This window comes from Budorcas taxicolor, chromosome 5 (genome assembly GCF_023091745.1).
Source record: "Budorcas taxicolor isolate Tak-1 chromosome 5, Takin1.1, whole genome shotgun sequence".
Classification (NCBI taxonomy): domain Eukaryota; kingdom Metazoa; phylum Chordata; class Mammalia; order Artiodactyla; family Bovidae; genus Budorcas; species Budorcas taxicolor.
This window is the reverse complement of record NC_068914.1, coordinates 117,169,084-117,241,172: the sequence shown is the minus strand read 5'-3', so window position 1 is coordinate 117,241,172 and position 72,089 is coordinate 117,169,084. Positions and strand designations below refer to the sequence as shown.

General features: G+C 46.1%; 1 protein-coding gene across 1 annotated transcript; it reads right to left on the bottom strand.

Annotated features, from left to right (window-relative positions):
- Positions 1-31,936: 31,936 nt before the first annotated feature.
- On the bottom strand, positions 31,937-45,618 carry ISX (intestine specific homeobox). The gene is given in 5 exon segments (XM_052640597.1): positions 31,937-32,038; positions 32,040-32,228; positions 33,536-33,652; positions 35,854-36,005; positions 45,426-45,618. Coding segments are annotated over 5 exon segments (753 nt in total).
- Positions 45,619-72,089: the final 26,471 nt, after the last annotated feature.

Genomic DNA, 72,089 nt, shown 5'->3' with positions numbered 1-72,089 from the left:
GGGGATTCTATTGCTTCGAAGCCAGAGACCCAATGTGGTGGGTCGTTTCCTGGTGCTGAAGGAACCCTCTTCTGGGACCCTTGTGTTGAGGGTATAAAGCAGTTGGGGTGGGGGGGCCCAGATGTCCAGAGGGACTCCTTTCCTCAGGATTCAGGGCAGGGGGCTTAAGCCCCAGGTCTTTTTTTTCCCCCCTAAAACCAGCTGTGTAGCTCAGGAAATGAGGATTTCATAACCACAATAATATATAATAATAAAAATAGCAACCGTAAGGCAGACACTTAGCATTATTAGCCGGCTAGTTTATCAGCAGAGCACTCAGCAGGCATTAACTAATTAAAACTCCTCCAAGGTAAGCAGTTATTGATTTGTGAGGAAAGATAAAAAGAACTCCACGAGGAGGTACTTATGTCCAACTACGCTGAACAATGAGTCAGTCTTGGGCCCCAGTGGTCTTCTGATGGCTCCATTCCCAGGGCGTGGGGGCATTGCCTTGCAGGGCGGGAGGTGGTCTGAGACCCTTTGATGGAATTGGATCCTGTGCACCAGCAGTTATCTTCAACTGCAGAGAGAAAGAAGACAGGCAACCTTGCCCTCCAGAGGAGGAGAAGAGAGGAGGTGGCCTGGGCTAAACAGATAATCATGGTATATGGTCCCAGGGATGCAGTGAACAGATGGTGGGAACTTGCTGCTGATGCTGCTATCCTTAGGGAGGGTTTGGGGCTGCTGTTAAGGGCTTTGCAATGACCCACTCAGTGCGTCTGGCCAGCTTGCCTTCCTTGAGGCCTGGAGGGCTTTGACCTGAGCAAGCCCTGGGATGCTCAGACCTGGAACCAACGAGACGCATCCCTCCTCCTGGCTGTAGTAGCGCCACTTTATAAAGCCAGTGGGTTCTTTCCACCAGTGCTGCATCTCAGGCACAGGTTTTTATCCTGCAGCCATAAAGCAGGATCAGGGAAGAATTTACAATCAAGGCTATAAAGTAATAATAGCAAAGGGGCTATTTCACTGGGTTCAAGTGGAGGTGAGCGAGGGGTTCAGAAGTTCAAGACCTCCAGGCATTTTCTGGCTGCTGATAATCATCCCTGGGAGCTGAAACCAGCTGGTGTCCCAGACACAGAAGCTTCTTGAAGACTGAATAAGGGGGGCCATTGTTCATGGTTCTTGGCTTAGACTGATGGAAAGCTGTTGGCTCAGGTGGTGCCCCAAGACAGGCAGTGGGGGTGGGGTGCCATCTTCCCTGTCTCTCACCTGTGTGCCACCTGGGGAGATGTCTTCTCCGGCTTCCGCTCTACTCTGAGAGTGTAAATAGAGGGGCAGAGCATGGCCAGAGACATCAACCAGGCCCTGCCATGTGGGGTCTGATCACCCTGGGCTCCTGTCCCAACTCCCGCTTACTGGCTGTGTGACTTTGGGCAAGTCCCCTCTCCTCTCTGAACCTGGTTACTTATTTGTCCATGAGGAGGACAACACTTCCCTTAACTGAGGTCGCAGCCTGGCACACAGGCTCTTTGGTCTTCCCTTTTCCATCCTTCTCTTCTCTCTTGAGGGGCCCTCCACTTCCTAGAACGTGGAGAATTGGACCTGAAGGGGCCTGGGAATCATCCATAGGTAGAGGTGAGAGGTAGAGGGCAGGAGCCCATTTAGCCCAGCTAAATTCTGGTTCCAGCCTGGATCCCTCTTAGCTCTGTGACCTCAGGCAAGTTTCCTAACCTCTCTGAGTCCCAGTTTCTACCTTCAGAGGAGACAGATTTCCGTACTGATGTTCTGAGGCTGTTCACCTGGACACCCCACTGGCTGCTGAATCTCTCCTAGAAGAGCCTTCGCTACATACATTTAAAGGGGACTCAGGGAGGTAGCAGGACTTCCCAGTGTCTGAAGAAGGAAGGTGCTTCTTGCTGGTCCTAACTGGGGTACTCAAGTTTTAAAATACAGAGTCACGTGTCAATGGCAAGACGGATTTGCTGAAGTGATCAACAGGTATTTGAATCTTCTTTATCACCACAAGAATCCAGCAGCATTTTGGGGAGCCGTTAGGGCAGCAAAGTGATGGGTTAGCAAGTGATGGCCTGTGAGAAAAATCCGACCCACTACCTGTTTTTGTAAATAAAGTTTTATTGGAACACAGCCATGCCCATTCATTTACATATTGTCTCTGGCTACTTATGAGCTACAAGGGCAGAGTTAACTAGGTGCTACAGAGGCCATAAAGCCTAAAGTGTTTGCTACCTAGCCCTTGATAAAACACATTTGCGACCCCTGGCCTGGTGGCTGGGAGTCTGAGGCTGGGATCTGGGCTTGAATCCGATGTCCACCCTTCATTTCACAAGAGAGGAAGCTGAGAGTCAGTGATTTGTCCACTGCCATGTGATGGTGGGCTGGCCTCTGAGGGTCAGAGTGCAACACGGTCAGCTCAGCCCCGTTCCCATCCAGGGATCACAGTGGCGACAGTGGAAACTTATGGCAGAAGCTCAGCTGTCCCATCAAGTGTGACGTGCTTTGCAGTTGGTGAAGCAGATTCTAGTCCCCTGTTTTCTCTCCTAGGCAAGATCATTTGGGTTTTTCTAAGATGTTACAAGGAACCTGAACAAACCTCTTGGCCAACCCAATATTTGTGTCAATAAAGGCTGAGTGAAGGAATGTACAAGGGAATTCATGTACGTTTTAGAGCGATCATTGAAATTCCCATGACCAGCATTGGCAGATTTTGAACTCAGAGTCCTGTCTGCTCCTTCCTGGCTTCACCGTCAAGTTCAGAACCTTTAGCATCCTTCTGCATTTGAGACACAGGCCAGGACAGCTGAGCACATGGGAAAACGCTCAGGATCGCAGGCTGTAATTTCATCCGTCACCCCAAGCTCTCTGCCTGATATTTCCTCTGTTTATGTTGTAGGCTGTCAGACCCACATTGGCTTTATCCACTGGTCAGGCACCAAGACACAGAGTTTTACAGAACACCTCTTTTACAGACACCTCTTTGAGTGAATATTTGAGAGAGTGTTTTCCTGTCATAAAAAGACAGCTGTGTTGGAAAAACCTACTGTATAGCACGTGGAACTCTGCTCAGTGCTATGTGGCTGCCTGGATGGGAGGGGGGTTTGCGGGAGAGGGATACGTGTATATACATGGCTGAGCCCCTTCACTGTTCACCTGAAACTATCACAGCATTGTTCATTTGGCTATAGCCCAATACAAAATGTTTTTGGTGTTAAAAAATAGATAATTTTTTTAAAAGGAAGCTATGTTGGTTGCGTGCCAGCGCTGGCCGTGGAAATTGGAGCCTCAGCGGATGGCTTCTCTCCCTTCTCCCTGCCACTCCCACCAAGTTCGGGAGGCTCCTCGGGCTGGAGGGGGCAGCCCTTGAAAATCTCCTGGATGCTCCACGGCCAGCAAAGGGGTCCAAGACACACCTGGAATGAGCATCCATTTCTCTGGACTCCCTCTGTGGAGCGGGGCTGCACTGTGGTCCGGGAAAGAGGGCGAAAGCCATGGAGCCTGATGGACTTGGGTTTGGATTTGAAATTGGTCGTGAGCTGTGTGGTTCTGAGTCTGTCCCTAAGACCTCTGTGTACCTCTTTATCTGGGAATAAAAGACAATCGGATTCCCTGTTGATTCAATGGATAGATCCTAGAGTTTTCTTCCAGATGTTAGCAGCTGCCACGTGGATTAAACACAATAATCCCCCAAAGGATCTGGACCCAGCAGGCCCTCATGGGATGGCTATCTGTATTCTTCTTGCTCTTGTCTTCAGTCCTGGCTTCTTCACCTCTCCCTTCTCTGGGGTCATGAAAAGATCTATTCACACAGAATCTGTGATGAGGCTGTGGAAGACTGACGAGGAGAGACAGGGGACTAGAGACCTTGTCCTGGGAAGGACCAGAGGTTGATGAGCTGGGGAAGATGGGACTCATGCAGACACTGTCACTTTAGCCAGTATGCAGGAGGGGGCCCGGAAAAGGGCAGAGATGGGGCCAGAGTGGTGGCTCTGGAACCCAAGAGCCTGGGTTCTAAGCTCCCATCTGCTGCTTAAGTCTGTATACTCTGTGAGGGTGACTGATCGGGGTCTCTTCAGTGCGCCAGAAATAGTCACAGACCCTAGTTCATGGGCTGCTGTCAGGATTCGATGCTTTCAGCCATTAGAATGGAGCCTGGCATGTGGGAAGGGCCCACAAGTGTGGGCATTATTATTCTAGGGACTCTGAGGGCAGAGCCTTGAGCAGAAGGCAAGGAAGCACAATGGTTAGGTACATCGTCATTCTTGGCCTTTGGGTCAGACTGTCAGGGTTTGAGTCCTCAATCTGCTCCTCAATAGCTGGATGAGCAAGGAAAAGTAATGTAACTTCTCTGAAATCAGATTCCTCAGGTGTAGCAGAATCACATGCTGACTTTAGAATGTTTGAGAAGTTTCTTTGAGATCACATCAAAAATACTCAGCATAGAGCCCGGCACATAGTAGACGTTCAGTAAACTGTAGCCATAATTATTACTGTTTCCATAGATGAGTAGGTCAGGGAGGTGAATTTCAGTTCAGTTTAATGAAGGGGTCTGGATGGAGTTCCACTTCCAACGGTGGGGGTGGGCTGCCCCATCAGGAAATGAGTGCCTTTGAGTGGAGGGGCTGAGGGATCACTTGTCAGGATAGAATGGAAGAAACCCTTGAGTGAGAGGAGGCTACATTAGCTGCACTCAAAGTATTGGGTTGGCCACAAAGTGCATTCTAGAATATTTTAAAGAAAAATTCAAATGAAATTTTTGACCAACCCAATACCTTCCAGCTTGAAAAAGAGCCTCATTATTAAGGTTAGTTGTCTTGTCTAGCCATAGAGATTAATCTTAGGTTGTTTTCCTAAATGTATGAGGGAAAATATTAGTAGGTGTCCCTAAAAATATTCTTAGTCAAATAAAGTTGGAAAGTGCTATATACTATGGACCATCTTAAAAAATCACATGTGCTGTGCTGTGCTAAGTCCCTTCAGTCGTGTGCGTATCAGCAAATTCAAGGTTCTGAGAAATCCTATGAATAAAAAAAATAGCCAAAAACTTTTATTTTGTTTTTAAATAGAGTCCCTCCCCATTCAGTGATTGCATGGCAATTTTATTCAATAGAAAATACTCTAAAAACATGGATCTAGGAGAAATCCCACCTCTTGCGCAAGCCCCACATTTCTTTTTTTAATTTTAATTTTTTTGATGTGGACCATTTTAAAAGTCTTTATTGAATCTGTTATAATATTGATTCTGTTTTATGTTTGGTTTTTTGGCTGTGAGGCAGGTGGGACCTTAGTTTTCTGACCAGGGATCAAACCCATATCCTCTGGGTTGGAAGGTGAAGTCTTAACCATTGGGCAACCAGGGAAGTCCCAGGCCCCACATTTCTAAGCTGTGATTAGATGGCTTACTTAAGTTGGTGGTCCACTTCATGCTGAAACTCAAACTATCTCAGAAGTTCTTGGGTCAATGTGCTTTCCTCTTCAACACCCTGTCATTCCAGAGAGGGCTTACATTTGTAGCCTGTCAAATCAGCCCTGATCTGGCTTCTGTAAGGAAATCAACCCTGAATATTCATTAGAAGGACTGATGTTGAAGCTGAAGCTCTAATACTTTGGTCACCTGATGTGAAGAGCTGACTCGTTGGAAAAGACCGTGATGCTAGGAAAGATTGAGGGCAGGAGGAGAAGGGGGTGACAGACAATGAGATGGTTGGATGGCATCATCGATTCAATGGGCATGAGTTTGAGCAAATTCCCGGAGATAGTGAAGGGCCGGGAAGGCTGGTGTGCTGCAGTTCATGGGGTCGCAAAGAGTTGGAAAGGACTGAATGACTGAACAACAACTGGTTCCTTTGAGAGATGGTGACCCTGGGACGTAGGAGGAATGCCCTGCTGGCTTTTCCTTGCCCTTAAAAAGGCATTCAGCCACTTGGGGTGGAGGCCAGCTCCCCAGTGTCACTTCTGCCCTGGTTTTGCCAGAGGCTTCATACCCCATCTGATTGCTCTGAGTCTCCAGGCAGATCACTTCCTATCACACCTCCACCTGTATGCACATGCATAGCACAATGACAGTGCAGGAATTACTAGAACTGTGTAGGAAATTCGGAGAAGGCCATGGCACCCCACTCCAGTAGTCTTGCCTGGAAAATCCCATGGATGGAGGAGCCTGGTGGGCTGCAGTCCATGGGGTCGTGAAAAGTTGGACACGACTGAGTGACTTCCCTTTCACTTTTCACTTTCATGCATTGGAGAAGGAAATGGCAACCTACTCCAGTGTTCTTGCCTGGAGACTCCCAGGGCTGGGGGAGCCTGGCTGGCTGCCGTCTATGGGGTTCCAAAGAGTCAGACATGACTGAAGCGACGCAGCAGCAGCAGCAGCAGTAGCAGCAGCATCAGTGTAGGAAATCGCTTACCATATGACTCTCCTCCCGGAAAGAAAACTCTGAGAGACTGTCCATCTTTTTTTTTTTTTTTTTTTAAGTTTAGTTACTTATTTTTCCTCTAGTTGTTTTTATTTTTTTCATTTTTTTTTCACTTTACAATATTATATTGGTTTTGCCGTACATCAACATGAATCCGCCATGGGTGTACAAGTGTTCCCAATCCTGAACCCCTACGAACACATATATATGGAATTTAGAAAGATGGTAACGATAACCCTGTGTGCGAGACAGCAAAAAAGACACAGATGTATAGAACAGTCATTTGGACTCTGTGGGAGAGGGAGAGGGTGGGATCATTTGGGAGAATGGCATTGAAACATGTATAAAGTTTATTTATTTTGATTCATTTATTTGGCTGTGCTGGCTCTTAGTTGTGGTGCATGGGATATTTTAGTTGTGAGCACGTGGGGTCTAGTTCCCTGACCAGAGGTTGAACCCAAGCCCCCTGCATTGGGAGCTCGGAATCTTAGCCACTGGACCACCAGGAAAGTCCCAGCATGTCCATCTTGTTTGCTCCTGAATCCCTGGCACCAGTGTGGTTCCCTGGCACACAGTAGGTGCTGAGCAAATGCTGCTGAATGAATGAACATCTCTTTCCTGATGGTCATCTGAAAGTTGAAACTGAACTTTGCTTTAGGGCCATAAATGCCATTTCAGAGATCCCATGCAGGATAAGAAGACAACTTTGTCCTGGGCTTGACTGCATCAAGGAATGTTCAAGACACGTCCAAGGAAGGACCTGAGCCTGGAGAATCAGAGTTCCTGGGATTTCTCCCTCAAGTGCTTCTCGAGTCTCTGTTCTATCTAGGCCAGCTGCTGCTTCCTCTTCAGCCTTCTTTCCTGCCTCTGGGATCTTGTTCATACTGTTCCCCCTCCTGCAGAACTAGACTTCTATCTCTGTCTCTTTCGCTTAGCACTTAGGGATCCACCCCACTTTTTGTGAAACCTTTTCATACCTCTCAAAGCAAAAGCTCATTTCTCATCCATTACTGAACTCCTTTGGTGGGATTAATTTTACCACACTTCTGACTCTTACCTTGGAATTAAGCCAATGCTTTGCCTGTTTCTCCAAGCAGAAGCCACATTTCCTGGAGGCCATGTGTCTTCTAGACTCAGAGAACTACAGCACAGGACAAGGCCAAATAGGGCCGAGCAGGTTGACAGTCAGTACTATCAAGGGACTGCTTGCTGTGCCCCGGGGATATGTCAGGTGGCCTTACACGTTGCCTTCTTGAACCAGCTTGCACAGCTGGTTGAGCTGGACACTAGCCCAGGACTTCCAGAGTCTGGATGCTTAACTCATCACACTTGTAAGGTTTAAGTGCACAGGGACTGATGCGATGAGGCCTGGCCTCTAGTTTCCTCATTTCTTGATCTAAGGGCACTGTCACAATATGGTACATATGTCTATTGGAAAGAGGGGATGGAGACAGATGGTCCAGGCTTCTGGACCTGGCTGTGTTGCTTTCTGTCTTTTGATCTCAGGTTTGCTGCTTCCCCTCTCTAAGAGCACTCTAAGTTCCTCTTCTTGAAAGTGATGACAGCAAAAGCAATGCCACAGGGCCATGGAGATGCTCCTGCGGGAGGCAGTTATTTCCCTTCACATCCTCTTCCTTTTATGCTTTAGGGACCTCCAAAATCTTTATCTGATTTTGATTGTAATCCGTGTAAACTTGGGGATTTGAGCAAATCTCCAACTCCTAGCACACGGCAAGTATCCCACAATAGTTTGTGGATTGACCCAATTTATATTCAGAAGAAACGTCTTGTGAAATTTCATCTGAACTCAGGGTGATGCAGGCCAAGAGATCCAGGTTTGACTCCTACCCTACATTTTTCTTACACTGACTCTGATTGACTGGTTTGATCTCCTTGCAGTCCAAGGGACTCTCAAGAGTCTTCTCCAACACCACAGTTCAAAAGCATTAATTCTTCAGCACTCAGCTCTCTTTATGGTCCAACCCTCATATCCATACATGGCTACCAGAAAAACCATAGCTTTGACTAGATGGACCTTTGTTGGCAAAGTAATGTCTCTGCTTTTTAATATGCTGTCCAGGTTGGCAATAACTTTTCTTCCAAGGAGCAAGTAAATTTTAAATTCATGTCTGCAGTCATCATCTGCAGTGATTCTGGAGCTCCCCCAACCCCAAATAAAGTCTGTCACTGTTTCCATTGTTTCCCCATCTATTTGCCGTGAAGTGATGGGACCAGATGCCATAATTTTAGTTTTCTGAATGTTGAGTTTTAAGCCAACTTTTTCGCTCTCCACTTTCACTTTCATCAAGAGGCTCTTTAGTTCTTCTTCACTTGATTCTAGACAGTGTATTAAAAAGCAGAGACGTTACTTTGCCTACAAAGGTCTATATAGTCAAAGCTATGGTTTTGTGCAGATGTGAGAATTGGACCATAAAGAAGGCTGAGCACCAAAGAATTGATGCCTTCAAATTGTGGTGCTGGAGATGACTCTTGAGAGTCCCTAGGATTGTAAGAAGACAAGATCAGTCAATCCTGAAGGAAATGAACCATGAACAATCATTAGAAGGACTAAAGCTGAAGCTAAAGCTGGTGCTAAAGTTGAAGCTTCAATGCTTTGGCCACTTGATGTGAAGAACTGACTCACTGGAAAAGACCCTGGTGCTAGGAAAGACTGAAAACAAAAACCCAGAGGGATGGTATGGGGAGGGAGGTGGGAGGGGGGTTCAGGATTGGGAACACGTGTACACCCGTGGCAGATTCATGTTGAAGTATGGCAAAACCAATACAATATTGTAAAGTTTAAAAAAAAATAAAAAAATAAACCTTAAAAAAATGAAAATAAAACCAGCTTGAACATTAAAAAAAAATAAAAAAATAAAAAAAAGAAAACAAAAGGAGAAGGGGGTAGTAGAGGATGAAATGGTTAGATAGTATCACCAACTCAACGGATATGATCTGAGCAAACTAGGGAGTAGGGAAGGGCAGAGGAGCCTGGCATGCTGCAGTCCATGGGATCGCAGTGTGGCACGTGACTTAGACACCGCACAACAACTTTTAAAGGGTACCCTCTTACACCATTGATAAGAATGTAACTTGATCCAGCCACTGTGGAAAACAGTAGGGAGTTTTCTCAAAAAACTAAAAATAGAGTTGCCATATGATCTAGCAATCCCACTCCTGGACATATATCTGGACAAGATTATAATTCAAAAAGATACATGCACCCCAGTGTTCATAGCAGCACTATTTACAAAAGCCAAGACACGGAAGCAATTGAAATGTCCATTGATGTTATTAGAGGTGGGGTTGAGAGGTCTCTTGAGGGCAGATCACAAAAAGTTCTTCTGGACCTTCTGGTCTGGGGGTTCTGGACCTCCATCTGGCTATCCTGGCAACTAGAGGGTCACAGGGAACTGAAAAGTTTTCAGCAGGGGTGTTTTAAAGCTCGCTCCAATTGTGCTGTAGAGAGGCACTGAGTGGATGGTTAAGGAAGCTGGGAGACCACCCATGAGACCAGAGGTCATGAGAGCAGAAGCTGGGTGGGGGCAGATGGCCAGGATTGGTGTTCATCCATGAGACATTTGAGGGGCTTGTATCTAAGACCCCTTTCCAGAAATCTCCACTGGGATCTGACTTAGGGAAAGAAGACTGATAGCCATTTTCTCTTGCAGGGCAGCAGGGCTGAGAGGAGAAAACATCTGAGTGCAGAGAGGCAGCGCCGACCAGCTGTGAACTGCCAGCTCCTGTCATGTGCGCTTCAGAAACCAGCTGGGGAGATGGAGGCGACCTTGGCCTTACACCTGGGGTACCCCTGGGGAGGAGCATGGGTTCACCATACTTAGGGCATGGGGTTGAGGGGCGAGGGAGGGGAGAAGAGCATGGGTTCACCATACTTAGGGCACGGGGTTGAGGGGTGAGGGAGGGGAGAAGATACTTTGTCTCCTTCACACATCACCTCTATGTTGTCTGAGTCACAGGGTCCTTTTAAATAAAATCAATAAAATAAATAAAAGGCTGGAGAGAAGGACTCGATTCTGGTCCTCTCGACACCGGCGTATGACCCTGTGCAAGGCCCTTCTCTGCTTCTCTGCTGTAAACCAAGGCATCTGCATGAGAATCTCCAAGGACAATGATTCCCCATCCTGTTAGCCCCAAAGGGCATTCCGAGTCACAGGAGCCCCCGGGGGAGACTGGGCTAGCATGTTACCACCCCCTACACGCTATCCTCAGAGGGCTCATCAGTCAGACTTCTTTGCCTGGGCCAGCTTGGCCTTGACCCAGAAGGGCCCAAAGGAGGCATGTCAATGAGGAAATTTAAGACTAAGCAAGAAGCAACGTCTGTCACTGGACACAGCCCCGGGCCCTCTGCACTGCCTGGCCCTCTTGACTGAGGACCCCTGGACATCCTGCCTTCATGGAGGGGCTTCTTTTCATGACAGGAAGCTGTGAACTCTGGGGCCTGAATGGGGCTACCTGTCTGATCACATGAAGCCAGAAATGAAGCCAGGCAACACTGGCTGTGGGCAGCACCTCCCAGGGGCATCATTCACTGGGCGATGTTGATGTGGTACCCAAGGCATCCAGAGAAGGAATATCCAGTCACCTGTTTTCATTCTCCAGATGGGGACACTGAGACCCAGGGGTGTGGGGGCCACTGTCCATACGCATCCAGCAGCTGATGGAAGCTTGGACATGAATCAGAACTGCCTGCTGCTAGCCCAGGACCCTCTGTCCTCTGCCCGGGGTTGCATCTTCCCAGAGGACATAGGAAACACCCTGGAGAATGAATGGTGGGGTGAGGACACAGAACAAAATTCACTAAGTGGTTGTCCCCGAGCCCCTAACCTGAGACTTATGACCTACCGGCCACTGCAGAGGATCAGGTGGTGAAAGCATCGCGCCACAGTTCCCTGCAGGGCAGGGGGGCTCGAGATCTGGGTCAGGTGATTCAGGAGAAAAGGTTTCCTTGCTTGAGAAGGAACGAGCTTTAATTCTGTTTAAACTCACCAGAAGTGTTCTCCAGTACCGTTTCCCACTGCTCTACGGAAAGAAATGTCAGTCCGTTCACAGAAAGTTTGTGAGCTGAGCTCCTTGCCACCCAGGGACTCTGCAGATGAAATCTGACCTTCCCTTCGGGTGTAAAAGTCCTGTATCAACTCAAAGCCTCTCTTTGAAAGGCTGAAGAGGCAGGCGCTTTCCCTGTTCTTCAAAAAGGCAAGTGGGCGGAGCAAGTGGGGTTGCAGAAAATCGTTTCCAGAGGTTAAGGAGATGGGCAGGATCCAAACCCCTTGCGACTGCAATTTCTTTCAGCATGAATGAATGATTCAGGTAGGGAGGGCGCAGGACAGAAGCTGAGAGATGCTGGGCCTCCGATTAGCCTAAAGAGTCACAAAAGGCTTCCGGGGGCGGGGGGGCGGGGGGGGGGGGGGTCGCTGTCGGGAGCCCCTGGCGGGGAAGGAAGGCATCCTGAAGGGGTGGGGTCCTTTGCTTTTTGGAACCACAGCCTCTGCTGGCTGGCTGGCAAAACTCGTGACCCTTTCTCTGAATAATAAATTGATGACAGAAGATACAGATTTTTAAAGACAAATAATTTTACAGAAATCCAGCTATCAAAATAGTAAAACATTTGTGATTCTGTAGCATACACGTGTTTCTTTAGTAATACCTTAGATATTTTGAGGTACCTGCAGGTCATAACTACTGTAAATACACTCCTGTGTAATTGTTGTCTGCAGTCCTAATGGAAGAAAATGCTGCATCTTAGTTGGAGGTTTGGGAAAATACAGATGCACATGCCCATGGGATGTGGATGCATAGTAAGAAAATAGTCTGAGCCAAAGGCTCATAAAAAGGTTAGTGTTTTGAATAAATTGATTGCCATAAGGTTAAATGGAAAGGTATTAAATAATACCCTTGTCTGCTTTAGGAGATCTTTTTTCCCTCAATCTTTTAAAAACATTTTAACACCATAAAATGTGTTAAATATGTATTTTGTAATAGAGATACCTTTTCCTTTCAGCATAGGAGGGAATGTATATTTTTTTTCCCCTCTGTTAAGCCACTGTTGAGGGTAAGTGTACTGTTGGGTTCTCACGACTTGGATGTATTATAACCTAGGTCCGAGAGACCTCTCCTCTCATAAGGAAAGCTAGGTGCCCCTCCTCCCAACCCTCTGGAGCATCCCCATGGACTGGGTCAGAGGGAGACTCTTTCAAGTATGAAGCTCTACTACTCAGTATAGACTTTACTTGAGCCTCAATTTTTCCTGAGCTGTACCGTGGGGACTGTAATCCAGGGATGGGATGCAGGGCTCATGCGCTGGTGCTCAGCAGCTCAGTCGTGTCCAACTCTTTGTGATCCAGTGGACTGTAGCCCACCAGGCTCCTCTCTCCAAGGACTTCCCAGGTGAGAATACTGGCGTGGGTAGCCAGTCCCTTCTCTAGGGGATTTTCCCAGTGCAGGGATTGAGCTGGCGTTTCCTGTGTCTCCTGCACGGCAGGTGGATTCTTTACCCGCGGGGAAGCCCTGTGATGCAGAATAGAGGCTAAATGAACATGAGTTCTCCTGAGGTCCTATAGCTGTGTACAACCTGTGTAGCTACATGACATGGCCTTCAGTACCCAATATTTTAACTGCAGGACCTCCCTTACCCCCCTCAATTTTATTAAGGTATAATTGGCAAATAAAAATTCTATGTATTTAAGAAGTATAATGTGATGGTTTGATATACATATACATTGTGAAGTGATTAGCATGGTCAAATTAATTAACATGGTCAAATTAATTAACACATCTATCAACTCAAGTAGTTATTTTTTTTCTGTGAGGTGAGAATATTTAGGATCTATTCTCTTCACAAATTTCTAGACTATAATAGAATATCATTAACTATTAATGGAATGCACATTAACTCCCCAGAACTTATTCATCTTAGAACTGAAAGCTTGTATACTTTAACCAACCTCTCTCCATTCCACCCCCCCCCCCCCCCCCAGCCCCTGGTAATCATGGTTCTACTCTCTGGTTCTATGAGTTAAAATTTTAATATTTCACATATAAGTGATATCATACAGTATTTGTCTTTGTCTGACTAATTTCACTTAGCATAATATCCTTCAGGTTCCTCCTTGGTGTTCTAAATGGCAGGTGATTCTTCTTTTTTACTGCTAAACAGTATTCCATGATGTATATGTACATACCATATCTTCTTTACCTGTTCATCTATTGGGGGGATACATAGGCTGTTTTCATATCTTGGCTATTTTGAATAAATGAAATGAACACGGAGTGCAGATGTCTCTTTGATACACTGATTTAGTTTCATTTGGATGCCTACCTGGTAGTGGGCTTGCTGGGTCGCATGGTAGCTCTACTTTTCGCTTTTTAAGGAGCCCCCATAATGTTTCCATGGAGAAGGCGATGGCAACCCACTCCAGTACTCTTGCCTGGAAAATTCCATGGATAGAGGAGGCTGGTAGGCTACAGTCCATGGGGTCGTGAAGAGTTGGACACGACTGAGCGACTTCACTTTCATGCATTGGAGAAGGAAATGGCAATCCACTCCAGTGTTCTTGCCTGGAGAATCCCAGGGATGGGGGAGCCTGGTGAGCTGCCATCTATGGGGTTGCACAGAGTCGGACATGACTGAAGCGACTTAGTGACTGATGGCTGTACCAACTTACATTTCCACCAACTGTTCACAAGACTTCCCTTTTCACCACACCCTTGCCAATGCTAAGCTGTTGTCCTTTTGATAATAGCCATCTCAACAGGTGTGAAGTGATATCTCATCGTGATTTTGATTTGCATTTCTCTGATGATTAATGATGCTAAGCACCTTTTCATGTCCTTTTTGGCAATTTGCATATTGTTTTTGGAAAAATGTTTTTTGAGGTCTTTTGCCTGTTTTTAAAATGGGTTATTTTTTTGTTTGTTTGTCTTTGTTTTACTATTGAGTTGTAAGTGTTCCCTCAGTCGTGTCAGACTCTTTGCGACCCCACGGACTGTAGCCCAATAGGCTCCCCTGTCCATGGAATTATCCAGGCAAGAATATTCAAGTGAGTAACCATTCCTTTCTCCAGGGGATCTTCCCAATCCAGGGATGGAGCCTGGGTCTCCTACATTGCAGGCAGATTCTTTACCCTCTGAGACACCAAAGCTTATATTTTGGGTTACAAACTCCTAATTGGATATATAGTATGCAAATATTTTCTCCCATCCTGTAGGTTGCCTTTTAATTTTGTCAGCGGTTTCCTTTGCTGTGCAGAAGCTTTTCAGTTTGATGTAATACCATTTATTTATTTTTGCTTTCTCTTGCCTGTGATTTTGGTGTTATATCCCCACGAAATGACTGCCAAGACCAATGTCAAGGAGCTTTTCCTCTATGTTTCTCCTAGGGGTTTTGTGGTTTCACATCTTATATTTGTCTTTAATCCACTTTGAGTGGATTTTTGTGAGTGGTCTAAGAGTTCGGTTTTATTCTTTTGCATTGGGTGTCTGATTTTCCAAACACCATTTATTTATCCTTTCTCCATTGTGTATTCTTGGTATCTTTGTCACAGCTTAGTTGGTCATATAAGCGCAGGTTTACTTCTGGGCTTTCTATTCCACTCCATTGGTCTGCATGTCTGCTTTGATGCCGGTGCTATACTGTTTTGATGACTATAGTAGGTAATGTAGGCTGCAGTCAGGACATGTGATGCCTCCCACTTTGTCCTTTCTCAATATTTGTTTGCCTATTTGAGTCTTTTATAGTTTTTTATGAATTTGGGGATTGCTTTCTCTACTTCTGTGTAATATGCCATTGGGATTTTGATAAGGATGACTGCAAGACTCTTAGTTATCCTCAGGCTCTGGAGATGAGGTGTATTGGTGCCATATGGCTTAACTGAATAATTCCTTGTTGAGAATCTATAATGACAGGTACATGCTCCAGACTGGGAGTTCAAAAGTAGGGATAGGAGAGCACAAAGGTTCTAGAGAATGTTTTATATACATCTCCTGGAAAGTTTTAAATCTAAGCATGCAGTAACTATGATGTTCTTAGCATCTACTATGGAATAGACGTACCAACTACCTCTCTGTGCCTCAGTTCCCCCTTGATAAAGTAGAAATACTACCAGTGTCTACCAACTCATTGGAAAAGACTCTGATTCTGGGAAAGGTTGAGGGCAGGAGGAGAAGGGAGTGACAGAAGGTGAGATGGTTGGATTGCACCATCAACTCAGTGGGCATTAGTTTGAGCAAACTCTGGTGATAGTGAAGGACAGAGGAGTGCTGCAAGCCACAGGGTTGCAAAGAGTCAGACATGACTTACTGACTGAAGAGCAACAACAAAACCTCCTAGGTCTCTTAGGAGGGGTCAATGAGTAATATTATAAATTATTTAGAACGACACATAGTGCTGTATCTGTGCTTGCTAAGTAAGTACATAGACCCTTAAACCTGGGTAGGATTTTCACAAAGTTGGTTTATGACTTTCTGTTGTCAGGTGAGGAAACTGAGGAAATTGAAACCTGATATTGTTGACATTTGTCAAGGGAGAAGGACTGTGATCTCAGTCTGATCAATCAGAGGTGTTGACGAAGATTCTCAGAACTGTAAGGGCTCATGGGGCTGCCTCATCCACTGAGGCTAGACTGTGCTGTACCTTTCCACCCTTATCCACAGGGTTCTCAGCCCTACTCACTAAGTTGCACCATGCTGGCCTCCCTTTTGTTCTTCAGATATGCTCAAATTATACTGCAGAATTCCTGGATGTGCTGATCTTTGCCCTTGGTTCATTGCTCTTCAAGCTTAGCTTTCAGCTCAGATGTTTTGGTCCTATGGAGGCTTTGCCTGGTCACCATAACTTCACTAGCCTCTCTCCCATTCTATGACATCACCCTTTTAATATCTTTAGAGTTCTCTGTAACTATTACATTTATTTTTGTTTACTTGCCTCTAATCTATTTCTCTCCCCTCCCCATCAGAATATAAGCCCCAATACATCAGGGACTTTGCTCATTACTATTTTTCTACCTTCAGTTGTGGCTTTGAACAATACAGATTCTCAAATATTTACTAACTGAGTGAGTCCTGCACTTCTAAGGGGGTTGTTCAGCTTCAGCTCATCTGCACATATTGTCAGGGAGCTCGTTCCTTCCTGAGGTCACCTGTTCTGCTGTATGTGGCTCTGACTGTTAGAAAGCGCCTTCTTTAACTGGACTGATGCTCTTTTAGTATCAACAGACTAAGTCTTTTCCTACCATCTTTGGAAATAAGATGACTGACTTCCCACTGTTGAGTGCAAATACTTGACCTTTCCTGGTGGCTCAGAAGGTAAACTGCAATGCAGGAGACCCAGGTTCAATCCCTGGGTTGGGAAAAGCCCATGGAGAAGAGACTGACAACCCACTCCAGTATTGTTGCCTGGAGAAGCCAATGGACAGAGAAGCCTAGTGGGCTACAGTCCATGGGGTTGCAAAGAGTTGAACACGACTGAGTGACTAACACTACACGACTTGTCCTAACCAGGAGTGTATTACAGAACAGAAAGCCACTCAGTTTAACTTCAGCCCAAGAATGAGAAAGCAACTTGGATAAAATGATCCATATTTCTAGAACCTTCTTGTGCTATTAATAGACTTCCTGCGGGGTTTGAAAAGGTCCAGTAGTCAGGGTCTGAACACACTGGAGGTTTCACTGAAATAAACTTTCCTGTAGATCCTGGTTTCTTTCCTATAAATCTTGCCAGAACCTTTGAGATGCAGTGGGGCCTGTGGTTCTCTATGAGGGAGTCACAGTTTATGGATTTCCCAAACCCAATATACCTGATAGGAATATTTTCATCCAATAGCCACAAATATCTTATAAACCAAAGATGTCCAGAGTCTCTGATTTGGGAAATATGTTCCTGGGTTTTGTTTTATTTTTAAAGATTTTCTAGCTAATGTTTCATGATTCTGGAAAGGAATCTTCTAGAGACAGAACACTTTTCTCCTACAAAATCCACACAGATAGGTCTGCCTTGCCCACATCCGATGACCAGGCACACGACTGGAGTTCTGAAATGCTTCCTCTTCTCTCATCCCCATGGGCAGCCATCTTTCTTCCATGTCCTCTGTCATCATTCCCCGCCCCCAACCAGGTTCTTAGTTTATGACCTCTTTCAAATAACATCTCAGGATTCTTGGGGAGATAAGAGTCACCAGGTAATTGTTTGAGAGCTGTAAATGCCTTAAATTGGTTAGGATTCTAATGATCACGAAATGACTTTATTGCCTCCTGGTGATAACTGGGCTGTAACCTTCCTCCCCTGGGGAGTGTGGGTGCCCACTCCCAGGGGTCACACAGCGGTCAGGGCCCTGGCAGCTGGGGAAGAAGAGAGAGAGGCTTTCTTCTTCCATCACCTCCTCCCCCACATTTGGCAACACCTAGGAGCAGCCTGGGCTGGTGCCTGCCACTGTAATGGGACCTCGTTGGCAACTCCCTTCCCTCCATCACCCCATCGGCTTTCTGGGAACCTTGGCAAGCCCCCTGCCACTCTTTTCCACTTGGACTACTTTTCTATCCCATGTGGGATCCTAGAGCCTAGTCCCATTTATTTATTCTATTGTCTATAAGTTTACCAGCATGTGGGGATTGTGGGAAGAAGTGTATACACTACCTAGTCACACTACAGGATTTATTCATTCATCTATCCATCCATTCTCAAATATTTTTTGAGGAATTACTATATTCCAGACAGTGTTACTAGAAAGGAAAATAGACTCAATGAATAATGGGATGAGTGTAAACACACACATACACCATTTATACATTCAGGCCCCCTGCACTGGGTGTACGGAGTCTTAGCCACTGGACCACCAGGGAAGTTCCAGCATATAGAAAGAATAACATATATATGCACACACACATATATATACCCACTGGAGAAGGAAATGGCAACATGCTCCAGTCTTGCCTGGGAAATCCCATGGACAGAGGAGCCTGGTGGCCTACAGTTCATGGGGTCACAAAGAGTCAGACCTGACTCAGCGACTGAACAACACATATGTTATAACATATATGCTTAAAACCTTGGCATCAGGCAAGTCTGAGCTGAAATTAGCCCTTTGCTGTGTGACGCTGAGCAAGTTGCACCCTGCTCTGACACTTATGATGCCTACGTCATTGGACTAGGTTGAGAATGAGCGTATTTGGCCCCTAGTAGGGCCCTCCATATGTAAGAGCCACTCTTATCATAATTAAGGTACACAGTGTTGTGGGAGTAAAAAGGCAGAATCATTATAAAAGGTAATTTATAACTTATCTTCGATATCCATCTATAGAGATATGCACGGAACAGCCACCAGCAGATTCAGAGCAATTATAGGATGATATTACTTCAAAAGAGATCAAGGGCAACGAGGGCAGCATTGGCATGAGCAGAATTCCAATAGCTGGGGTGAGGGGAGTGCACTCCTAGCCGGGAAAATGCAGTACAAAGGGTGTGAGATAGGAATGTCCCTGCTGTGCCCTAGAAGGTCAAATGATTTAGTGTGGTTGGAACACAGGGCTCACAGAGGGCTGCAGGAGAAGAGGAATTCGACAAAATGTGGGAGAAGGGACTTCTGGAAAACCTAGTTCCAATGTTCTTTGCACTGACTTTAAACCTCCCTTTCTATAATTTCTGTATTGGTCCTGATGCTGCCTTCTGGGGTACTTAGAGCGAGGCTTTCCGCTTCCTCCAGACAAGCTCTTCAAACACTGGATCTCCTGGAACCCCTTACCTGTGTCACAGACATCCTTGGTTCTTTCACGTGACCCTCAGGAGACCTGGTTTCAAGAACTTGTGCTCTTGTGCCTTCCAGATCAATTTTTTTTTTTTCTGTTCTGTGCCCCTCTACCTCTGTTAAATGAATGGTTTCTGGATTAAAATTTCTTCATTATGAAAAATCTCCAGCATATACAAAGCTAGAGAGGATAGCTTATGGCTATCAAAACGTCTCAGAAACTATGAACATTTTGCCAGTCAGGCTTCCTAGTAGTTTAGAGCAAATCTCAAACATCACGTCTTTTAGTTCAAAAGATTTTAGTATGCATCACTAACAAAAAGGGACATTAAACAACCTGACCATATTAATTTGACAATTACCAGTTTCGATATCCTCTATTACTCATGTTCAGAGTTCCTTGATTATATCTGAGATTTTCTCATTTTAAAAAATCGGGATCCAAGAAATGTCTCCTAGAGTATATTCTGGGCTCCCAGATGGCTCAGATGGTAAAGAACCGCCTGCAGTGTAGACCTGGGCTCCATCCCTGGGTCAGAAAGATCCCCTGGAGAAGGGAATGATGCCCCATTCCAGTATTCTTGCCTGGAGAATCCCATGCACAGAGAAAACTGGAGGGCTACAGTCTCTGGGGTTGCAAGAGTCGCACACGACTGAGCAACTAAACCACCACCACCTCTGCCATCCGATATTCTGAATATGACTAACTGCTTCTTCCTGGTATTTAATTTATTCTTCTGTCTTCTAGAACATGATTTGAGTCAAGTTCAGTATTTTTTTAAAGGAGAAGAACAATTCACAGATGGCTTTGTGTGCTTTCTATCAGGAGTCCCACAGCGGACGGTTGTTCCTCTCTTAGTGTGGTGGAAGCTGATGGAGGTCTAGATGGTGTCACCTGATCTTTCTACAGGTCATCTCTTCTGAACAGAGTCCAGTTTGTCTACTCTTCAATCTTAAAAAGAAGCATGGAGAAAGGACTGCATCACTCCTGCTGCTGTTGTTGGATTACAGAGAAGTATCCCCTCCCTCATTCTGCACTTCGTACTTCATGCGGCCAAAGGCTCCCTTAACTCATTCCAGTGCTGCAACACACTGCTAACTTGCACTAAGCTCTCTTTGAATAAATCTGCTAGGTCTTTTTCTCATGGGTTATTGTTAAGCCACCTCTCTTTCTTCATAAACTTTCCTGTTTGTTTTTTGGTCTCTATATTTATACAGATAAAACTTATAAATCTCACACGTATGTAATCTTTATATTTTATATTATTCAAAGTGAAGTTTTTTTTTGTCTCAGCCAACTCTTCAAGGTTCATTTCCATTGTGATTTTGTCATTACAGAAAGGCTGCTGGGAGAAGGGACAGCTGAGAGCCTTGATTTTAGCTCCCTCACTTTATAGATGAAGAAATGAAGTGCAGAGAAATTCCCTTTCTTGAATTAAGCTGCTCACAATCATGCCCTGTGGAGTAGGTTGTTCCACTGGTGATCCCACCTTTTCTTCTCAGATTCCGGGCCTGCCTGCCTGCTCTGTGTTATTTTTTTTTCTGTGAATAGATCTCCATTGCTTTTTGTCCCAGATCTCTCTGTTCACTTCCCCTTGTGCCTGAGTCTGCCCTCCCTGCCCCCAGAGGCTGCTTTCCAGCCCTCCATCCTCATCTTGTGATTTTCAGCAGTGGCTTCTTGGGTGACCCCCTGTCCCAACAAGGGACCCCTCCAGCACCAGAAGAGGCAGAAAAACATCTTCTTTGACAGCAAGAGGTCAAACTGTAAAGCATAAAAGAAGTGAGAAAAAACATCCATTGTCCTGTTATTTGTTAACATTTAATTTATAAAATTATATACTTAGGGCACAATAATTCAAACACTACCAGGCAGCAGGAAAACAAACATTCCTCTCTTTATCACATTAGTCCACTCTTTAGAAATAATTGCTGTCAGGGTTTTTTTTTTTTTTTTTTGTATTTGTCTAGGAACATTCTAGACATATAGGGATGTGTGTGTGCATACTCATGTAACAAATATTGAGTGTCTACTATGTGCCAGGCCTGATTTTGTTCACTGCTTTGGGAATATAGCAGTGTACAAATCACATGAGATCCCTGACCTCATGCAACTTTCATCCTACTGTTGGAAGAGAGACAGTAAATAAGTAAATGCATAATATGTCAGGTATTGATACGAAGTATAAAAATTAAGAAATAGAGTAAGGGGGACGGATGACAAGGAGTGTATGTACGTGCTGTCTTAGATATGGTGGCCTGAGGATGGCTGTCTGAGTACTATTTGAGTGGAGACCTGGTGGGACTGAGGGAGTCAGCCAGAAAAATAGCTAGAAAAGAATTTTTCAGGCAGTGACCAGAAGTGCAAAAGCCCTGGGGCAGGAGTGTATTCGGCATGGTGGAGCAGCAACTGGCACGGGACTGGCAAGACTGGAGCAGGGAGCAATGGGGAAAAGGATGGGTGCCGTGGAAAACCTCCCTGTGGCCACGAGAAGGACTTTGACTTGATTCCATGTGAGGCAGAGAAGAGCTTGAGGGTCTGAGTCATGATCTGACTCACATTCTCCAGCATCTCGCTGGCTATGGAGTGAAGAATAGAGCGCAGGTGGGGTGAGGTGACCACAGGGAGACACTGGGGAGATGACCAAGGCGACCGAGGCTGGCATAGAGGAGGAAGAGTTGAATGCTGGGTTTGCTACTTGATGAGAAAAGAGAGTCATCAGACAAATACACCTGAAAGTAACACAGCATTGCAAGTCAACAATACACTCCAATAAAAACTACATATATATACTTATTTTAAAAAATATTTATTTGGTGGTGTCAGATCTTAGTTTCAGCATGTGGGACCTAGTTCCCTGACCAGGGATCAAACTCGGGCCCCCTGCATTGAGAATGTGATGTCTTAGCCATTGAATTACCAGAGAAGTCCCCTATACACATATTTTAAATATGTATTATATATATATATATATATATATGAAATTTCTTAACTGTCCAGTGGTTAGGACTCTGAACTTACACTGCCAGTTTCAGTTCTGGTCAGGTAACTAAGATTCTGCAAGCCATGTGGCTACCCTCCCCCATATATATATGTGTGTGTGTATGTAAATATATATATTTATAAAGAAAACATAGTCATCAAAAGCGCTATATGTATTTGTAAAGATCTGAGTGTGAACAACGAGAAGAAAGGCATTGTCCTGTGCAGAGAGGAAGAAGGCTGAGGAAGAGACAAGTTTGGGCTAGAGAGTGAATAGAATTTGTTTTTAGACATGTTAAGTTTGAGATGATCATTAGACAGTCAAGTAGAGGTGTCAGGAGAAATTAAGGAAGAAGTTGAGATGAGATATTCATTTGGGTGTTATGTTGTTGTTGTTCAGTTGCTGAGTTTTGTCTGACTCTTTGTGATTCCATTGAGTGCAGCACGCAAGACTTCCCGTCCTTCTCCATCTCCTGGAGTTTGCTCAAATGCACATCTATTGAGTTGGTGATGCCATCCAAACATCTCATCATCTGTCATCCCCTTCTCCTCTTGCCTTCAATTGTTCCCAGCACTAGGGTCTTTTCCAGTGAGTCGACTCTTCACATCAGGTGGCCAAAGTATTAGAGCTTCATCTTTGGCCTCAGTTCTTCCAATGAATATTCAGGGTTGATTTCCTTTAGGATTGAATGGTTTGATCTCCTTGCTGTCCAAGGGACTCTCAAGAGTCTTCTCCAACACCACAGTTTGAAAGCATCATTTCTTTGACGCTCAGCCTTCTTTATGGTCCAACTTTCACAGCCATACACAACTACTGGAAAAACCATAGCTTTGACTGTATGGATCTTTGTCGGCAAAGTGATGTCTCTGCTTTTTGACATGCTGTCTAGGTTTGCTTCCTTCCAGGAGCAAGCATCTTGGGTGTTATGGTGGATGGTAAACATGGCACACATTTCACAGCTCTTCCCACACCTTGAGTCCAGGCTGACCTTGACTTGCTTTGACCAATGGATGTAGCAGAAGTGACAAGTGAATTCTCAGGCCAAGCCTCAAGAGCCCTTGCACACTCTGCTTTTGTGCTTTTGGAATCCTGTGGCTACTCCACTAGGAAGCCTACTGTGAACCAGTAACCCTGTGACCTCAGCTATGCATGCATGCATGATAAGTCGCTTCAGTTGTGTCCGACTCCTTGTGAACTTATGGACTATGGGCTACCAGGCTCCTCTGTCCATGGGGATTCTCCAGGCAAGAATACTGGAGTGAGTGGCCAACAGCCTGCCAAACCCAGGCCAGTCTGTGAGTGAGGCTACTTGAGACCCCTCAGCAGCCACCAACTGACCAGCTGACCACAGACACCTGATGAAGCCCAGCCGAGATCAGCCAAGTTAGCCCCAGACAGACCGAGAGCCTGGTCAATCCTGGGTTGTGAGCCAAATAAGTCATTACTTCAAGCATTGATGTTTTGGTGAGATTTGTTATGGAGCAAAAGCTAATGTGTGCAGAAAGCATCACATTTTGATGTTTATTTGTCAGACTATTTTGATATTTTTCTTACTCAAATGAGACCATAATATTGCACTGAAACATGTCTTTTGCATTTAATGATGTGTCTAATGACAGTTTCCCATGAGGTATATTTCAGTCTCTCATTATTTTTAACAGTTGGGTGAATATGCTATAATTAATTGGCTCAACCAGTGTCTTATTTTCGTGGTTTCTAGGGGCTATCTGTCACAAAGCCTTGGTGAACACTCTTGTAGACCATATTTATGTGTTGTTGTTCAGTTGCTAAGTCACGTCAGACTCTTAAGACTGCATGGACTGCAGCACGCCAGGCTCCCCTGTCCCGCGCTATCTCCTGGAGTTTGCTTAAATTCACGTCCATTGAATCAGTGATGCTCTCTAACCATCTCATCCTCTGCTGCCTGCTTCTCCTTTTGCCTTTGATCTTTCCCAGCCTCAAAGTCTTTTCAACCGAGTTGGCTCTTTGCATCAGGTGACCGAAGTACTAGAGCTTCAGTATTTATATCTATGTGAATTTATCATATGAATTCTTACAAAAAACTTACTGAGTCAAAGAGATGTACATTTAGGATGTTAGTAGTTGTCATGTTACCGTCCGAAATAATTTACCAATTCATACTTCATTATATATATCTCACATGCTAGTAAAGTAATGCTCAAAATTCTCCAAGCCAGGCTTCAGCAATACATGAACCGTGAACTTCCTGATGTTCAAGCTGGTTTTAGAAAAGGCAGAGGAAACAGAGATCAAATTGCCAACATCTGCTGGATCACCAAAAAAGCAAGAGAGTTCCAGAAAAACATCTATTTCTACTTTATTGACTATGCCAAAGCCTTTGACTGTGTGGATCACAATAAACTGTGGAAAATTCTGAAAGAGATGGGAATACCAGACCACCTGACCTGCCTCTTGAGAAATCTGTATGCAGGTCAGGAAGCAACAGTTAGAACTGGACATGGAACAACAGACTGGTTCCAAATAGGAAAAGGAATACATCAAGGCTGTATATTGTCACCCTGCTTATTTAACTTATATGCAGAGTACATCATGAGAAACACTGGACTGGAAGAAACACAAGCTGGAATCAAGATTGCTGGGAGAAATATCAATAACCTCATATATGCAGATGACACCAGCCTTATGGCAGAAAGTGAAGAGGAACTAAAAAGCCTCTTGATGAAAGTGAAAGTGGAGAGTGAAAAAGTTGGCTTAAAGCTCAACATTCAGAAAACAAAGATCATGGCATCCGGTCCCATCACTCCATGGGAAATAGATGGGTAAACAGTGGAAACAGTGTCAGACTTTATTTTTTTGGGCTCCAAAATGACTGCAGATGGTGACTGTAGCCATGAAATTAAAAGACGCTTACTTCTTGGAAGAAAAGTTATGACCAACCTAGATAGTATATTCAAAAGCAGAGACATTACTTTGCCAACTAAGGTCCATCTAGTCAAGGCTATGGTTTTTCCTGTGGTCATGTATGGATGTGAGAGATGGACTGTGAAGAAGGCTGAGCACCGAAGAATTGATGCTTTTGAACTGTGGTGTTGGAGAAGACTCCTGAGAATCCCTTGGACTGCAAGGAGATCCAACCAGTCCATTCTGAAGGAGATCAGCCCTGGGATTTCTTTGGAAGGAATGATGCTGAGGCTGAAACTCCAGTACTTTGGCCACCTCATGGGAAGAGTTGTCTAATTGGAAAAGACTCTGATGCTGGGAGGAATTGGGGGCAGGAGGAAAAGGGGACGACAGAGGATGAGATGGCTGGATGGCATCACTGACTCGATGGACATGAATCTGAGTGAACTCCTGGAGTTGGTGATGGCCATGGAGGCCTGGTGTGCTGTGATTCATGGGGTCACAAAGAGTTGGACATGACTGAGTGACTGAACTGAACTTCATTATATATGACAGTGACTTTCATCAAGCCTTCACCAACACTTTGAAATATTTGCCAGCCTGAAAGGTAAAAAAAAATGTATTTTATTACTGTTTTACTTACATTTTAAAATGAAGAATGAGGTTGAGACTATTTTCATATGTTTAGTATCTATTTGTATGTTTTTTACTGTGAATCTTTTATTTCTGCTCTTTGCCCATTCCCTATGGTTTGCTGGCTTTTGAAAAATTGAACCAAAAAAGGTCAATGAACATCAAAGAAATGTTACTGTATTTCTGGGCTTCCCAGTTAGCGCTAATGGTAAATAACCCACTTGCCAGTGCAGGAGACTTAAGAGACAGGTGTTCGATCCCTGGGTTGGGAATATCCCCTGAAGGAGGGCATGGCAACTCACTCCAGTATTCTTGCCTGGAAAACCCCATGGACAGAGGAGGCTGGTGGGTCACCAAAAGTTGGATACGATTGACGTTAGCATGCACAGTATTTCTAAACAGTTTTTATATGTGAACTTTTAAGCTTGAGTTTTAGAGGAGTTTGTTTTTTCTTTAAAGTTTTTTTTTTTTGGTGTGGATTAATTTTAAAGTCTTTGTTGAATTTGTTACAATGTTGTTTCTGTTTTATGTTTTGGCTTTTTGGCCAGGAAGCATGTGGGATCTTAGCTCCTCAGTCAGGGATCAAGTCTGCACCCCTTGCATTGGAAGGCAAAGCCCAAACCCGTGGACTGCCAGGGAAGTCCTTAGAGGAGTTTGAAAGGCAATAAATAATCATTTCCTAACTTCACAGTGTTTTACAAGTACAAAAACTTGCTATATGATCTAACATAATCTCACAGCTAACTTTTGAAGCAGGTCCTGATATGCTCAGACAGATTAAGCAACTTCAGGTCAGGAAAAACTGTGAAAGACTGAAATGGGCATTAGAAGGTTGCTCTGTCTAGCACACTCTTAGAATTTCAGCCCATTCCATCGTTTGTGAGCTATTTTTCCACTCATTAAATTGATAAAAAGTTAGTACTAATACAAATAACTCTTGTCCACAGAAATGCAAATGAATTGTGTCCTGTTGAGATGCTATTGATTACTTCCATATGACCATTGAACCTTTTTGTCTCTATTTGTAATTCATTTCAGCATTCCTGATTGCCTCTGCTCCATGTCTGTTCTTTGAGTTCTGCTTTGAACTGCTCTGATGTGTTACTTGTTCCCCATTAATTAGTGAGTTAGATAAAACTTTAGTACTTGTTCATTTTATATTTATACGATCTTACTGAAACAGGCTGTCTAGTCAACACTATGGTTTTCCCAGTAATCATGTATGGATGTGAGAGTTGGACTATAAAGAAAGCTGAGCACTGAAGAATTGATGCTTTTGAACTGTGGTGTTGGAGAAGACTCTTGAGAGTCCCTTGGACAGCAAGGAGATCCAACCAGTCCATCCTAAAGGAAATCAGTCCTGAATGTTCATTGTACAGACTGGTGAAGCTGAAACTCCAATACTTTGGCCACCTGATGCGAACAGCTGACTCATTTGAAAATACCCTGATGTGGGGAAAGATTGAAGGAGGGAGGAGAAGGGGATGACAGAGGATGAGATGGTTGGATGGTATCACCAATTCAATGGGTATGAGTTTGAGTAAACTCTGGGAGTTGGTGATGGACAGGAAGCCTGGTGTGCTGCAGTCCATGGGTTCCCAAAGAGTCGGACATGACTGAGTGAACTGAACTGAACTGAACTGAACTGAAACAGGAGGGAAGGGGAGCAGAGCAGAACCTTAAAAGAATGACGTAGCCCTTGAAGATATGAGACAGAACTGGTTAGAACTAACTAGGTCCAAGGTAGTTGAAGATTCGACTTCCAGTAGAGCTTGAGACTCATTATATGCTCATTGTGGTGGCTCAGACAATAAAGAATCTGCCTGCAGTGAGGGAGACCAGTGTTCAGTCTCTGGGTTGGGAGGATTCCCTGGAGAAGGGAATGGTGACCCACCCCAGTATTCTTGCCTAGAGAATTCCATAGACAGAGGAGCCTGGTGGGACTACAGTTCATGGGATTGTAAAAAGTCGGGCATTACTAAACGGCTAACACTTTTCTCCAAAATAGTTGGAATAATCCTCCCACTCAGCCTATGAAATGACCCAGCCCATTAAGCTGTGCGTGCTCGGTCACTTCAGTCATGTCAGACTCTTTGTGATCCTGTGGACTGTAGCCCGCCAAGATCCTTTGTTCATGGGGTTCTCCAGGCAAGAATACTCTAGTGGTTTGCTGTCAGGTGAGTATAATCTCCTCGGTTCTGTCTCGTCTAAACAAAAATTTGAAGGGATGGATATTAAAGCCCTCGGTGCATCACAGCTCTTGGACAGACCATGTTATAGCTCTCGGTTCTCGAACAGACCATATTATAGCTCTTACATCAGTGTTACAGCTGCGTGTTACAGCTCAGTTTTATTTAGAAAATAGCAGGAAAATACATCCTTGAGGCGTGAGGGCATGCTGACCCAAAGATGCTAAGAGAAGAAAGAGCCCCAGCCCTCTGGCTCCTCGTTTTATATGTTTTTTCCTCCCCGTGGGCTTACCCTATGTAAATTGGGCTAGCTAGGAGAGCTGTTTGTTCTACGTGAGGTCCTCACTCTGGTCCTCAGACCTTCCTCTGACCTTCCTTTGCTCTATTTTTTTGGGCTTTTCCTTTCCTTTTAGCCACCACCATTTTGGACTCCTGTTTCCTATACTAACTACCTAACAGTTGCCATGCCACCCTCCAGGGGATCTTCGTGACCCAGGAAACTAACCAGCATCTCTTATGTCTCCTGCACTGGCAGGCAGTTTACCACTACCGCCACCTGGGAAGCCCCCTCATTAAGACTAACCACCCCATATTTTGGGGCCTCTTGCCTTCTTAGGTGACCCACACTTCTCCCAGGGCCAGTCTCACCTTTTGAGATGGATTGCATTCTGTCTGTGGAGTGTGTGTCTGTCTAAGTAAATCCACTTCTTACCTATCACTTTGCCTCTCACTGCATTCTTTCTGTGCTGAGACATAAAGAACTTGAGATTCAATAAGTCCTGAGACCAGGTATGTGCTTTCAATTAAAAGAGAATGAGTTCAAGTCTCAATCTGAAATATGCGGTTTCAGTACCTTTCAAAAAATGACCCTTTCGCTTCTCTCATGCCTCTAGTCCACACAGCTAGAATAGGATCCTATTGGATCCTGACTCAGATATATCTAACAGGAAACCTTTATTATTATTGTTGTTAGCTGAAACCTCTTTGAAAAGCTGATGAAAACAATGAATGTTTTGCCTGGGAAAAATAAACACACACACACACACACACACACACACAATCTTGCTTACTCTTTTCGGAGTTCCCTGACTTCCTGCAAGCTGGGTTAAGAACTTCTGGGATAGAGTCTGGGATGAACATAGCTGCTCCAGATCAGAAGTTGAAGGAGGTAGAAGGGAGAGTTGGTAAAGTGACTTTTTTCTTAATACCTGGGCTTACCATCTACCACAATGCATTATCTTATTTGGACTTCCCTGGTGACTAAGTGGTAAAGAATACCCTGACACTGCAGGAGAAGCAAGAGACAGGGGTTTGATTCCTTTGTTGGAAAGATCCCCTGGAGTAGGAAATGGCAACTGACTCCAGGATTCTTGCCTGGAGAGTCCTATGGACAGAGGAGCCTAGCAGGCTACAGTCTGTGGGGTTGCAAAGAGTTGGATACAGCTGAGTATGCATACTCTCCTCTTTCACTTTCATCAACAGGCTCTTTAGTTCTTCTTCACTTACTGCCATAAAGGTGGTGTCATCTGCATATCTGAGGTTATTGATATTTCTCCCGGCAATCTTGATTCCAGCTTGTGCTTCTTCCAGCCCAGGGCTTCTCATGACGTACTATGCATATAAGTTAAATAAGCAGGGTGACATGGGAAATAGATGGGGAAACAGTGGCAATAGTGTCAGACTTTATTTTGGGGGGCTCCAAAATGACTGCTGATGGTGATTGCAGCCATGAAATTAAAAGACGCTTACTCCTTGGAAGGAAAGTTATGACCAACCTAGATAGCATATTCAAAAGCAGAGATGTTACTTTGCCAACAAAGGTCCGTCCATTCAAGGCAATGGTTTTTCCAGTGGTCATGTGTGGATGTGAGAGTTGGACTGTGAAGAAAGCTGAGTGCCGAAGAATTGATGCTTTGGAACTGTGGTGTTGGAGAAGACTCTTGAGAATCCCACGGACTGCAAGGAGATCCAACTAGTCCATCCTAAAGGAGATCAGTCCTGGGTGTTCATTGGAAGGACTGATGCTAAATCTGAAACTCCAATATTTTGGCCATCTTATGCGAAGAGTTGACTCATTGGAAAGGAGTGATGCTGGGAGGGATTGGGGGCAGGAGGAGAAGGGGACGACAGAGGATGAGATGGCTGGATGGCATCACTGACTGGATGGACATGAGTTTGAGTAGACTCTATGAGTTGATGATGGACAGGGAGGCCTGGCATGCTGCGATTCATGGGGTTACAAACAGTTGGACACGACTGAGCAACTGAACTGAACTGAACTGGAGTCTGCACATGCACATGCTTATTAACTCACATAATAGAGAAACTGTCAGACACAAGAAACTCACTCTCCAAGGAACAGATGCACAGAGGGAATGTGTTTCTCTCTCTCTCTCTTTTTTCATTTGGTTGCACCGGGTCTTAGTTGCGGCATGCAGGATTTTTGATCTTCATTGGTAGCATGAGGGATCTTTAGCTGTGGCATGTGAAATCTAGTTCCTGACTAGGGATTGAACCCAATCCCCCCACATTGGGAGCTTGGAGTCTTAGCCACTGGACCACCAGGGAAGTCCTGGTAATGTGTCTCTTGCCCAAGTTTTCACAGCTGGTAAGAGTGCTAAAGTGATTCATTTGCCCCATAGATATAAGGTAAAGGGAAGAAAATAGTTCTTGGGGCAGGGGGAGGAAAGGAATACCTAGAGTGGAAGAGGTGGACCCCCAAAACCAACGTTCACATCTGTACTGAAGCTGAGGCATTCTGGTCACCTGAACCCCTTATGCTTGGAGGGCGGATGTGTGACTAGCAAAGGGGATGGAGCCTGGGAAGGTTATTTTTGTGTGTCAACATGACTGGCCCACAGGGTAACTGTATATTCAGCTTCACATCATTCTGAGTATATCTGGGTATTTCTGGATGAGATGAACATTGTGATCAGTAGACTGAGTAAAGCAGATGGCCCTCCCCCACGTGGGTGGACCTCAACCAGTCCATTGAGGGCTGCATAGAACAAAACTGTGGGGGAAGGAAGAATTTGCTCTCTCTGCCTAATTGTCTGTGAGCTGGAATGTGGAGCTTCTGCCTTCAGTCTCACACTGAAGCTGATATCCTCTTTTCTCCTGGGTCTCCATTTTCAGTTGGACAACTGCTGCTCATGGGACTTTTCAGCTTCCATAACTGTGAAAGTCAATTCCTTATATTAAAAAAAAAAATCAATTTCTCTTTTTCCTTCTCTCCCTCTTTCTTAGGCTTTTCAGCATAGAGTGAGGCTGGCTTTCTAAATGGGTCCCTTGCAAGGTCCTGGGAAGATGAACTGTGACAAGAGCTTACTATCTTTCCCTTCATCCAAACCAGAAATGACAACATCCCTCCACAGCCCAGCAGAATAACCAAAGACACTAAATTCTGTTTAAAGTTTTAAAGAAATGTTTCTATATTTCTATTCCTCTTTAGAACATTCATATCAATGCCAAACAGAATGTGTTAGCCATGGGCTTCTTGCAAGTTCATTGAGCGAATGTTCTGCCTGCAGGGGAAGGTCAGCATTACCCTTTTGGTCATCCTGGACTGAGCTCCAGTGGGTAGAGCCTCAGTTGTTCATGCCAATATCCAGTTCCATTTATGAAGCACTCAGTAGGTGCTTAATAAGTGTCTTATGAGTGAATGAACAAACAACCTCTCCTTGGCCTTCTCTGTGCTTCTGTTCTTATCATGGTTCACCTCACCAAGGAGAGGGCCAGAAGGGTGCTCAGGAGTCATCTTGTGCAACTGCCTGTGCTACAGATGAAGTCCAGAGGGGCGAGCGACTGACTGGAGGTCACACAACCACATAGAGGAAGCACAGGTGCAAGTGGTCAACCTCCTCCTTCCAGCGCTTATCCTGAGACCTCACATAACGTCTGTTGTCTGAAGCAGGAGGGCCACATTGGTCAAGAGAGAGGAGAGCTTCCTTTACTGGTCACCTGGCTGCTGAATCTGAAGCAACCTGCCAAAGGACACGCTCAGGGTGGCTTCCTGAACTGTGGGTCATCTCTGAATCATGAGATTGATTCCCCCAGAGACCTGGTTACTTTCCCGCCACCTGTTTTCACCTGGAGAGGAGAGAGGCTCCACTCAGAAGAGGATGTCCAGTCTCTGTTATGGAGGTGGTACAGATGATGCCTCCTCTGGGGTGCGGAGGTGGGAACAAAGCAGAGTGTAGGGATGCAGGTATGCTGGATGATGAGAGGGCCTGGCAGAGGCTGTGTCTCCCATGGGTGGCATGGGAGGAGGGCGATCTGGGTGGGGAGCCAGGCAGAGGTCAGTTGACCTTGAGCTGGTGGACAGCACCTGGTGAGAGGAAGCAGCCTGGGCTGTGCAGGGAGTGGCAGCATGGGGCCCTGTCAGAAGGAAAGGCCAGGAGAGAGGTCAGCCTTGAGTTTTACTCCACACTGTCCCTCCACTTCCCAACATTTCCCGGTGACTCTCTGGCAGCTCGGGGTGGATAGGAAGACCAACCTGGGAAGAAGTGCTTGCCCAAGGGGGCCAGGAAATCTGGTCCTCATTCCAGCATTTACAGCAACTGTTTGTCTCGGAAAAGTCACTTTGCTTCTCAGAGTCCAGTTTCTGCATCAGCAAAAATGGATAAATTAAAAATCCTGCCTCATAAAGTCATTGTGGGTTTGTACAAATTGTTAACCACGGGACTGTCTATTTTGTGCACTGCTGCCTCGCCTCTGTTTAGCATCTGGTTCAGTTTAGTTCAGTCGTTCAATCGTGTCCGATTCTTTGTGACCCCATGGACTGCAGCGCACTAGGCCTCCCTGTCCATCACCAACCCCCAGAGTGTACTCAAACTTATGTCCATTGAGTTGGTGATGCCATCCAACCACCTCATCCTCTGTTGTCCCCTTCTCCTCCCACCTTCAATCTTTCCCCACATCAGGGTCTTTTCAAATGAGTCAGTTCCTCACATCAGGTGGCCAAAATATTGGAGTTTCAACTTCAACATCAATCCTTCCAATGAATATTCAGGACTGGATCTGAATCCAGTACTAGCATCTGGTACACACTCCAAATCTGTTGACTCGATGAACGGTTTAATTTTAGTGACCACTTCCTGGGTGGCAGACATTCTTCAAAACTTGGTCATTTCATGCTCATCAAATCTATGACTGTCCTCTGAGGGGCACAGTGACTTTTCCAGGTCACATACTGCTTAGGTCAGAGCTGCAATTCGAATCTTGGCAGCCTGACTCAGGAGCCAATGGGCTCCATTCCCACACAACGCCCTTTACTCTGTGACTCTGCTCCATAGACTGGGACGTTTTACACAAGTAATACAAGTCAGTCTCTGGAAGAGGGAGAGGACTGTGATGGTCATTCAGTGGATGAGGACACAGGGACAGAGGCAGAGACTTCCAGCAGGTTTCCCAGGCATCCGTTCCCACGCTCTTTCTAAAAGAACTGTCAGTGTTTACAGGGGAGTTTGAGTGAGCTCCGGAGTTCGTGATGGACTGGGAAGCCTGGCGTACCGCAGTCCATGGGGTCGCAAAGAGCTGGACTCTACTGTTGGACTCTACTGACTGAACTGAACTGAACTAAACTGAACAGTGAACAGAGCCCAAGAGGTGTTCCAATCTGGATGAGATGGTCCCAGACAGTGACCTCGCCCCCAGCCCCGCCCCCGGGTGCCTCAGCCACTCACGGCCACGTCCGGGTTTGTGGGCGGGGCCAAGCCGGCCTCCCTTGGCAGTTGCGAAGCCCCAAGGCTGTTTGTCTTCTCCTGCTTCCGCCATTTGGCTCGCTGATTCTGGAACCAGATCTGAGATGAAGGCGAGAGAGAATGGAGATAAGCAAAGGGCTTTTCTCCATCCAGTTCCTCTCCTTAAAATACGTGATGACGGCATCTTCCAGGGACCGTCCCTTTACAGTTTGGAAAGGTCAGCGGCAGCCACGATTTCTTTGGATCTGATCTGCCTTGGGAGAGGGGATCCGAGGTCACAACCTTCCATGCCTACAGGGGCTGGGGGGCTCATAGGAGGGAGCGTGAACCAGCAGGGTGCCCCGTAACTGGGAGTGGTTCACGGGGCGGGGGTGGGGGTGGGGGTGGGTGAACAGAGGCTGAAGGGGGCAGCGTCTCAGCCTCAGCCAATAGCCACCATGTGGAAATGTCAGGCCCGCGCTGCAGCTTCATCTAACTTCTAAGGCAGAAATCTTGATTTTTCTGTGAAAGCTCTGAGATTTAAAAACCATGCAGATCAGAGAAAACCCATCCGTGGGCTCTTGCCTGCTGGTGGGCCACCCGCTTGCAACCCCAGTGGGCCCTCTGGTATCCATAGGTTGACTATTGAGGGTTGCCTGTATTCATGGGCGCCCTGACTGTCTGCGACACATGGCCATTTGCCCTTGGTCATTCTGCTGAGACAGCTGCTGAATTCTGGGCTTTACACTAACGTAGATGCTACCCACCTAGTTGGTGACTGATTTCAAATGGGAAGTAAAAGAGAAGTCCAGACAGGGGTGGGCCTTGACCAGATGAAAAGTAGGCTTGGGTGATATGAAGGGTGGAATATTGATGTGGACCCTGGTGCAGATTTTGAATTTAATAAGTCCATGGTATATTTCAAGAAAGTATTGAAATATAATTGATTTACAATGTTGTGTTAGTTTCAGATGTACAGCAAAGTGATTCAGTTGTATGTATACATACAAATATATGTATTCCTTTTTAACATTCTCTTCCATTATAGCTTATTACAAGATGTTGAAAGGTGGAGAGGAGAAGGGATAAATTAGGAGATTGGGATTAACATATACACACTACTGTATATAAAATAGATAGCAAAGACCTACTGTATATCACAGGGAACTCTGCTCAGTACTCTGTAATAACCTTATATGGGATAAGAATCTGAAAAAGAATAAATCTATGTAATGTGTAACTAAATTACTTTGTTGTACACCTGAAACTAACACAACATTGTAAATCAAATATACTCCAATATACAATAAAAATTGTATTTTTCTGTTCTTCAAAGATTATTTTTTTATTCATTAAAAATTAAGTTATAAAAAAAGATGTTGAGTATAGTTCCCCCATCACATTTGTTAAAAAAATGAAGAGTGATTTAGAAAACTGTTTTAGAGAGAGTTAAAATATGTAACAATTGGTTTTGGATTTGCTAGAGCAATACTTGCAGAACTGGGGATGTGCAAAGAGAGTTGGACATAGAGTTGGTGAGGGGCTACTGTATATCTAACCACAGAGGAAGCCTAGACACTCAGGTTGGGGGAAGAAATGACAGATTACAGATCAGGTCTCTGACCATAGAGGGTCTTTGCCACTTCTCTGTTCTGCTGCCAAAGTGATACCCATGTGTTCCAAGTCAGAGGTTGGCAGAGTTAACCTGTTTTTGTATAGCCCTTGTGCTACGTATGGTTTACACATTTTTAAGTGGTTGGGAAAAAGACTCTAAATTTGGTGACATGAAAATGACACAAAATTCAAATTTTAGTGCTCATCAGTAAAGTTTGTTGGAACATGCTCATTTGTTTATATGTTGTAAACTATAGCTATTTTTGTGCTATAAGTGCAGAATTGAATAATTATGACCGTGACCACATGGCCTCGTAAAGCCTGGCATAATTAGCACCTTGTCCCTTACAGAAGAAGTCTGTTGAGCCCTAGTCTAGATTGTCAAGACCTATTTTGAGGCTGCGTGGTGAATAATGCTTTGGAACTACAGTCAAGTGGGGGAGAAGAAGGGAGTGGAAGCAGATGCCAATGGCCATCATCATAAGACCCCTTCCATGTCTATTCTCCAAGGAGAGAAAGCATCTATCTTATAACTATGGTGACTTCATTTCCTGGAAAATGATATTTGGACAGAATAACTGTATTCATGGGATAAAGCCAATGGAAAATTTCAGATGGGGCAGTCCCAGAGAGTGCAGGATGCCTGGGGTCTCACCAATGCCTCCAAGGGCATTGATGAAGGTGGTTGAGGCTGGGGATGGTTGTACCTGCACACGAGCTTCTGGTAGGTTGATCCTGGCTGCCAGCTGGTTGCGGACGTGGACGTCAGGATAGTGAGTGAAGTGGAAGATCTTTTCCAGCTCCTGCAGCTGCTCTGTGGTGAAGGTGGTTCGGATTCTCCGCTTACCCTTCTTCCCCTCTGGAGGGAGGAGGGTCCAAGCTAGGTTAGTGACCTTCGTCTCAGTGAAGCTTTTGTGCTGCCTTGTACCCATTAAACCAGTGTTGCCACTACTTGGCCTCTGGCTTCTTAGGCTTGGACTTTTACAATGTTCTCTCTCCTAGAAACCCTCCCCCTAGGTTGACTCCCTCTATCCATTCTGGACAGTGTGGCCAAGATGACCTTCTAGAAACTTCTTTGATTGTCCTTTCGGCTGCTCAGATGCCTTCAAGCAAATTTCCCTTATCTGTAACAAGGAATGGCAAACCACAGCCTGGGGGTCACATCTGGCCCACTGTCTGTTTTTAGAAATAAAGTTTTATTGACACACAGCCTGACACATAGGTTTATGTATTGTCTATGGCTGTTTTTGTGCTATAATGGCAGAGTTGTGTTGCTGAAACAGAGACTGCAAAATCTAAAATAATCACCACCTAGCCCTTAACAGAAAAACCTCAGCAGTCAGCCCCTGACAATGGGGGCTGTTCCCAGCCACCTGTCCAGTCTCAGGCCCACTCAGGGATGCTACATTATAGGTGGGACCTAGTGCAAAAGGAGAAAAAAAACTTTTTCCTTTTTCTTCCACAGTCTCTCTCTCAACCAGTCATGGTGGTCTTTCACTTGCTACTTAAGGCCCTTCTCCCTCAGGCGCAAGAATACTAACACGCACATGATGTGGGTGGCAGAGGTCACTGGATTGAGGGGGTATGGGGAAATAGGACTGAGAAGCATCCCATCCCAGGAAGCAAGGAGGTGGTGAAAGGGGCACTGAGCATGAGTTGAGGCCCCAGGACCCTGGTCCTTGCTTGGGCCATATTTTATTTACTCTCTGGGCCTCAGTCTCCCGATCTGTAGAATGGAGGAGAGGAGAGGGTTTGAATGATCAAATCACAAAGGCCAAATCCACCCTGGCACTCTGCAGTTCTCTTTCTCTTCAGGTGGAGGCTTGAAAGACCTGGCCTCAGCCTTGCCTGGGGGCCCAGCTGGCTGGGCAAAAGGTAGATGGATGAAGGAGAGATTTATGCTGAGGATAACACTTCTGGCTGAGTGACTCCTGCATTTCTAAGAATTGACAAGTGCCTTCTGTAGTCTGCCCTTCTTTTAAATCTCTGATTTTATTTTATCTGTTTTTTATTGGAGTATAATTGCTTTACAATGTTAAGTTAGTTTCTGTTGTACAACAAAGTGAATTAGCTATGTTGTTGTTCAGTTGCTATGATGTGTATGACTCATTGGGCCTGCGTGGACTGCAGCACATGAGGTTTCCCTGTCCTCAACTATCTCCAGGAGTTTGCTCAGATTCATGCCCATTGAGTTGGTGATGCTATCTAACCATCCCATTCTCTGCCACCCCCCTCTCCTTTTGCCTTCATTCTTTCCCAGCATCAGGGTCTTTTCCAGTGAGTCAGCTCTTCACATCAAGTGGCCAAATTATTGGAGAAACAGCTATATGTATACATATTTCCCCCTCCCTCTTAAACTTCTACCATCTCACCCCTCTAGGTCATCACAGCTCAGTGAGCTGAGCTCCCGGTGCTATACTGCAGGTTTCTACAAGCTATCTGTTCTATACTTGGTGGTGCGCTTGTGTCTGGGGTAGGAAATAGCAAACCAGTCCAGTATTCTTGCCTGCAAAGGACAGAGGAGCCTGGGGGGCTACAGTCTATGGGATCACAAGAGTTGGACACAACTTAGAGACTAAACCACCAGTGTACTTATGTTAGTACTATTCTCCCAATTCAGCCCACTCTCCCCACCCCACTGTGCTCATTTGTTCGTTCCCTACATCTGTGTCCCTATTCCTGCCCTGCAAATAGGTTCATCTGTGCCATTTTTCTAGATCCCACACACACACACACACACACACACACACACACTTTAATACATGAAATTTGTTTTTCTCTTTCTGACTTACTTCATTCTCTATGACAGACTCTAGGTCCAGCCACTCATCTCACCCCTCCCAACTACCCCTCATTGTTATTAGTCCATTTTTTTTTATTCCCTCAAAGTAATTTTACTCATTTTCCTGACTCTTGGAAGCTTCTTGGGGGTTGTGGACAGTGAGACTTCAAGCATAATTACCCCTTAGAGGAAGTTGTTGGATTGTGAACCAGCTGATATGATCTGATCTCTCACCTCTTCTATCTCCCTTTCCCTCCTCAAGTCCACTGTACTTTTTAATAAAAAAAGAGAGAGAGAGAGAGAGAGAGAGATTCTATGTTTAGAGCTGGTGGTGCATTTAAGGGGTAGAGCCAAACCCAACCAGAATTGGTGTGGACAGAAATGGAAGGTATGAATCCATTGCCAAGGCCTTACTGAATGTCTTTTGTGCTAGGCACAGAGGGCCTGTCTGCAGGAGTACGAAAATGAACAAACTGTGCTGACAGTATCTCATTCATTCATTCACCAGGTCACTGTTTTAGATAATTGTAATGACACAGTGCAGTTTTATAGAAAATTGCCAAAAAATTCACAGAATGGAAGATTTCAGGTTGGATGGGCAAACAGATGTTCAGGATAACATGGATCTGGGATTCTTCTAAGAATATAGAACTTTGGAATAGAGGATACCGAACCAAAAAGGTAAGGTGTAGAGCTGGAACACAGGAAAGTAAGCAACATGGAGAACAGAGGATAAGAAACAGATTGTAAATTATAACAACAAAAAAGGGCCTTCCTTAGTGTTCCAGTGACTAAGACTCTGTGCTCCCAACACAGGGGGCCGAGCTCGGCCCCTGGTCAGGGAACTAGATCCCACATGCTGCAACTAAGAAGTCAGGATGCTAAATAAATACATATTTAAAAAAGTTATTAAGAAATTAGCAAAATTAAGCCATTTCTTGCCTTTTCCCCAGAAGGAAACTTAGGCAAACAAGTGTCCATGACTAAGTATAGACTCCTTAATAAAATAATTATCTCAAGTTTCCATTTGTGTAACTAGGGAAGGAGCTAATAAGACAAATACAGCTTCCCCTTATTTCCCCGAGGAGCAGAAGGACATAACCTGGAGATAAGGTTATAAGAAAAGGATCTGAGCCCTCCTCGGCAAAATAATGTGATTGTTGACTTTGCAGAGAGGGGCTGCCAGTCAGTTATGAGTCAGTTGAAAAAATATTTATTCTCATTGACTTTGAACTAAACACTCTCAGGATATTATTATATTATTCTTGAGAGATGATGATCTCTCAGTCATGGTGACAGGGTGTATATGTGTGTGTCCAACAGATGTAGTGACTTCTCCTGTAAAGAAAGAGGGTTGTCTAAAATATACATAGTTGGCTAGATGGAGGCTGAGCCCCAGGTGGACCAGCCTGAAGGACTCAAGGGCCAAAGCCCTTCTCCCAAGACTGAGCATGGGTTCTTGGGGTGTCAGTAGTCAACACTGATTATCTCCATACAACCCTTCTTGGGATGTTATTTGAAGTTGCTGCTGCTGCTGCGAAGTCACTTCAGTCATGTCTGACTCTGTGCAACCCCGTAGACGGCAGCCCACCAGGCTCTTCCGTCCATGGGATTTTCCAGGCAAGAATACTGGAGTGGGTTGCCATTGGTAACCACTATCTGCCTATGGCTATTTAAATCAAATCAAACCAAATAAAAAATATAGTTCTTTAGCCACACTAGTTATAGGTCATAACCACATGTGGCTAGTGGCCACCATATTGGAGAGCATAGATAGAAAGCATTTCCATCATCAGAGAAAGTTCTATTGGATAGGGCTCCCTTATAGGTTTTCCCATTGGGTTCTGGAAAAAGTAATATTCTGGGCCTCACTTTAAGTGTCTCCTTGTGTTGCACTTTCCTCTAATTGCCACATATCTCTAGGAAAATGGGTATCCATCGGTCATAGAGCCGAATTTGATGGTGTTGGGAAAACTGGAATTGCAGGAAAAGTAAGAGAAAGGGAAGGCTGGCCCACACCCATCTCCTTGCTGGTGCCTGGGGAGAAGGATGACCAGTGGAGAGGATGTTGCCCTAGAGCTCCAGGCAGTGACTCAGAGCAGAGTGACCTGCTTGTGGTCCACAGGGAAGCGGGGACAGGGAAGAGCAGAAGCTGAGTGGTTGGCTCAGGAATGGTGAAGGTTGACACTTCAGTTTTCCCATCGAATGCTAGAGCTGCTTTAGGAAAGGAAGGAGGGGGTCCAGCAAGCCTGATGCTTGGGTTATAGACCATAGTAGGTGATAAGAGAGAGGAAGCTGGTGAGGGCAGGAAGAACAGCATAAACGAATTATGGAACACAGAAGAAGGCGGAACACAGGACACTGAACAAACGTAGTATTTTGGAACCAGAAGGAACCTCATTAAACAGGAAGGTGGAACACCCAGTTCATGGATGGAATGCCCATCACACAGGATGATTCTTAATTGTGGAAACGAGCTGGGAGTTTCCGGCCCTGGCTCAGAGAGGACAATGGGGGTGTGGAACCCCATCCAAAGACACTCAGGGGAGGGTGGGAAGAGGGGGGATGCAGGAGGCAGGGAACTGCCACCTCTCTCAAGTTGCTCCTCGCAGGTTATTAATTGCTTGAGCTGTGATCACACTTCACTGGGTCTTCAAAGAGACCAAGTCAGCAGAACTTAATTAAACCTGAGCCGTTTAGCACATTGATCATAAGAAATACACAATTTACACAGGTGATTAGGCCACCTAATTATAAACTGATGTTTCTCTGTGCTTGGCTCCCTTCCCTGATTGCTCCTTCTCTGCGGTCTGCTAATCGGCCTTGGCCACTCAGCTAGAGGCCCCAGGGGCTTTGCAGCTGGGCTAAGACTCCTGAAATGAGCCTTGTCCTTGTCATCCTAAAGCAGCGGTCGGAAGAAGATCCAGGCTCCCACACCCATGGAGGGGAGGACTGGGGAGAAAGCAGATGACGCTGTTAAAGGGGAGAGTGAAAAGCCTTGAGTGCCGAGCCAAGGAGCGTGCCTTGCATGCTGCGGGCACAGGCAATTGTGGAGGTCCAGGACCACTCTGAGGAGAAGAGGCTGGCATGTTCTGCCCTGGGAGGTGCCTCTCTGCAAGCCACCTGTCCTGTCTAGAAGGTGTTCTCAGCCTGCTGGAGGGCCGCAAAGGGAGCCTGCCCTTGTTCCTTTCCATTTTATACTTGTGACAAAGCAGGGGACCAGACCTGACACCAGCTAGTAACACTGGGGGAGATTCCCTGATGTGACCTGGAAAGAGCCACAGAACTTGTTTCTGTTCAATGAGAGAGTTCATGTTTAGTTGTCCTTCCTGCCAAGGACTGAGGAGGAGGAAGTCAGCTAACTCTTATCTCTGTGAAAATACACACAGAAGGCCAACCTAAATGCAAACCTGCAGAGTGCCCAGATTAGAGGTAGCCAAAGTCCTTGGTCTTGTAACAGGGAGAAGAGCCACTTGTAGCCAAAAAACTGATGACCAACTACTACGTTACAAGGCATATGTGTGTAATCACTCAGTCGTGTCCACGATCCTATGGTCTTTGGGACCCCATGGACTGTAGCCTGCCAGGCTCCTCTGTCCATGGGGATTCTCCAGGCAAGAACACTGGAGTGGGTTGCCATGCCCCCCTCCAGGGGTTGGGATCGAACCCAGGTCTCCCGCATTGCAGGTGGGTTCTTTACCATCTGAGCCACCAGGAAAGCCCTGCTACAAGGCATATCTGGGGAAGTAAACACTCTGTAGGAACACAGTAGGGATTTAAAAACTGAAAAAGGAAACTGTGAGAGTTCTACATATGGAGACCAAAAATCATCTATGAAGACTCATAAAAAGGCATCATCTGAGCATGAAACAGTGTGAGAGAAGAAGAGGAACAGCAAGAAGAAGATGGCCCGAGCCCTGAGTCAGGGCCCCCTCTCCCAGGGCCCAGAGCAGAGCAGAAGGTCCACTGTCTTTAGTCCTAGGCAGCGCGGGTGGGGAGGAGAGGATGAGGAAGGAGGGAAGGGGGAAAGAGAGAAGAAAGGGGAAGGGGACGAGGAAGGAGGGGGAATGAGGAAAATGAGGGGGACGAAGAAGTGAGGAAAGATGAAGTGGGTTGAATTGTCTTCCTCTCAAGAAGAAACGTCTCAGTTCTAACCCCTGGTACCTGTGAAGGTGACCTTATATGGAGATAAGGTCTTTGCAGGTGCGATTAGGCCAAGGATCTTGAGATGTGACTCTGCTGGATTTAGGGTAGATTCTATGTCCAATGACATGCGTCCTTGTGGGATAAAGGAGAGGGGGATTCCACATAGAGCCCGAGGTCAAGGCCAAGTGACGATGGAGTCAGAGTGTGGGATGGTGTGTCTACAGGCACGTCACTGTCGTGGATTGTTGCCGGCCACAGGGAGCTGGGACAGAGGCACTGAGCAGGCTTTCCCTTGGGGCTCTGGGAAGAATTAACCCTACCAACACCTTGGCTTTGGACTTCTGGTTCTGAAACTCTAAGATGATGAGTTTCTGTGGTTTTAGGCCATTCAGTTTGTGGTAATTGGCACAGCCGCTAAAGGAAGCTCATATAGAGGGAGAGGATGAGGGAAGGAAGAGGAAAAGGAGGATGAAGAAGAGGAAAGAGGAGCGAGGTTTTTTTTTTTTTTTAAATTTATTTTAACTGGAGGCTAATTACTTTACAATATTGTATTGGTTTTGCCATGCATTGACAGGAATCCACCAGGGGTGTACATGTGTTCCCCATCCTGAACCCCTCCTCCCACCTTCCTCCCCATGAGGGTTTTAAAGGGCAAAGTTTGGAGACATAAAAAGGCTTGAAAGACTGAAAGTTAGAGAGATGCTCCATGTGCCTGGAGGGTGAGGGGCAGGCAGGCCATGATGGGGGATGAATCTGGGGACCCACAGAGCTGGACTGTAAAGGACGTTGAACATCACGCCATTAGCTTTAGATAGGGGTTGATGAACTACAGCCTGGGGCCAGACCTGGCATTCTGCCTGTAACAGTAAATAAAATTTTATTGGAACATAAACATACCCATTCATTTACACCTTGTCTGCTTTTTAGCTATGACAGTTGTTGTGCAGTCGCTCGGTCATGTCCGGCTCTTTTGTGACCCCATGGACTGTAGCCTGCCAGGCTCCTCTGACCAAGGGATTCTCCAGGTAAGAATACTGGAGGGGGTTGCCATTTTCTTCTTCAGGGATCTTCCCTACCCAGGGATCAAGCTCACGTCTCTCATATCTCCTGTATTGGCAGGCAGGTTCTTTACCACTAGCACCACCTGGGAGGCCCTAAATAAATGCATATATATTAAAAGAAAACCTCGTATCATGACCATGAATGGGTAACTGGTATCATGCATCATAAATAGAAGGTTAGTGTAGAAATCATTACAGGACTATTGACATAAATAATCTTTGTCTTCCTCACCTTCAAAGTCATTTTGAAAATCTCCGGGGGACCCTCATGAGTCTCTTTAGAAACACTGAATTCCTGAGACTTCCCTGGCTGTCCAACGGTTAGGACTCTGCGCTTCCACTGCACAGGGCATGGGTTTGACCCCTGGTTGGGGAAGTAGGATCCTTAACGCTGTGTGGTGTGGCCAAAAAAGTAGAAATGCCGAATTCCAGCCTAGCAGGGAGATGGATGGATTTTAGCCACATTCAGAAATAATCTAGAGCGGATGATCTCAGGCAACCGGGGTTCAATTCTATTGTGACCTACTCGTGTGGTTTTTGCCGGTGATTTATCTTCTCTTGGTTTCATCAGCTCTAAGGTGGGGCTCACAACTGTGACAAATGGATGGAAACAATGGCTATCACATTGCATGAGAGCCCAGTCCAATCTTATGACTGCCATTTTCCCAAGCACTTACTCATGTCTCCTCTGGGTCTAGCTGACCTGGAACATACCAGCCGCTTCAGCGGAGGTTTAGCATGACTGGCCTCCTTTTCGTCAACAGCCAGCGTTGGGCTAGGGGAAGGGAAACTGCTCTGGGAAGGGAAATAAGATCTCTCTCTCTCTTCCTCTGCAACAGAGAGGACGGACATAGATTTTACGTAGCTGAAGCAAGAGACACTCAGGTCAGACCCTCAGCAGAATGGTTCCTGTGAACGCTCATTGCTCATTCAGTTCACTGGAAGATATTAATGAACTTCTGACAATTAAGCTGGGACCCTTTCCTATTGATAGAGTCAGCTACTAGGAAACCCACTAGCTCTCTGGGGACACATGACCCCCCACCCACCGCAGGCTCTTTCCCTTGGCTCACCACCAGTGAGCACCAACCCCCTCTTAGGAGACTCTACCTGGGGGAGGAAGTGGGGCTCCGTGTTTGGGAGGAGAAGGCATCATGGCTTCCCTGAGTTTCTTTCCCTTGGACTGCTGTTGTTTAGTCATTCAGTCACGTCTGACTCTTTGTGACCCCATGGACTGTAGTCCACCAGGCTCCTCTGCCCATGAGATTTCACAGGCAAGAATATTGGAGTGGGTTGCCATTTCCTTCTACAGGGGATCTCCCTGACCCAGGGATCAAACCAGCATCTCCTGCATCGGCAGGAGGATTCTTTACCACTGAGCTGCTGGGGAAGCCTTTCCTTGGATTAAAGCATTAGACAGGAGAGAGGACCAGGACACTCTTGCGGACACTCCAGGCTCATCGCCGGTCAGACTCCAGTGGACCCCCAAGACATCACCAGCTTCATTTTCTCCCTCACTCAGCTGTCTCACTGAAGATGAAGCTGAGGCCAGAATGGAATCGGGCTTGGCCGTGTGGCTCGGCAGGCCGGGGGAGAGCTAAGACTGACTGCGATTGCCTGAATCCTAGGAACATGTATGTTCCCTCCTCCGCCCCCTCCTCAAGCTAGCCCTCAAGGAGGGGCCCGGGATCTGGTCATTGTTATTTGGGGGTAAATCCTGGGGAGGGCACTGGCCTAGGGTGTGATCAGGGTGGGCAGATTTGGGGCAGAGCTTCAGCCACTAGAGGCCGTGCAGGCCGAACTCTGCTTACGAAGGGAAAGAACGTGACGGCCTAAGCTGGTGTTCGGGCGGCTGGGTCTCGGTCCTCTGCCCTGCGGCTGTGTGACCTGGGGCACCACCTGCCTCTTCTCTCTCACAGATGAGTTTTTCATCAGTTGAGTTTATGATAATTATACTTTTCTGCTGAAGTTAGAGACATGCACAGCCTCCAGGATGGTGCCGACGACAGAGTAAATAAATGGTCACCGGCATTCTCAGCTGCGGCCTGGTTACAGGAACAAGCCCCAGATCCCCGCATCCTGCAGTGAACTGGGCCTTGGTGACTAAATTAGAACAGCTCCATTTCTGGGCTAGGTAGAAAGGTATTTAAGGCTATTGGCCCAGTACCTGACATCTCTCTGAATTTTGGAGTCTTCTCTTCTGTTGATACAGAGCAGCTTTTTCTCTGCCTGAGCCCAGCTGGGGCTTGCAGACCCAGGAGTGGGTAAGAATTGGCAAGAAGACACTTACCTTTGAGCTGGTCCTGTGGGGGTCTCTCCGGCCCAAAATCTGCAGCTGTTGCCTGCCTGGTTCCCTGTCCACTTGTCCCTTCCGGCCTGACCACATCGCTCCTCTCAGCTGGCCTCTTTAAGATATCCTCAATGGAGAAGGACAGGCCCCGCTTCTTTGGGGCCTCATAGCACCCCGAACTCTTCCTCTCCATTCCCTGTGGAGATCAGAGCCTGCCTTGGTACCCTCCGTGGGCAGCTGTGAGGGGCAGAGGGGCCAATACCCGTGGAGGGAGGGGTCCTTGCTTTCCTGAAACTCCTGGAATCAAGAGGGTGAGCAGAGGTGAACAGAGATTCTCACGTTGGATTATCCAGCACGGTTATGTCTCCATGGGGACTTCTGTGGGTCACCTCAAAACACCTTGGGATCAAGGATGCAGGTCCCGTCAGGAAAGCTGGAAGGGGCTGTACCTGTGCCCATGGGCTTAGAGCCCTCGTTGACTCAACATCAAGGGAATCGCCATTGCTAAACTGAATTCAGTCCTACTGTGACGGGTCTTCTCCGGGGTGATCACTTTCGCAGTCCCCAGCCTAGGCTAGAGACCCTGAAGTCATGGCCTGTGGGGAACAGGGCAAAAGAGCTGGAAGAGGGAGGCTGCCCCCAGAGGAGATCTGGAGGCAAAGTGTCCACCTTTACGCTTTCTCTGTCGTGCGGCTCTTTCCTGCTGGCTCCGGTCAGACCTCTGGGAGGCTGGAGTGCCACCGGCGAGCCCCAGGTGGCCAATCCAGCCCTGGGCCACACTGCAGCTTGAGGGGTGCTCCCAGAAATCCTCCTAGGTTCCTCCGGCTTCTGCTGCTCTCAGATTCCAGAACAGGCCTTCCTCCCAGAGCACCTGCAGGTGGAGGCTTCCAAAGAGGGTCGCAGGGTCATTGCCAGGCTGGCTCTCTGTGCCGGGGCTGGGCTGAAAGCTGGTGTCTGAACCTCCCCTGGTGTCTCTGGTCCAGCCAACACTTTCTTCTGCTCTCTCCCCGACTTCACTGCACAAGCCTCTTGGTAGGCTCCTTCCCAGCTCCTTTTCCTTTCTTTGGGGGTCCTTTCTGTCCCCTTCTTGTTTGCACACCTCTTACCTGCCTCCTGGGTCCTCGCTGAGGGGACCCGTTCCCTCTGTCTAGTAAACTGTCGACTGCAAACTGATAGGATCAACCCGTTCTTGCCAGGAGTTCTGTTCCCAATTACTGTGTAACCAGGGAGGAGGGGGCAGTAAAACGGCTGATAAGAGAAGAAACTTTCCACCCTCCTTGTGGCGGGAGTTGGGGAAGAGGGGTAGGAGGGGAGGGAAACTCAAGGATGGGGCTTGGGGGTCCCAGAGAGGTGTGGTGTTGGGGAGCTGGCCAGGCCAGAGCAGGACACGGGAAGGTGGGAACAGTGAGGCCAGGAAGCGTCCTCAGGCCCCATAAAATGTGTTTGCTCAGCTGAGAGAATTTATGGGTCATATGTGGGCTGGAGGCTGGGCCAGGGTGCGGGCTGCTGGGTATTGGCTGCGGGCAGTCCATTTCAGATGTGCTTTCCTGGACTTGAGGGCCATCTTCTGAGGTCCTTCTGGGGTGTGTGGGGAAACAGAGGTCCAGACCAAGAGGGTGTGGTAGAAGTCATGGTCTCATCTAAGCGGGATTTGGGGGAGCTCCAGACTGCCAGGCTGGCCACAACGTGCGTTCTCATGAGGGTGATAGATACCTGGGGGAGTCTGCGGACCTGAATGGGGCATGAGAACCCAGGCCATCTTGTGGAAGGAGGGGGAAGGGGAAGCTTGCACCTTCCTCCCTGAGGAGGGTGAGTCAGAGGAAAGATCACCTGTCCTGTGTGAGGAGCTGTGCCCCTGGGAAGGGTCGGATGGTCTGGTCTAGCCAGGGGAGCCTGCCTCTGCCGTGTCAAAGCATGCGTGCTTCAGCCCTGTCCGACTCTTTGAGATCCAGGCACTGCAGCCCGCCAGCCTCCTCTGTCCATGGGATTCTCCAGGCAAGAATCCTGGAGAGGGTTGCCATGCCCTTTTCCAGGGGATCTTCCCAACATAGGGATCGAACCTGCCTTTCTTATGTCTCCTGCATTGGCAGGCAGGTTCCTCACCTCTAGCACCACCTGGGGAGCCCAGCAAACCCTCAAATCTTGGGAGCTTCAGTTGCTTACTCATGTCACAGTCAATGTAGTTGGATATCCCTCTGGCGACTCAAGGTTCTTCCAGACTGTGATGCAACCAACCTCCAATCAATCAAGGGCTTCACGTTTTCCAAGGAAGAGGAGAGAGCAGAGGAGGAAATTTTAATGAGTCAGCAGTGGAAGTGGCTCAGTAACTTCTGCTTGTACTATGTGGCAGGAATGAGTCACATGGCCTTGCCCAGATTCTGGGAGGTGGAGTTCTCTGGGCCAGAAGGGAAGTCATCCAGCTGGGCTGGTGCACAGGGAAATGCCTGCTTTATGGTCAGGAGGCCAGAGGCCCACAGACGTCAGCACCTGCCCCGTTCAAAAGAGTTATTGCCTTGGGAGTGTGGATTTCCTTCTGCTTGGGGCTGAGAGGGTGTGATGGACACTTGTGGTGGCCAGTCAAGAGTGAACACAGGGGGGACTTCCCTGGTAGTCCAGCGGTTAAGATCCCACACTTGGACTGCAGGGGGCGTGGATTCAATCTCTGCTCAGGGAACTAAGATTCCACATGCTGTGTAACACAGACAAAAAAACCCAAAAACCAAAAAACAACAAGGGGTGAGGACATGGACTCTGGGTTCCCAAGAAGGAGCAGGTATGAGGGGAGGCCATTGAGCCAGGGGCTGTGCATGCATCACCTGATTTAATCTACCTGACAGCTCTATCATTTAGGGTCACTCATGCCATTTTATAGCTGAGGAGAGGCGCCCAGAGAGGTGAGTGCAGATATAAGGCTGCACAGTTAATCCTGCAGAAGAAGCAGGGGTCACGCCCAGGTGAGTCCACGCTCTGCTCTCTTTGCCATAATCCCCAGAGCCCACCAGACCCAAGCCTCTCATTGTGCAGATGAAGCACCATGTCTCAGAGGGGGAGTTTTCCTGAGTCACACCTGGCCTTTTCAGCACTGCACTGAGCTCCTTATATTTTCTCTCTCTGGGGTGAGCATCGCCCTGCTCCATTCCCTGGCATGGTAATAAAGCAGCGCTCATGGTGTGGAGTGTGAAGCTTCCAAACCATGGCCTTCGTGGTGAGCCATAGTCCAGGCAGTCACATCTGTGTTCAGCCCACAGATGTTGCTTGAGCATCTACTACCTGCCACCCATAGAGGGGTGGGATGCAGATGAATGAGCCACGGACCTGACAAGAGGGACCCTCACTCTAGGGTAGGGAGTGTGTTGGGAGTGGAGGAGATGGCCAGGGACACAAGGTGGAAAACGCTCAGTGGTCAGTGTTGGAGGAATTCAGAGGAGTAAGTCGGTACAGCTGTTTGAATCAAAGAAGGCTTTGCCAAGGAGGAAGGAGAGAAGGGGAGTCATCACACAGGTTCGCTCATAATCTACCCTGCATCACACAAGCAAGGAGGGACACTTGGCAGCATGTTACTAGTCCATTTTATTTTATGAAAAGCCGTTTAGGAAGAACAAGTCAGCCATTTGCCTTTTTCAACAACATGGCTGGACTTGGAGGGTATTATGTGATGTGAAATAAATCAGACGAAGACAAATACTGTGTGATACCACTTATATGTGGAATCTAAAAAATAAAACTAGTGACGATAACAAAAAAGAAACAGGCTCGCAGGTATAGAGAACAAACTAGTAGTTACCAGTGGGGAGAGGGAAGGATGGAGGGGACACATAGTGGGAAGGGATTAAGAGATACAAACTACTATGTATAAACTAAAAAGCTACAAGGATATGTTGTACAACACAGGGAACATTGTCATATTTAATAATAATGATAAATGAAATAGGACTTTAAAAATTTGCAAATCACTATGTCGGATACCTGAAAACTATATAATCTTGTATATCCACTATCTATGAGAGAGCGTTAGTCACTCAGTTGTGTCTGACTCTTTGCGACCCTATCGACTATGGCCTGACAGGCTCCTCTGTCCAGGGAATTCTCCAGGCAAGAATACTGGAGTGAGTAACCATTCCCTTCTCCAGGGGATCTTCGCAACTCAGGAATCGAACCTGAGTCTCCTGCATCATAGGAAGATTCTTTACCGCCTGAGCCATCAGGGAAGCCATACCAACTATACCTCAATTAAAAAAAGTATTCTTAAAGTACCCATGAAGATGTGCCAGACTGTGATTGCAGGACTGGAAAGATAGTCGTGATCAAAATAAGCAAGCACCCCACCCCCCCAGCCCCCATCTTACAGAGCTTACATTGGAAATAGATAATAAACAGTAAAAACAAATATACGGCCAATGTAATTTCTACTTGTGACAGCATTATAAAGAAAATAAGACAGAATGATGAGCTGGAGAGCAGGGAGGGAGGGTACTTTAGTATTTTTCAAGTTAGAATTTTATGCCACAGGTGATGCAGGGTTGTGGGTGGTACTGTGAGTGACAGTTGATGAACCCAGCCACAAGGTGAAGTGAAGCGTTCATCAGGGACTTGAATAATATGGAGATGAGTTACAGGCTGCATGTAAATCCACTATACCTGAATATAGAATAAAAATAATAAGAAAGATCTCCTTTAATGACCTTCTATTACATATTATAGTTTTCAGGGTACAGGTTTTTCCATCAGTTCAGTTCAGTTCAGTCACTCAGTCATTTAACCTCAGGAGCCACAGCACGCCAGGCCTCCCTGTCCATCACCAATTCCTGGAGTTAACCCAAACCTGTGTCCATTGAATCAGTGATGTCATCCAACCATCTCATCCTCTGTTGTCCCTTTCTCCTCCTGCCCTCAATCTTTCCCAGCATCAGGGTCTTTTCTAAGGAGTCAGCTCTTTGCATCAGGTGGCCAAAGAATTGGAGTTTCAGCTTCAACATCAGTCCCTCCAATGAACACCCAGGACTGATCTTCTTTAGGATGGACTGGTTGGATCTCCTTGCTGTCCAAAGGATTCTCAAGAGTCTTCTCCAACACCACAGTTCAAAAGCATCAGTTCTTCGGTGCTCAGCTTTCTTTATAGTGCAACTCTCACATCCATACATGACCACTGGAAAAACCATAGCCTTGACTAGACGGACCTTTGTTGGCAAAGTAATGTCTCTGCTTTTGAATATGCTAGCTAGGTTGGTCATAACTTTTCTTCCAAGGAGTAAGCGTCTTTTAATTTCATGGCTGCAATCACCATCTTCAGTCATTTTGGAGCCCCCCCAAATAAAGTCTGACACTGTTTCCACTGTTTCTCCATCTATTTCCCATGAAGTGATGGGACCAGATGCCATGATCATTGTTTTCTGAATGTTGAGTTTTAAGCCAACTTTTTCACTCTCTTCTTTCACTTTCATCAAGAGGCTTTTCAGTTCCTCTTCACTTTCTGCCATTAGGGTGGTGTCATCTGCATATCTGAGGTTATTGATATTTCACCCAGTAATCTTGATTCTAGCTTGTGCTTCTTCCAGCCCAGCATTTCTCATGATGTACTTTGCATAGACGTGAAATAAGCAGGGTGACAGTATACAGCCTTGACATATTCCTTTTCCTATTTGGAGCCAGTCTGTTGTTCCATGTCCAGTTCTAACTGTTGCTTCCTGACCTGCATATAGGTTTCTCAAGAGGCAGGTCAGGTGGTCTGGTATTCCCATCTCTTTCAGAATTTTCCACAGTTTATTGTGATCCACACAGTCAAAGGCTTTGGCATAGTCAATAAAGTAGAAATAGATGTTTTCCTGGAACTCTCTTGCTTTTTCCATGATCCAGCAGATGTTGGCAATTTGATCTCTGGTTCCTCTGCCTGTTTTAAAACCAGCTTGAACATCTGGAAATTCATGGTTTGCGTATTGCTGAAGCCTGGCTTGGAGAATTTTGAGCATTACTTTACTAGTGTGTGAGGTGAGTGCAATTGTGCAGTAGTTTGAGCATTCTTTGGCATTGCTTTTCTTTGGGACTGGAATGAAAACTGACCTTTTCCAGTCCTGTGGCCACTGCTGAGTTTTCCAAATTTGCTGGCATATTGAGTGCAACACTTTCACAGCATCATCTTTCAGGATTTGAAATAGCTTCACTGGAATTCCATCACCTCCACTAGCTTTGTGCGAAGTGTTGCTTTCTAAGGCCCACTTGACTTCACATTCCAGGATGTCTGGCTCTAGGTGCGTGATCACACCATCGTGATTATCTTGGTCGTGAAGATCTTTTTTGTACAGTTCTTCTGTGTATTCTTGCCACCTCTTCTTAATAGCTTCTGATTTTGTTAGGTCCATACCATTTCTGTCCTTTATTGAGCCCATTTTTGCATGAAATCTTCCCTTGGTATCTCTAATTTTCTTGAGGAGATCTCCAGTCTTTCCCATTCTGTTGTTTTCCTCTATTTCTTTGCATTGATTGGAAGCTTAAGGGAGTTATAATAAAGCTTAAATCTTGCTATGTGGTGGTGGTGAGGGCTTCCTAGGTGGCTCAGTGGTAAAGAATCTGCCTGCCAATGCAGGAGACACAGGTTCGATCCTTGGGTCAGGAAGATCCCTTGAAGAAGGAAATGGTAACCCATTCCAGTATTCTTGTCTGGAGAATCCCATGGACACAAGAGCCTGGTGGGCTTTATAGTCCACTGGGTTGCAAAGAGTCAGATGTGACTTAATAACTAAACAACAGCAATACAGTAATGGTGCATCTTGCTGGGACTTTGTTCTCAAGGATGTGATTCAGGGGATGATGACTGGTCCTCAGCATGAGACATACACTTTAGCACTGGGCAAATCTCATGTCATGAATTTTCCCTCCATAAGACTGGCAGAAATGGTTATTTCTTCAAATAAATCCTAGATGGGGCAGTTGGCTCGTAGGGTTTATGTTGTTTGGAAACAGACATCTTTAAACTCTTGAGTCCCACTATTGCGGTGAGATGAGAGTCTCAGGGAAAAGACAGATTGAGGTCCGTCTCACCACCCATGCTGCAGCTTAGAATCCCCTGAGGGGAACTTTCACAAAACCCTCCCTGGCTCAGCCCCACCCCCACTAGTTATGTCAGAATCCCTTGGCGAGGGAGATCATGCATCGTTCTTGCTCATTCGCTCCGTGTCTGACTCTTTGCAACCCCATGGACTGCAGTGTGCTTATGGGAGAACAGATTTGGGGATTTGGGTTACCCTTAGCAGGAAACTGGACTGTGAGCTCAGAGGACTAGTTTTGAATTGATGCCCCCAAATCAGCACCTCTCAGAGCTCAGTGTGCCTCCACATTCCCAGGGGGGTCCTATTAAAATGCAGATTCTGATTTGGTCTGCTTGGGCTGGGGCCAGAGACTTAGCTTTTCTAACAGCCCCCACATGGATTCTGATACACATCCAAGGTAGCCAGACCCCAGATGATACATGGAAGTAAGCACCATGACATTGGAGAAGCGTTCCTTAGAGCAGCGATCTCAACCTTCGCTGAACCTTTACATCACCTGGGTAACTTTTATAAAATACCCATGCTGGTGCTTTACCCCAAGAGACTCTGATTCAACTGCCTGGGGTGGGGGAGCTGGGCATCAACTATTTAAGAAGTTTTTCAAGTGATTTTTAACATGCAGCCAGGTTTAGGAGACTCTGCTCTAGAGGATTCTTTTTGTTGTTGTTGTTAACTTGAGATCATTGTTGCTGTTTAGTTGTTCTTTGTGACCCTATGGATTGTCACCTGCCAGGCTATGAGCACAAATTCCTCTGTCCTTGGGATTTCCCAGGCAAGAATACTGGAGTGGGTTGTCATATTCTTCTCCAAGGGATCTTCCTGACTCGGGAATTGAACCCATGTTTCCTGTACTGGCAGGGGGATACTTTACCACTGAAGCCACCAGGGAAGCCAGCTTGAGATTAGTGCTGCTTAATAGTAATAACATGAATGTGTATTAGCTATATGTTGCTGTGTGATAAATTACCCACGACTTAATATTTATGATGTCACATGGTTTCTGAGGGCCAGAAATCTGGGAGTGGCTTAACTGGGTGGTTCCAATGCAGAGTCTTTCACGAGGTTGTAGTCAAGGCATTGCTTTGGCTGCAATTATCTGAAGGTTGGACTATGGCCGGAGGACCTGCTTCTGAGAGGGTTCATCCACACGGGTGTTGGCTGGAGGCCTTGGTTCCTCACTATGCAGGCTTGTTCATAGGGCTGCTCACAAGTTAGCACTAACTTCCTCTAGAGTACATGACTAGAGAGAGAGAGGGAGAAAGAGAGAGACAGACGGATAGACAGAAATACTGAAAGAGAGACCAAAGGAGAAGCTTCAGCATATTTTGTAACCTAATCTTGAATGATACACCATTACTTCTGGTGTATTCCACTAAAAAATATACTGTAATGTTCCTTTAAGGAACACTGAACAGGACATGGGGCAAGATGACATTCACAAATCTGGGAATTACTGAATACTTGAACCTAGAAAATATTTTGTATTCTGTACACTGGTCCTAGGCAAGCATGTGGCAGTTTTACATTTAGAGATGTACACAAAAAGTTACATGAACATACTAACAATGTGTGTGCTAAGTCACTTCAGTCATGTCTGACCCTTTGTGACTCAATGGACTACAGCCCTCCAGGCTCCTCTGTCCATGGGATTCTCCAGGCAGGAACCCACTGGACTGGGTTGCCATTCTTTTCTTCAGGGGATCTTCCCGACACAAGGATCAAACCCACATCTCTTTCATCTCCTGCATTGGCAAGTGGGTTCTTTACCACTAGCGCCACCTAATGAACTCAAACAAAAAATATTCTATTGGTCACAGACCAACCCTGGTACAAAGCGGGAGGGGATCACAGAAGGGTGTGAATATCAGGAAGAATTACTGGGGGTCATCTTGGAGATGGCTACAACACGGTGCATGCAAGTAATTTAAAACATTTTAGTAGACATACAAAAATGTAAAAAAAAGAAAGAAAGAAAAGATAGCATGATTTTAAATGATATATTTTATTTGACCAATCTATCCAAATATTATTGTTCTGAGCCATAATCAATTAAAAAATTTGCATTATTTTTTATCCTAAACTTGAATTCTGATGTCTGCTTTATATTCATCAGTTCAGTTCAGTTAAGTCGCTCAGTCGTGCCCGACTCTTTGCGACCCCATGAATCGCAGCACACCAGGCCTCCCTGTCCATCACCAACTCCTGGAGTTCACTCAAACTCATGTCCATTGAGTTGGTGGTGCCATCCAACCATCTCATCCTCTGTCATACCCTTTTCTTCCTGCTCTCAATTCCTCCCAGCATCAGAGTCTTTTCCAGTGAGTCAACTCTTCCCATGAGGTGGCCAAAGTACTGGAGTTTCAGCTTTAGCATCATTCCTTCCAAAGAACACCCAGGGCTGATCTCCTTTAAGATGGATTGGTTGGATCTCCTTGCTGTCCAAGGAACTCTCAAGAGTCTTCTCCAAAACCACAGTTCAAAAGCATCAATTCTTCGGCACTCAGCTTTCTTCACAGTCCAACTCTCACATCCGTACATGATCCCTGGAAAAACCATAGCCGTGACTAGACGGACCTTAGTCGGCAAAGTAATGTCTCTGCTTTTGAATATGCTATCTAGGTTGGTCATAACTTTTCTCCCAAGGAGTAAGCGTCTTTTAATTTCATGGGTGCAGTCACCATCTGCAGTCATTTTGGAGCCGCAAAAAATAAAGTCTGACACTGTGTCTACTGTTTCCCCATCTATTTCCCATGAAGTGATGGGACCAGATGCCATGATCGTCGTTTTCTGAATGTTGAGCTTTAAGCCAACTCTTTCACTCTCCTCTTTCACTTCCATCAGGAGGCTTTTTAGTTCCTCTTCACTTTCTGCCATAAGGGTGGTGTCATCTGCATATCTGAGGCTATTGATATTTCTCCTGGCAATCTTGATTCTAGCTTGTGCTTCTTCCAGCCCAGCGTTTCTCATGATGTACTCTGCATAGAAGTTAAATAAGCAAGGTGACAATATACAGCTTTGACGTACTCCTTTTCCTATTTGGAACCAGTCTGTTGTTCCACGTCCAGTTCTAACTATTGCTTCCTGACCTGCATATAGGTTTCTCAAGAGGCAGGTCAGGTGGTCTGGTATTCCCATCTCTTTCAGAATTTTCCGCAGTTTATTGTGATCCACACAGTCAAAGGCTTTGGCATAGTCAATAAAGTAGAAATAGATGTTTTCCTGGAACTCTCTTGCTTTTTCCATGATCCAGCGGATGTTGGCAATTTGATCTCTGGTTCCTCTGCCTTTTCTAAAACCAGCTTGAACATCTGGAAGTTCACGGTTCACATATTGCTGAAGCCTGGCTTGGAGAATTTTGAGCATTACTTTACTAGTGTGTGAGGTGAGTGCAATTGTGTGGTAGTTTAAACATTCTTTGGCATTGCCTTTCTTTGGGATTGAAATGAAAACTGACCTTTTCCAGTCCTGTGGCCACTGCTGAGTTTTTCAAATTTGCTGGCATATTGAGTGCAACACTTTCACAGCATCATCTTTCAGGATTTGAAATAGCTCCACTGGAATTCCATCACCTCCACTAGCTTTGTTCGTAATGATGCTTTCTAAGGCCCACTTGACTTCACATTCCAGGATGTCTGGCTCTAAGTGAGTAATCATACCATCGTGATTATCTTGGTCGTGAAGGTCTTTTTAGTACAGTTCTTCTGTGTATTCTTGCCACCTCTTCTTAATATTTTCTGCTTCTGTTAAGTCCATACCATTTCTGTCCTTTATTGAGCCCATCTTTGCATGAAATTTTCCCTTGGTATCTCTAATTTTCTTGAGGAGATCTCTAGTCTTTCCCATTCTGTTGTTTTCCTCTATTTCTTTGCATTGATTTCTGAGGAAGGCTTTCTTATCTCTTCTTGCTATTCTTTGTAACTCTGCATTCAGATGCTTATATCTTTCCTTTTCTCCTTTGCTTTTCGCTTCTCTTCTTTTCACAGCTATTTATAAGGTTTTATATTCATAGGTCATCTCTATTTGGACCTGGCGTGTTTCAAGCATTCATTCACCGAGTTGCTTGTTCTTCTTAATTCTACAGGTAACCTTGTCAGGATGGATCCTAAAGGTAGATTCTCCCACTTTGTAAAGGCCCAGCCTCTATTAACCTTACCCAAATGATAGACCTACTGGTTTGTTTACTATTCAAACTAAAGCACTTGTCAATTTCCTCGTTTAGAAATGGCAGGTCTGGGGTTTTTCAGGCTGGTATTTTCTATGAAGCCCTTGGGTTTTCAGCATATTTATTCCACATGATTGACCTTTTTTTATGCCACTGGTGCAAAAATTTGTCAGGAATGATATACGAATTGCAATAGCAGTGACTGAGTCTGGCCTTTGACTCAGTGGAGAGAAACTAATTATGTGGAAAGAAAGCAATTTATGGGCTAAGCTGGAGGTGCTGATATTCATCCCCACCCCGCCACGGGCACTGACACAGAACCTGCCCCTTAGCTGTGCCTGCAGGCCAGTGTCCAAGGGAATCATGTCCTCAGAAGCAGATGGCGAGTTCAAGCAGAGCACAGGAGCCATGCTCTGGTCCCAGCTCCCTCTAACATGTCTTGTATGACTTGAAAGAATTTTTGGATGAGCTGAATGAATTGCCTTTTGCTATGAGGAACAGAAAGTTGAAAGTCTTTTTCTATGCAGATGACATGATTTTATTGTCACGAAGCAAGAATGGCCTCATTACTGTCAGGAAAAACTGGCTCAGGATGAACTGTTCTAACCCCCGATTGTCACTGTTGGCAGATGTCCTCCAACATTGAGTTGGCTTTTATTCAACAACCTGTGAATTGCATTCACTCATCTAGTCACTGAGGGTTGCATTTTCCTACTCAGCCATTTGCGGGACTCACCAGGAGGAGATATTTGCTTAACATTAGGTGTCTGTGGGTGCAGAGTTAGGACTTTTCTATGGCCTTCTTGGGTGATTTGTAAAACATACGTTGAAAAAAATTTTAAGCTAAAATTATTATGGTTTGGCTTGATGGACTTGGACTTTATTTCTTGGTGTGGGAGAAGATGAAGAGCTGTTCTCTTAAGGACTACAGCTTTGCACAGGCATCCCACAGCTTTCCTATTGGTATTCTCATAGGTATTCTTACAGGAATTCCCACAAGTACTCTCACAGGTATTATCAGAGTATTCCCATATGTATTTCCCTAAGTATTTCCCCAGGTATTCCCACAGGTACTCTCACAGGTATTACCAGACTATTCCCATAGGTAGTCCCACAAGTATTCCCACAGGTACCCTCACAAGTATTTTCACAGGTATTCCCACAGGCATCCCCCAAAGATTTTCAACTGATATTCCCACAAGTATTCTGAGAGATGTTCCCTAAAATATTCCCACAGGTACTCTCACAAGTATTTCCCCAGGTATTCCCACAGGTACTCTCACAGGTATTACCAGAGTATTCCCATAGGTAGTCCCACAAGTATTCCCACAGGTACCCTCACAAGCATCCCCCCAAAGCTTTTATACTGGTATTCCCACAAGTATTCTGAGAGATGTTCCCTAAACTATTCCCACAGGTACCCTCACAAGTATTCCTACAAGCATTCTCAGAGGTGTTCCCTAAAGTATTCCCACAGACACTCCCACAGGTATGTTGACCTCTCTTCGTGTAGATGTAAGCCCACTTGATTCTAAATCGCACAGGTCTTTCCTTAACTGGCAGCACAGCACGCCTCTTCCTCAGGCCAGTTCTCACTCCAGACTGTAACTTCAGACTTGTCTGCTCTCCACATCTCATCTCAACTCTTTTCCAGGATGAGGTAGAGATGTGAATCAACACTAGTGTGAAGAACAGGACAGCAACCCATCTGTCCTTCAGAACAGCTCAATACGAGGACTGGATCCCAGGTCTCCTGACTGCCTCACTGGTGTTTCCCTATCAGACCATGATTCGGGCATGTGAGTTTAACAAGAAGAGTTTCGCTTTTGTGGAGGCAACACATTACTGCACCAACAGATGGAAATTCTGGATAAAAATAACCAGAGATTTCACATGCAAGAGGGTATTTATTTATTTTCTGTCATGTAAATGGAGTCAAGAGTGTCAGGTCAGGGCTGGGCTGGGTTGGGCTGGCAAATTCACTATCAAAAGGGTCTACATACCTTTGTGCCAACTTCTATCCTCAATGTTGCCCCACAGTGCAAGTTGGCTGCTGTGGCTCTGGACATCAAGTTTGCATTCCAGGTGGAGAGAAAGAAGGACTAATCTCTTACCTTGGTCAGTTTCCCCTCAAGAGTTTTCTGGAAGGAAATGTATCCAATGACTTTCTCTTGCATTCCATTAAACCTCTTATGGCTGAAGTTGGGACTAGGAAATGTAATCTTGAACCTGAAAACATTGCTACCCTGAGTAAGATTGGGATTCTATTGCTAATAAGAAGGGAAATATGCATATTGGATATACAACAGAAGCCGGACTACAGCTTGTAGTTGGGCGCTACAATGAGTGAGACCCTTAAAAACATGGAGAAAGGAAGTGAGATGGCCTTTTTGGTGACACACCAAATCCTGAACACATAAAACACTGAAGTGGAGAAGTGTAAAGGCAACTTAAGAAGACACAAAAGTCGCACCCTATTAGTAACATGTCCATGTGAAAGGGGCTGATCAGCTCCAGGGGCTGTGAAAACCCTCACTGGGGCACACTTAGGAGGCTCCATCTCTTCCTGAACTTTGGCACCAGGAAGTATATCCGGGGGGAGAAATTCAGTTATTTTGGCACCACTGGGAAGATCCTATGCTTGAGATGGGTGTGCAACCAGTTGTATCACTTGGGGTACACATTGATTAAATGGCCCAAATTCTTAGCTCACAAATATGAGGATGCTGGGATCCAAAGGAATGAATTGATAAGGTGGCAAGTGATAAACGCTATCAAGGGAAGAAAATGAGAAAACAAGAGCAAGGGGCTGAGAATGACGATTAGGGAAGCTCTTCAGAAAGAACGAGAGAATAGACCGCCAGGATGCAGAGTCCTCATCCCTGCTCTCCTGTCGACTTGCATGTGTGCCTGCCTCACCGGGTCTCAGTCTCCAGCTCTGTGGAATGGGGACATTGGACTGGCGGCCAGAAAAGTGCAGTGATTAGGAGCATGGACTGCTGGGTGGGTGCCTCCTGCCTTTGAACAGCTCAAATGTTAACTGAGCCTACTGACCTCGTCTCTCTGAGCCTCAGTTGCCTCACCTGTAAGTGGGAATCAGGGCAGCCGTCCACAGGCGTCACTTGAGGAGGCTTAAGCCAGGCAATGCAAATAAAGTGTCTGCACAAAAGAGCATGGCTTCTCAGATGGCGCAGTGGTGAAGAATCTATCTACCAATGCAGGAGACACAGAGACATGGATTTGATCCCTGAGTGGGGAAGATCCCGTGGAGAAGGAAATGGCAACCCACTTCAGTATTCTTGCCTGGAAAATTCCATGGACAGAGGAGCCTGGTGGACTGTAGTCCAGGGGCTCACCAAGAGTCAGACACAGCAGAGCACACGCACTTGTGCACAAAGCAGGGCACAATTGATAGTTTCCTCCCCGGCCTACTCCACTGGACCAAGAAATGCTGTCCTTTCTTGATAATCTGCTTCCAGCTGTCACCACCGCCAACTCTGGACTTCCTTTGGCAGCCCGTCTCCCTGGTGACCAATGCTATGATTGTCTCAGAAGTAAAACGACTACCACCCACTGTGCATGCGGAAGACCCTGTGTGCTGCTGTCTGGAGTCCTTTTAACCCGTGATTTATTAGGTTTGTTGTCACTAATGACTTCTCAAATGAGCCCATAAATTAGAAATATTAATAAAGAATCCCTGGGGTCTTAAACTGATAACTTGGGTTGCAGGGTCCATTTATGGATCAGTTAGGATCAGTTGACATGTCCATCTGTATTATCATCCATTCAGGGTGCAAATGGCTCTGAGACTCTGCTCTAGGGGTTCAAAAGAGACATCAGCTGAGGGGTGGAGGGTTACATAGCTATAGTGATGTGGGTCCTTAGTTCTTCTGCACTCACATGTTCCATCAGTTCACAAGTGTATCACTTGAATTTGCTTCACACCCTCTTGCTTCCCTTCTGCATTCCAGAGCTTTCTGTGGGTAATACATCCATTTATTCATTTTTTCATTCATTCTTCTTTCAGTTACTTCTTCCTTCTTGCCCAGCTTCTCTGCTCCATTTGCTGAAAGTTTCCTGAGTATCTCATATCGTTTTGGATAAGTCTGTAATTATATCAGTACAGTAGGGACAATGAAGGTGATAAGGATTAAAAAACACCCCTCCCTGGTGGCTCAGATGGTAAAGAATCTGCCTGCACTGTGGGAGACCTGGGTTCAATCCCTGGGTTTGGAAGATCCCCTGCAGAAGGGAATGGCTACCCACTCCAGTGTTCTTGCCTGGAGAATCCCATGGACAGAGGAGCCTGGCCAGCACAGTCTATGGGTTCGCAAAGAGTTGGTCATGACTGAGCGACTGAGTAAAGTGAACTTTACTTCATCTGTTTTTGAGTATTAATACATGGCAGGTATTTCATTTTCTAGAGAAGGTAACTAGGGCACACAGGAGTAAAATAACTTGTCCAAGATCAGGGAAGTTAAATAACTTACTCAAAGCCACACAGCAAAAAAGAAAAAGAAAGGAGCCAGGGAGCTTTGGGCAAATTGCTTTAACACTCTATGCTTCAGTCTCTTCTTCTGTAAAATGGTAAAAGATAGATAGAACCCATGTCACAGAGCTGCTGGGAGAATTGAACAGTGCCAGACCTGCAGATGGCACCCTACTCCAGTACTCTTGCCTGGAAAATCCCATGGATGGAGGAGCCTGGTGGGCTACAGTCCATGGGATCTCGAAGAGTTGGACACGACTGAGCGACTTCACTTTCACTTTCATGCACTGGAGAAGGAAATGGCGACTCACTCCAGCGTTCTTGCCTGGAGAATCCCAGGGACGGGGGAGCCTGGTGGGCTGCCATCTATGGGGTCTCACAGAGTCGGACACGACTGAAGTGACTTGGCAGCAGCAGCAGCAGACCTACAGAAAGTACTGCTGTCAGTCTTGAACCTGAAATTGATCATGAAGAAAGGGAGACCCACAGAGTATCTTGCCCAAGGCTGCCAGCGAAGGAACTGCAGGTGTGGGATTTTGCTCTAGAGCCTCTACACTCAGAAAGCACTTTACCTTTCAGCTCACAACCTAAAAACAAAAACTGGAAGTCACATTCAGCAGACACAGAAAGGGAAAAACTTTGTAATCTCGCTTCTATTTGGAATCTAAAAAAGTGGTCTAGAATGGTGGTCAGGAGGGGTAGGGGTGGGAATGGGAAGATGCTGGAGGAGGGAACAGTTTTGCAGTTATATAGGATAAACAAGCCTAGCTATCTAAGGTGCAGCATGAGGGTCTGGTTAATAATACCGCAATGGCACAGGGAACTATATTCAGTATCCTGTGATAAAGCATAATGGAAAAGAATGTATATGGTATAACTGATGCTTTGCTGTATGGTAGAAATTAAACACAACATTGTAAATTTAAAAATTCATTTTAAAAACTTAAAAAAATAACATAATGAATGCTGAAAATCTGCTAAGAGTAGATCTAAGGTGCTTCCATCATGTGCACACTTGCAGACACACACACACACACACACACACACACACACACAGGAACTATGTGAGGAGATAATGCACTGACTAGCTTGGTTGTAGTAATCATTTTGCTGTCTACATGTATATCAGATTGTCATGTTGTACATCTTGAACTTGAACACACACAATATTTATTAAAAAAAATAAAGTTAAAAGCAGAAAATGAAACTGTCTATGTGGTTTCAGTTAATCTGCCCCATTGTGGAGGGGGCACCATGGAGGACTTCCTGGAGGAGGTGGCACTTGAAACGTCTCTGAGAGGACGAGGAGGAGATACTGTGGGGATGGGAATGGTAACCCAGGGGGTGGGATTTGTCTGGAGAAGAGCTGCAGGTAGGTTTGCCAAGAGCAGAGAATAGAGGGACAGTGGAGAGAAGCAAAGACTCACCCTCCTGCACCAGGCCCCTTGCCTCACCAATGCAGGTGTGCATTAAACTGTCTGCCTCCCCAGTTGTTGAGCAGATGGATGTGGCGAGGCGTGTAAATGTCGCATGTGTGCAGTGAACGGTGACTTCACTACCTGCATTTAGAGACTTTCTCACAGTTGAAACAAAGCCCTCCGTGCAGTTCTTGTTTTGAGGAAGGAAACCAAAGAGAGAAAAGGGAGGACACCCGCTGAAGGTCAGCAGCGCAGGAGGAAGGTGGGTGTGGACAGGGCTCTGAGGGGCAGGCCCGGCCAGCTGGTGCTCCATCGGCGGCCACTTCCTTGGAGGGCAGTGGGCGGGTAGGGGAGTGCTGACAGGCCAGCGTGAATGAAGGGCGGTTTGGCAGGGCTTCTCCCTGAAGTCGTCTGTGTAGAGGGCGCTACAATCCATCCCTCACTCTGAAAAGGTCCACTGATGCCCACTGGAACTTTCTGGAAATGGCGATATTCATACAGACATGGAGTTTTTGAGCAGAAAAGGCATGGAGGGGTGTTTAAGCCCAGGTGGGGCCCATCAGGGAAGTGACTTTCCCAAGGTCATGGGGTCAGTTAGTGGGAAAGCCAAGAGGGAGGCACATGGGTTTCTTGACTCCTGATTTCATAGCACAAAATATACCAGAGCTGGGAGATCACTAGAGGTCATCCCTCCCATGTGCTTGATGGTCAGGGAGGGGAGATGACCTGTCTGGCACAGCATCGGGGGCGGGGTCACATAGCAGTTGGGAACACAGGCTCTCCTGTCTAGACAACCCCAGGTTTATGTCTCAGCCCTGCCACTTCCTATCTGTGTGAACTTCGCTGATGTCTTTGGGCTCAGGGTCCTCATCTCTTAAGTGGAACTGATGGTGCTCATGTCACAGGCTTGTTGTGAGTGTTCAATGAGATGGCAGGAGCAGAGCATAGTGCCTGGCACTCCGTAAGTCCCTACTTAGTGCATGCTGTTGTTATTAAATCCAAGGCTGCACATGGTGGATGGCCATATGGTGGGGGCCCTGTGACTGACTCCCCACCACTCACTGCAGCCTTGATCTGTTGGATGGTGTCACTTCAGTTTGGGGAGCTGACCGAGGTCCCAGGTCAGGGGCCCAGATGGGCCAAAACCAAAAACCTAAAAATTATCCCTTATTTTTCTCTACCCTTCGGCAAATTCCATTGGTTACAGCTTTTTGTTTTTTTCTTGGTTACATCTTTTGGTCGTGTCTGGAATCCCACCTCATCTCTGCTCCCCTTCAGTGAGCCAGCTGGGTCCCTGCCTTGGACAACGGTACACAATTCCCTGCCTTCCTCTATTCCCCTCCAGTCTCTGCCCCATATAACTGCCGTATCCAGCCTCTTCTGCTCAAGCACCTGCCCTGACCCCCCAAAAACCTAGAGGAGAACCAACAGCCTTGTGAAATCTGGTCTCTCTGTGCTCCCGCTACACAGACCTCCTGGCAGTCCCTTTGAACATGCTGAACACACTCGAATCTTCTCTGCCTGAAATGCTTTTCCGTGCACAGTCTCATGGCTCACTCTTTCTTTCCTCCTAGTCTGCTCGAACACCACTTTCTCAGCTAGGCCCGCCCTGCTCACCCCTGCTCTGGTACCGTTCTTCCTTTCCTGTTTCTACAGCACTTCAGCTCAGTCCAGTCGCTCAGTCACGTCTGACTCTTTGCGACCCCATGAACCGCAGCATGCCAGGCCTCCCTGTCCATCACCAACTCCCGGAGTCCACCCAAACCAATGTCCATCAAGTCGATGATGCCATCCAGCCATCTCATCCTCTGTTGTCCTCTTCTCCACCAGCCCTCAATCTTTCCCAACATCAGGGTCTTTTCAAAGAGTCCGCTCTTTGCATCAGGTGGCCAAAGTACTGGAGTTTCAGCTTCAACATCAGTCCTTCCAATGAACACCCAAGACTGATCTCCCTTAGGATGAACTGGTTGGATCTCCTTGCAGTCCAAGGGACTCTGAAGAGTCTTCTCCAACACCACAGTCCAAACACATCAATTCTCTGGTGCTCTGCTTTCTTTATAGTCCAACTCTCACATCCATATATGATCCCATACATACATGACTGGAAAAACCATAGCCTTGACTAGATGGACTTTTGTTGACAAAGTAATGTCTCTGCTTTTTAATATGCTGTCTAGGTTGATCATAACTTTCCTTCCAAGGAGTAAATGTCTTTTAATTTCATGGCTGCAGTCACCATCTGCAGTGATTTTGGAGCCCAGAAAAATAAAGTCAACCACTGTTTCCCCATCTATTTGCCATGAAGTGATGGGACTGGATGCCATGATCTTAGTTTTCTGAATGTTGAGCTGTAAGCCAACTTTTTCACACTCCTCTTTCACTTTCATCAAGAAGCTTTTTAGTTCTTCTTTGCTTTCTGCCATAAGGGTGGTGTCATCTACATATCTGAGGTTATTGATATTTCTCCTGGCAATCTTGATTCCAACTTGTGCTTCCTCCAGCCCAGCATGTCTCATTATTTACTATAGCACTTATGTGCATGTAAGTTACTTTAAAATTTTTATTTTAATTGGAGATAATTGCTTTATAATATTGTGTTAGTTTTTGCCATACAACAACATAAATCACATAAATCAGCCGTAAGTAATCAGTCCCCTCCCTCTTGAACCTTTCTCCAACCCCATCCCAACCCTTACGTTGTCCCAGAGCACTGGGTTTGAGCACTCTGCTTCATACAGCAAATTCCCACTGGGTATCTATTTTACATATGATAATGTATGTTTCAAATTACCCTTTCAATTTGTCCCTCCCTTTCCTTCCCCACTGTGTCCGCAAGTCTGTTATCTATTATTTGGTATGCCTATGGCTTAGAGCTTACTTTCTGTCCCTCTTGCCAATTAGATTATAAATCCATGAGAAGTGAGATTTTTCTTGGTCTATTTGTTCATGACTGTATCTCAAGGATCTAGAACAGTATCTGACACAGTAAATACTCACTGAAAGAAAATCTCTTGTTTCCAGTTTCTTGTGACCTGAATTCCCTCTCTGGCCACACAAGTTATTTATATCACACAAGGGCAGGTGTTATCGAGTCTAAGCTCATTCTGTCCACTGCAGGACAGGTCAATGAATCAGAGACAAGGCGTTGAAGCAAAGATTATGACTTTATTCTGAAAGCCAGCAGACCAAGAGGATGGCAGACTAATGTCTCAAAGTAACCATCATATCAGAGGCTGGATGCCAGATTTCTTTTATAATAAGGTGGCAGAAGGTGAGGAGATAAAGTAAAAAAGGCTATTAATCTTACAAATATCTCTTGGAATGGCTAGCCTTAGGAGGGGATGTGTTAATTTCTTCCTTCCTCTAACCATTCACAGGTGGTCAGGGTCCTGAACAAAGGCATTTTGGTTTAACATTCAGGCAGAGGGGTAGGGTTACTTGAGGCAGGCCATTATATACAAACAGCATCCTTTTAGTGAACAAAAGCAATGGGAAGCAAAGATTAAAGTAAAAGAAACAGATCCAATACAGAGTCCTTCCTTGTAATACAAGGACATCATCTCTGCTGGATGTCAGCCTATGTGCCATCTCCTTGGTTGAGGCCAACCTGTCACTAAACATAAAGCAAATATGGGTGGCACAGTAGTAAAGAATCCAGCTGCCAATGCAGGAGACATAGGAGTTGTGGGTTCAATCTCTGGGTCAGGAAGATCCCCTGGAGGAGGAAATGGCAACCCACTCTAATATTCTTGCCTGGGAAATCCCGTGAACAGAGGAGCCTGGTGAGCTATGGTCCATGGGGGTTGCAAAGAGTCGGACATGACTGAGTGGGTGAGCGTGCGCGTGCGCACACACACACACACACACACACTACATTAAACACTATTTTATTATAATTAAATGAGTGCTCTCAAACTTTTAGAATGAACAAAGAATGAATCATATTTTTCTACTTTTGGTGGAATTTTTCTGACAAGACGGTCTAATGGTGTGTTAGGACAACCTTCACTCCTTATTAGATTTTCAAGGCACCACTATAAGGAGGGTCATTTTTTTTTTCTTTATTTGCAAAAATGCTTGAGGGCTTCCTAAGTTTTCCTAAGGGCTTCTCTTAGTACTTTGATATTTAAATTATTCTCTTTGGAGATACTTATTCATTATCCTCATTGATTTCCTCTTTGTTAATTATTAACTGGTCTCACCCTTCTACACAGTACTGATAACTAGCATTTTTTGAGTGTTGACCATGAGCAAGGCTCTTTGTGTATATTAATGGGTTTATTCTTACCATGACTCTATGCGGTAGGACATATGTGGTGTGTTTTATAAGGAAACTGTGGCATGGAGAGGTTCAGTAACTTGCTCATAGGTTTGTAAGGAGTAACAGGAAGAAGGAGGGGCTTGAATCACAAGACTGCCTCTTAGCTGCTCACTGATCAAAGGCTCTGTGTGTGATTGGAACCATGCTCTCATATCACTGTCGGTGAGCTCATGAAATCCTGTCTCACTTGTGAGATTTGCACTTTCTTTAAAAATTTCTTAATTTGTTTATTTTAGGTTGTGCTGGGTCTTCATGCTGGTGAGGGCTTCCCTACAGTTGTGGAGGCCAGGCGCAGCTCTAATTGCAGTGCATGGGCCCCTTGCGGCAGTGGCTTCTCTAGCTCAGAGCGCAGGCTCTAGGGCACTTGCGTTTCAGTAGTTGCGGCTCCCAGGCTCTAGAGCTCAGGCTCGATAGTTGCGGTGCACGGGCTCAGTTGCTCTGCAGCGTGTGGGATCTTCCCTGACCAGGGATTGAACCCATGTCTCTTGCATTGGCAGGTGGATTCCCCACCACTGAGCTGCCAGGGAAGCCTGAGATTTGCATTTTCAAATACAGTTAACTGAACTTCATGGGCACAGCATCTTGGAGTGCTGAGGTCTGTTCATGAGGGTGACTCACCGCTGACTAGGTGGTGTGATGAGCTGTGGGAGATGCGGTGTTAAATGGGGTGGGACATTCCAGCAAGGGCATGTATATAAGTGGTTAGTTTATTGATGATTTTTATGTCTGACCATGGAAGGAATTCCAGGAGAACTGCTTTGCTGCTGCTGCTGCTAAGTCGCTTCAGTCGTGTCTGACTCTGTGCAACCTCATAGACAGCAGCCCACCAGGCTCCCCCATCCCTGGGATTCTCCAGGCAAGAACACTGGAGTGGGTTGCCATTTCCTTCTCCAGTGCATGAAAGTGAAAAGTGAAAATGAAGTCGCTCAGTCGTGCCCGACTTGTAGCAACCCCATGGACCGCAGCCCACCAGGCTCTTCTGTCCATGGGATTTTCCAGGCAAGATTACTGGAGTGGGTTGCCATTATGCTTTAGGGATAGATAAACTCAGCTGTGTGTTCAGAGTGAAGAGACTGGGCCTTCCCTAAGCTGTTTCCTGAATTCATTCTTTGACATAATGAAAAGCACTTCTTGACAATCATGGGGGAGGCAGGGCTGGAGTGGGGGATATAGGAGGAGGAGTGAAATTAACATGTTTTGGACACCAACACTGTACCAGAGTTTCTGTGAGATTTAGTTCATCTTTCCTACAAGCCAAGGTGAGAGGTATGACCTGCACATTTTACGGATGAAGAAACTGAGGCATTGGGAGGGAAAGTCACCTGGCCTAGGTACTCGGATCTAGATTCAGTTTTGGGTCTGTGGGTCTCTCAAAGCCTCACTTTCCCCAAGACACTGTGTCCTTGCTAGTACAGAAGGATTAGCTGAGGTTGGGAAGGACCTTGGGGATTGCTGGCAGAGTTGGGCTGAGAGGCAGCTAGTGCGGCAGGGGTGACAGGAAGAGAGAAGCTGGGCCTGCAGGAAGCCATAGCCCTGACCAAATACAGTGGAGCCAGCATCTGCTCCCATTGCTGCTGCCTAGCCTTTCCAATTCCTTATGGTTGGGAACAGACTTTTTCTCCAAGGTTAAAAAAGGGAGGCTAATCCTCCCCATGGTTTGAAGGCTGCTACTTCCAAAAGCCTGAGAAGATGTCACTCCCCAGTTTAGGGGGTGCAACCAAGCATCTTCTCTGCCAGCTCCAGAAATGTCAGAGTGACCAGCTGGAGGAGCGCCAGAGTGTGGCAGAGGGACACAAGGAGGTTCCCACAGAGAACATAAAAGGGAACGTGTCTTCTGATTCACGTACCAATTACACTCAGTGTATCACATTACAAGGCTAATAGGAAAGAAAGCAGAAGACCATCTGTCCATGCCCGAGCCCATGCAGGCCTCTGATTGCTCAGCTGTGGTTGACCACCTCCCGGCCTGGCCCCTGGAGGCTGATGGAGTGGATCATAGTTTTGGCACACCCAGGAATCATTGGGAAGGGGCCACACACATCTCACAGTCAGTCTGCATAGGCTGGGAGACCTCCTTTCTCTTCCTTTAGTTTCCCAAGATGGTTGGAGGTCAACAGCCTCCTTTGGGTTGAGATGCTGTGAGTAGGACCTGTCGACTTAAAAAATATTCACAGCCTAAAAGTTGAGAGTTATGTTTTATTTGGTGGAAATTTTTAGGACTTCAAGCCCCAGAGACAGAATCTCAAGTAACCCTGAAAGAACTGCTTCAAGGAGGTGAGGAGAGGAACCAGGTTATATAGAAGTTTTGCAACAAACGGCAGGTAGTCTGAACATCAAAAGATTATTGATAATTAAAGAAAATCTGATATTCCACACTAAAGAATTTAGCACTTTTGTATGTATGGGAAGATGCAACGGTCTGGACTCACTGAAATTCCTTTGATATGCACCTCAGCTACTGGGGCCAGTATCTTATATTTTTCACATCCTGAGCTTCCTTGGGGCTTACCATAGGGGGTTGCTGTAGTCTGGTGGCGGCTAGATGGCAGGTATTCTTTTCCTTCCCCTGTTCCCCTGGGCTCATCAGCTCACATTGGAGTGCTGCAATCGCTGATGACTGTGACATCCTTGTTTACTGATAAGGCAGGAAATGTTCCATTTCTCAGAAAGTTGGGCCCCCCTTGTGTCCACTGTTGTTGGTAGTGCCAGACCTGCAGTCAGCCCACAGAGGACCTGGGGCCAGGTAGGAAGAGGCTCTCCTGAGGCAGATCCAGGAGGGCGCAGAGCCTGGTAAACAGGGAGAGCTGGGGTTTCCTGGCCCTCCCAGCTCCTGTGTCTGTGTAGACATGACCTAGACAATCACAAGTGGCCAGGGCCCCGGTGGTGACGGGGATGGGAAGCGGGGGCAGAGGGACTTACCCTGCAGGAAAGGAAGTGCTCGGGATCCAGAAGTTGGGATGGGATATGGAACCACCCTTGCCTTTCTCCTGCTTTCCTCAGTCCCACTGTGATCACTTCCATGATAGCTTTCCCTCATTATTGCCCTCTAGTCTCCCAACTCTAGGCTAAGGTGACTCCATGAGGACTTTGGGAAATAGTCTTGGGGTTTAAAAGGACTCTGGAAGAAATGGCAATGATTATTATTAACATTTTAAAACTGTTAAATGATTATTAACATAAAGAGAAGGGCTCCCTCTCATTAGTAACCCAAGAAATGGAAGTGTATTTTTAAGATTATTTATTTTTTTATTTATTGTCTGTGTTTTGTGGCATGTGGGGCTTTAGTTCCTGACCGAAGATCGAAACTGCATCCCTGCAGTGGAAGCTCATTTTAACCACTGGACCATCAGGGAAGTCCTGGGAATTTAGATGACAGTCTGGAAATTGTTTTATATGAGAAAGGGATGGGATGAGACTGCTTTCTGAAGCAGTCAGTTTGGTTCAGTTTGAATTTGTTTATTTGGCCTATAATTTTCCGGGTATGTCTCAAGACATAAATGATTCAAATTTTGTATTTTTCCAAAATGTCATTGTTGTTCAGTTGCTAAGTTGTGTCTGACTCTTTGTAAACCCATTTCCAAAATGTGGAATATTCTAATACTGAAAATAGGTCTTCCCATCACTGGTGGCTGGTCCCCAAGCCCCTATGTGATGCTGGGCTGCTCTCGCACTGGAAGGCAGAGCCGGATGAGAGCTGCGTCACAGTCTGGAGCAAGGACAGCATGGGAGCGGGTATGACTGGGGTGGCAAAGTGATAGCGAGCAGAGCTCCACAGGTCAGCCTGCCTGGCCGGAAGCCAGTGGTGCGCCCTTCCCAAGGCCAGATGGGCACTGAGCTCTGCCACCAGGTGACGACCCTGAAATGGGAGGGGCAGGGCTCCTTGGGAGGGGAAGGGATGAGGCTCGAAATCCCTCAAGTCTGTCTCTCTGTCCCTTTTCTTCTTAGAAGCTCACCAGTCGGACTGGATTAGCATCTGCCCTAATGACCTCATCTTAACTGGAGGACACCTGCAAAGACCTTGTTTCCCAACAATGGTGCATTCACAGGCACTGGGGTCTGGGTTTCCACAATTACATTGTTCAGGGACACAATTAAACCCACAACAGTAAGGAAAGCACTTAGCTTGGGCCAGTGCCTCATGAGTGTTCAATCAATATTAGCCTTTATTATGACTTCTGAAGTCTCAGAGGAGACACAGCACACAGAGTTCCGCTGGGCAGAGCTGGGGCTGTCCGTTGGTATTTCCTTTATATTAATAGAAGGTGTTTTCAGACAGAGGCAGACATCCTTAGGGAAAAGAATGGTGATAAATAACTGAGAGCAGGTGTTAGCTGCAGAAGGCGGGGAGGGGAGGAAGAACTGTCCAGGACAGGAGGATGTGGCCACCCACTGTTGGTGACCAGCTGCAGGAAGAACAGCAGAGATGCTGGGAGTCGGGCTGAGTGTGGACCCTGAGTGTGGACCCTGAGCATGGGCCCTGAACAAGGCCATGGCTCTTGTTCAAACCACCATTGCTTTGAACAATGGTGGCCAGTCATGAAAGCCCCCTCACCAGTTCGCTGCTACTCTCTTTGCCCCCTGCCCACTATGGTCACCTCTTTTATTAAAAACATTTTTTTAAATTGGCGTATAATTGCTTTACAATGTTGTGCTGGCTTCTGCTGTACAATGTGAATCAGCCATATGTACACATAGATCCCCTCCCTCTTGAACCTCCCTTGCATCCCCCTCATTCCACCCTAGAGATCATCACAGAGCTGAGCTCTCTGTGCTGTACAGCAGGCTCCCATTAACCATTTATTTAACACAGGCGTTTCTCAATGCAGCAACCAGATCACTCCTTTTAAAACCGTAAGTCAGATCATGCTTCAGTTCAGTTCAGTTCAGTTCAGTCACTCGTCATGTCCGACTCTTTGTGACCCAATGAATCGCAGCACGCCAGGCCTCCCTGTCCATCACCAACTCCCGGAGTTCACTCAGACTCACATCCATTGAGTCCGTGATGCCATCCAGCCATCATCCTCTGTCGTCCCCTTCTCCTCCTGCCCCCAATCCCTCCCAGCATCAGAATCTTTTCCAATGGGTCAACTCTTCGCATGAGGTGGCCAAAGTACTGGAGTTTCAGCCTCAGCATCACTCATTCCAAAGAAATCCCAGGGCTGATCTTTAGAATGGACTGGTTGGATCTCCTTGCAGTCCAAGGGACTCTCAAGAGTCTTCTCCAACAACAC